We start from the raw sequence: 70,677 nt of genomic DNA, 5'->3' as shown, positions 1-70,677 counted from the left end.
GTCCTTTAAAAAAAAGAAAAGGGGGTGGATTTTATTATTTTGGAGGTGACTGCTCTTTAGGTCCTCTGTTAGTGATTTTGTTGAATGCACTGGGTTTATTTGTGCACACTGAGGCTACAAAAAAATAATTTTTTTCCTCCCATGTTCCTTCATACAGCATGCCCAGCTTTCTCCATCTGTGCAGCTCCTCCCACAGAGCTGACGGCTGTCCACACAACGAGAGGCTGAAAGGTGACAAACTGTTCGGCTATCCTTTGCTGTTCCAAATCTTGTGGTCCAACCCCTTTTCTTGTGGACTAGCGGTGGACTCTGGACAATATTCTGTGTCTGGCTCTTCTCATTTGGACTCCCTCCCAGTTCCTGGGTTCCTCTGCCTACCTTGCATGTGGTAGAGCGACTGTCACATCCTCCTTCCCCTCCTGGGCACTGTGCTGTCCTGACAGCACCATGTTGCTGTGGCATATGTCCTCCATGCGTCCTCCACGATCTCATGCAGTGTTAAAACCTGAGTGCGTGGCACTGCTGCATTCATAATATGCCATGTAGGATGTAAATCATAATAGATTTTCTGCTTGATTCACTTTTATTAAATATTTATGTTCATGCTGGAGTGGTTTAGTAGGGGGGGGGGGGGGTGTCCCACCAGGCGGAAACACAGACAACAGCACGACCCATACAGCTACAGAAAGTCAAGGAAGCCTGGAGGGGGGCAGGCCTAAATAAAACAACCATATCGGTGACCATGGCAACTGGCGAACTTAAGCTAATTCATACACTCAAACAGCGGGCTCCAACAGCAAACATCCTCCCTATAAATATGCAAACCAGGCCGATCTTCTCCTGTGGGTGGGCAGCATAGACATATGGTGACAGACCACCCACCAGTGGATGTGATTTTCTCCTCATAATGGCTGAATATCAGCAAATGAAAGCACTCTGTTTCTGAAACAAAAAGAAAAACCGAGACTCATGTCTCACAGTTCAGAAGCGAGTTTGACATTCTGCCGAGGTTCCCTGTCAGGATGTCTGGATTTGCAGATCCCTACTGTGCCATTGCGTCTAACCTCTGGACTTGTTGTGACTTGTGACTGTGCACTTCCGTGTATTCACTGGAAGTGAGACACCCAGCCCCTGTAGGCTTGAAAGGCTGCTTTGAAGTTTGTAGTTTTTGATTGTAGAAAACATCAACATCAATCAGCCTGAGAGTGAAATACTTGAGTACTTAGACCTTCTTAACTATTAAGGTTAGTTTTTTCCTGCATGTGTAGCAGCTAACCTATGAAAGCGTCACCATCAATCAGGAAAAGCTTGCTTTGTCAGAAATGTAAAAAAAATGAATAAACCCACCAACAACTGTAACTGTAACTGTCAAATGGAAAGTGCATCTCATTTATTTTAGCTGAACAGAGGCCAGAAGTAAATCCACACACACATTTGTAGTTTAATGGGAAGCACCTATTTATGTTTTCAAATTTTATGCTAATTCCACATTCATGCAGAGCTGGAAAAGGTAAAAATAAATTTCCCAACTGGGAAAACACCCTTGCAAGTCAGGGCAACCATTCAGAAACTATGGAAATTTCAGACTTTTAGGCACCTGACTTGCAAAGTAATATTTTACTGGAAACACCTGCCGACGTGTTCTTTAAAAAGAGACTTGTATTCATGTTGTTTCCACAATCCAACTCAAGGTCAGATGAACACACAGTAGTCTACAGAACAATTTCCTAATGCGGAAATTAGGACCATCCCAGGAGCATGTGATAACAGCGTCGGGGCTCTACATCTCGCTCACTTGCACGAGAGTTTCCAAATAGTCAGCAGAAACATCTTTAACCACTTCTGCACTGTAATTTACTTTTTACTATTCCTGCTAAATGATGCCATGACCCAGAACAAATATCACATAGTGCACAAATGGGGGACACCATATATTTTGGTCGAAGGATCAGTTTCTCAGCTGGGCTCTGCCAATCTTTAAAAAATGCACACGTGCCGTGCGAGTAATGAGTTGTGTGTGTGTGTGTCAGTGTGCGTCCGTACTTTTGTTACTGACATGCCCTTCTTAAGCTTTTCATTAGCTAGCTCACAAGTGTTCAAAAGGGCGTGGCAGGGACAATTGTCAGAGACAGCACGCCGCTGTGATGACTACATCACTCGAGGTCATACATACCGTACAACTTGAGCTTCTGTGACTGATTGCATCTGAGCCTTTGTATATGCTCTTTGTTTGCTTGCACGCACATTTGCTTTGTTGAGTTTGCTACATGTAAATGTATGTGTTTGGGTGTCTGCATGCATTTATTTTTTTCCCCATTTGACATGTTGGGCACGCAGCTGCAAGGTACAGGGTTTGGCTCATATCCGGTGCTCAGACAGCACTAGAAGGAGGGTTGTTTCATAGTTTGGATGTGCAAGGAGTGATGTCGTTTTTCCCTGCGCTCCTCCCACACAACAACACTAGTGTATTTAGGGGTTTTAAACATGAATTTCTAACAGGCAAAAGGTAATTATTGTATATATAGACAGGCACTGGTAATAAGGGCTGTTCTGGTGGGGCATCCAGGGCTGATCTAGACATGCCAGTACTGGTGTCATTTACAGACACCCCCCCACCCTCATTCCCAGTTATTTCATGCTACACATTAGTTACAGCATAAGGAGGGAAACACATTCTGCAGTTGAGCAATGGTTTCATTCAAACACAATAGACAGAACCACAGACATGCCAGACTATTTTAAGGGCTCAGAGGAAAGAGAAAAAAAAAAGGGGGGGGATCAAGGAACTTTATGAACAAAAGAGCGACAAATTAAACATGCTTATTGTTTTTGCATGCATATAGGACAGCACTACCTGACTAGATTTGTTTACATGTCATTGTAGATGAGCTGACCAAAGCCAAAGTGGCTGATTCATCCCCCCCCCCATCTCTAGGGGGGTGAAAGTAGAATGAAGTTTAGGAGTTTCAGAGCAGAGGGTGTTCAAAGACAGCAAAGCTTTTCTCTGCACCGTTTCTCTGCAATGGCCTCAGTGGAGAAAATGGCCCACAAACACACAGCTGTTTCTAATCGGTAACTCAGCACCGATGGCTGACCTACATTCTGGTGCTTGCACATCTTTGAACCCGTGGCCCTGCCAGACTCAGCCATGGGGGGAAGGTAGAGGGAGAAAAACAAGAGGGAGGAGACACTGGAGTTAAGAGGGGTAAAAGAAACAGGAGTGAGAGAGAGAGGCAGAATTCAGCTATAGGTTTAACAGGTTGCATGGCATGTCAGACACCAGACTTGTGTAAGCACTTTCAAATCTTTTCATTGCTGCTCCAAGTATATGTGCACATCTTTGGACACATGCTCATATATGCTCATAGAAACTGACGGAGTTTCTCTGAATCGCAGAAAAAGAGAGAGAGAGAGAGAGTCAGTGGAATAGGGTTTTTTGTATGGGAGAAAAAAAAGAGAGGAAAGAAGGGAAGAGGGGGGGGGGGCATTGTGCAGCAAAAAGGCTGCAAAAACAAAAACCGTTAACTTTAACATTTACACACACTCTGCTTTGGAGAGAGGAAGGAACTGGAAGTGGGTCACTGTGTCTCAGGACTCCAGAAGAGAGGAAAAAAGAAAAATAGAGAGCAGGGGAGAAGAGAAAACTGAGAGACAGAGAGAGTCAGTGGAGGCCAGCTAAGAATCCAAAGGACTCAAATGTGCAGCAACAAATCCACACAAGGAGCAGAAAGAGGGCAAAACCAGATAAAACATGACTCAAGCAATGTGGTAAGAAAAAACAACACAAAAGCTAAAAATAAAAAGGTGTTTGCAAAAGTATTTCTCACAAGCATTTCTTTCACATTGTGGCACTCAAAGCAGGTGTGGCATAAAAAAAAATGAGTGCAAGTGGAAAAGAGGCTTCATGTTACAGTATCACACAGTTCTTTTTTATGCATACCATATTGACAGTTTCTCACCAGAAAACAGTTTGTTCTTGTCCCCAGAAACTGCAGCGATGCAGGCTGCAGATGCTTGTGTGCTGCAGCAGCGTGGTGCCTATCAAAGTGTGGCTGCAGTAGTTGGACTGTAATTAGTCAGCCCTCCACTGTCAGCAAAAAAAAAAAAGAAGAAAAAAAAGCATTCACATGGGGAAAGCAGACACATTGCAGACATGCACTAGGAACTGGCTTTTCTACTTGTGTGAAGTTTCCTCTGCTAACTGGGTTACAGGAGTCAGTAGGGTGTCCGAGTTTGGTTCACTTGTTGTGCTCCTGTTATGCTCGTATGGTCCTCTGGGTTCCTCTTGTTTTGGAGCCAGGCTGAAACAAAAGCCTTGTGTCAGCAGCAGAAGCGGCACTAAACACTGAAAGTCACCACGGTCCTGCAGAGGGAGGGGTGGCGGAGGAACTGCATTAATATGGGGGAACCTTGTTTGTTGTTTATTCTTGTTTTTTTTAAAAACTCAACTATTTCATTTTGTGGTTTTCTCCCTTATTATCTGACCCCAATGTTTTACTTCCCCTCAAATCGGATTTTGCAGAATAATCTATATACATCTATTTCTAGTCCTGTCCCAGGCCAAAGATGACCTTTCTGTGAATGTGATCCTCGTTTCACTTTGATCTGTTTTTCTCTTGCTCGACTGAACAGACAAGTGTTCTTTACATCACCGATGTGCACACAATTACAAGTAAACTCAAATTTAAAACAAGTGTTAATGCCAAATGAAGTATAAACTGAAACCCATATTACTGCTCACACTGTACGTATGTACATTTGTTGCTGTCGTATTAACATGATCAAAACCTCCATGGCTGAGGTACAGAAGCAAAATGCCATGAGCTTATTTCATGATGTAGGTGGCTCAGTAGGTTATCTTTTTAAGCCTGCAGCAAACAAAACTAATTCAGTGGATTATGATACGCTGCTCTGCTATGCAGCTGCACACTTCAGACTGCAGAGGTAACCCGATCAAGTCTTCTCATATGATGTTTTGGTTGTCTCACTCAACACTACGACAATCATGTTTGATAGCATGCCCCTTGTATGTGTATGTGTCAAGGTGTCTACTACCCTCATTAAGTTAACTATGGTTGAATTACCAGGACTTGTCATGGAGCTCTGTCTGGCCTGTGGTTCCACTGTGTATGTGTGTGTGCATGCATGCATGTGTGTATGTGCATGCGCTCAAGGAGGTGTCTGTCAGTTCAATCTGCTGTCAACGAGAGGAACAGAGTACGAGTATGAGTGCTAAACAGCCTGTCAGTCACATGCCCCCCCCCTGTGTTTGTTCCAGCATAAGAGAGAGAGATGAATCATGTTTTCCCTCAGACTGCCTACAATTAAACAATAATTTCATCAGAAAATACAAAGAAAGTGGCGTGGAGAAAAATCTAATGTTTCAGGGAAGCATTTGCCCCAAACAGCTCCTCAGTTCACAGCACCAAGGTGTGGCCTTTTCAAGAAACAGTCATTTCAACTCTCAAATCTCAAAGAAATACAATACTGCAAACCGAATGTCAATGACAATGAGAGTGTAAAAGCCCTCAATCCCATTGTGTGTGTGCGTGTGTGAATATTGACCAGTATTGAGTTTTTGTATGTTGGTGAAGGGTTGTGCTGCTGCAGAACATAATGACGAATGTTTGCTCCCGGATTAGAGTTGTGATCCTTTACAAACATCAGAGGAACACTTTTCTGTGTGTGTCTCTGTGTAGTTGTTTAGCACAGTTTATTAGCACAGGCACAGCTGATTTACAGCGGCTCTAATAACACACTGCCATCATACTTCAAACAAAGAGCCCAAAGACGCTGATCCAGTGACTCTTGTGTTTCTTAACCAGGGACAGCTGGAGGAGGATCTTTCAAAGGCCTCATGCTAAATGTCATGTATCACCACCAACCGACTGATGAGACAAGAAATTATAAATTGCCCAAGGGCTGCTTGTAGAAACAGCAAATAAATTTTTAAGTGCCTTAATGTATTGAGTCTTGCAATTGATATAAAATGAATTAAGCATTGAGAAATTCTTCAATCTTAAAATCAGAGCAGGCAACAAAACAAAACTGTCAAATCTGGATACAGACCAAATCCATACAGAAACTACATCATTAAAACCACCTGCCTATTGTTGTCTTGGTCCTCCTCATGCTGCCATCCATGCAATGGTCTCTGGCACTATGACGTCAGCCTTCCATCTTTTGGGTGCTGTGGCTTTGTGTTACATGGACTTTAGTTCACTTACAAAAACCCTTACGATTTGTTCCAAAAGAGTGTTTTACATAAAAAAATTCATTGACTAACATGTCTAGGAGGGCTTTGGGAATAGACAGCCATACACTATGATCACTATAATAAGAATATAGTTGAGTGTCCTACGTGCAGCTCAGTGTTTTGGTGATTAACAAAAAGGTCCTGGGGTGAATCCACTGGCCAGCTGAGGCCTTTCTGTGTGGAGTTTGCATGCTCACCTCATGTGTCTCTAAGTTCTCTCCTGGTACTCTGGCTTTCTCCCACAGTCCAAAGAAATGCATGTTTGGTTAATTTTGTTTTTCTAAATTGGCCGTGGGTGTAACTATGAGCATGTAGGTTCTTTTTAGACAAATTTTAAGGGGCATGAACACATAGCCATCGTTTGTGCACAGGACTGAGCTTCGACCTTTGCAAGTGACCTCTCCACCGAGCCGAATGAAGATTTAAATTGAGCGCAGTGGGTTGACAGTTCTGTCTGCTATCAGGCAAAAACTGGATTAGTTATTTTCTCCAATATATTCACTTAAAAGTTAATTACATTTTTTAAAATCTGACTGGTCCTTTAAAATATACCATACCAGACAATAGATCAAATAAAAAATATCTCAAAGTCAATAAATCCCCTTCAGATCAGCTGATTTGAAATATATCAATCTAGGACTATGCCGCACAATATTCATGGCGCATTTAAAAATCACCAAAAAAAAAGAGGCTGCTGACTCAAACAGAGACAATCAATTTGATGTTACAGTGCTGAATTTTATCAATGATTTTAATCTGCTGAGCTCTCATTAGACGTCTGAGTGAATTAAGAACCTGTGGTTTTTGCATGCTTTAAAATAGCAGGTCAAACTCAGGGAAACAGAGCCTTTAGAAACCAGTAAAGCATCGCAAGGACACCTGTGGGTTAGTAGCTTTCTCAAAAGTCAAGCATATGCATACGATTAAAGGAGATTGCATGAAGAAAAAAAGGCAAACAAAGTTAAAAATTTGTCATGCAGTGCTCCTTCACTACTTGGAAATATGGCTGATACTAATGCTAAGCATATGGAATTTCGCTCTCCCCTTCAGGGGCCCATCAGGGACCCACTGTGCACTGTGCTGTCATTTACAGTGGCATTTTTAAATGTCACATGACCACGAGACACAGGATGTGAATTGACAGTGTGGTGTGTGCAGACAGATGCATGCTGTTTTTGCAGTGCTAGACCACTTTGCATTTCCTGGCATTAGCAAATTATTAAGCTTTGGTGACGTCTTCCTTTGGGCTTTCTGTTGGAGATTTATAGAGAAAGGGGAAGTTACACCACTTGTGCCTTTTCCCGGTCTGTTGTCGCCGTGACACCGGTGCTGAGCCCTACGAGCACCTAGCGTTTGATAGGTTTAAAAATGACAGCACGCATAGCTACAGGAAACGGTCTTCACAGTAATATAATCGTTTTATTGATAACTGTGTCAAAGTCTGCAATATGAACTCAAGTTTAGTCTCCATCTGCGCTTAATCACAGACATAAGCTGTCCTTTTATTGTATTATTATCCTATTTGCTTTACACGTCTGTGGAACTACAATTGATTCAGATATAAGATGGGTGAAAATCTATATTTATTTTTTTATATTTCATATCTGAATCGTTTAAAAAGGAATGCTGCTTTCATAGAAATTAAGAGTCAAATGCACTTGATTAACTTACAATCAGCAAGTGTGACTACCTTTGTAATAGCAAAGGTTTTGACAGTCTGCTGGTCTGGACCATTCAGGTGCCAAAATATTCTCAGGAGTGGACGTCCAAGCAAAGGTTTGATCGTGCTATGCTCAGAGAAACTCCAGAAAACCCCGATGTGATATCTCAGACTCTTAACATTTACCATGCTAGCTGAGGCCTGTAAAGTTCATGACAGCACAATTAGAAAAAGACTGAACAGTTTCTAGAAGAAAGCCATTTCTCTCTACAAAAGAACATGGCAGCATGTCTTAGGTTTGCAAAGTTGCATCTTCTAGAAATCTTGATCAGTGTCCTTTGGACATAATGCACAGCTCCATGTTTGGTGAAAAAGCAAACAAAGCATATGAGCAAAAACATATCATGTCATCTATTAAGCATGGCGGTGGAAGGGTGATGATTTGGGCTTCCTGGAAAACAGAAAACAAGTAACTCTTAAATTATGCCTGTAGAAAAATGATTTGCTGGATCTGGATGCCAGCCTTATTCTGACATATATGCATGTATGTTGCTTTGTGCAGTACCTACTTCCCCTCTCAGGATTTAAAGAGAAAACACTCTGACGTGAGACTGCGAGGAAGAAGAGGAAGACATGTGCTGCATGGTCACGTCTCAGACAGTTAGCGTGAAATTTATGTAACCTGGAAATTTCATGAACTTCAGAGAAGTTACAAAGCAATTAGCCAGAGTAATTATTACATAGAAAACCAACCTCACTGTGGAAATACACAAAATATGAAATTAGTTTCATTTTGAGTTTCCTCTAAATCATATTGCACAGTTTGACTCACAAATCAGTCGAGGGATGTAAAAGTTTACAATGAAGTGTGCGAATTCTAAACAGAAACTGGACCGTTTCTTGTATGCAAAAGCATATTGTTTTTTATGTGTGTGTGTATGTGTGCGTGTGGGCATTCATGTGCATAAAATGGAGTGGAGGAAGTGTATTTTTGTCACAAACAAGTTGACCAATCGTCTTCTCTTTAGTGCTCTGTAAATTACAGTAAACCTGGGTCCAGTGCCACAGTTGAGCTGGTATGAGGCGACAGTATAAAAAGAAGGAAGGAAAGAAATTATTTGTCTTGGCTCGTGTGTGTGGAGCTGCAAACATTTTCAAACTTTGCATACTCACTAAAACTGAGAAATGTTAAAGTTCATTTGTGACACCATCTCAACACATGTGCCTTTACAAATAAAGTAGATAACACACCCTTATAATGAGTGCAACCTATAATCCATGCTAATTAACTGGGTTTACCTTAGAAAGATGAATCAAAACCAGTGTGTAAGCTCTAAAATGTGCATTACACAGTGAGGGATTTCAACCACAGGTATGAAACGTGGAGAAAACTATAGGTGTGGCAACAAAAGCAGCTTAGAGAGTCTTTTTTTAACCTTTTGTTTCAAGGGTTTTAAACACACCTACTGAAGAGAACATAAGGAGAGGCTGTGCATCACAATGAATAAGAGACAAAAAAGACTAAATGACTTCCTTAACTACAAATGTATACATCTGTAACTACCCTCGTTTTGCTCACTTTGAGCTTAAGTGTTGTTTTCCACAACAGGTCATTGAACCCTGAAGGGGGAAAAAAGCCTCCAAAAGCAAAAGCATGTTGTCTGCTGCCCTCTTGTGGTGGACTGCTGGCTATGTTTCTACCCACGTTGGGTTTGGCAGCACAGTTGATGAAAGGATTTGGAATTTGGGTTTTAGGACAGAATACGCATTAAGTCATACAAACCAATAGAAAAACAAAACAAAAATGCTGACAAATGCGATAAAAAAAATTAGATGATTTCTATTTAACAATTTTGGTCACTTTTCCTCACAACCACTGACACCAAAAACGGGTGGATGCAACAACAAATTAATTGAAACACTGCCTAAGCAGTGAAAATAGTAACAACTTGGACAAAGTTACCATGTAACAAACCAAAGGCATAACGTCTGACTGATGGAGGAGCCAAAGTGTAGTTAAGCTAACGTGAACACGCCTAATCCCCTGACCTCTGACTTTGGTTGTCAGTGAAGACATTACAATAACAAAAAGGCATAAATTCCATATCTGAAATTCATTTTCAAAAGACAGCAAATAACAAATTCAGTATTGATCCTTTCAGCGCTTCAAAGAAAGTAAAGTTCAAAAATATTCGATTCAATTGTTGAACTTTACTGGAAAAATTGCAATTTTTTCCAATTGTTCTGGCCTTTTGTATTCAGCTAATTTCAAGCTTTCCATGTTCATTCTTCTTCTTCTATCTATTGCTTGTACAGTTTCCATGCTGCTCCACTTCAAGGCTAAAGCTGTACACAGATATCTGCTTCGGGGCCTAGAACTGACTTGTTACGCCCCTGTAACAAACACAGCATAAACGAACAACAACATAAAGCACAACAATTTTTAAATTTACTTACTTTACGTGGTTGCCTGCGCGCGCGCATACCTGAAAAAAATACATTAAAATTAATAAATAAATCGATCTGTCAATCAATGTCACTGTCCTTCAGCAGCGGTCGTTTCCGCTCGTGCTGCACGCCAGCAGCCTCCTCGTGGCAACAGGGGGCATTCTGATTGGCTGGGACTTAACAAGCAATTTAGCCTTAGGAGGCCGTCACAGCTTTTTGCGGCTAATAATTACAGTATCGAAGCAGTTCCGTTGTAAATAAACGTTCCGAAATGTTGCGATGCATGCAGTTTATTTGGAAGTTATATTATTAAATAATGTCAAATAGAACTGAAAACTTAACTCGCATCTGATACAGGTAGGTGTGCTGCAAAAGTTTTACAAAAGTTGAGCTCTTAAGAACATTATTTTCATAATTTCAATACTAATTTGTTAATATTTATATAAACTAAGTAGATTCAGACATTTATTTTGCCTCAGCAAAAAAACATACCCGGGCAAAGCTCTTATATTTTTGCCACTATTTATTTCGTTGTGGTTATATTTGTGTTTAATAGAGCAACACCGTGTGGACCGTGAAAGCAGCCTCTCTGAGGCTGTTGCTGGGAGCTCCGGCCAATCAAAGCATACAGCGCTCCCGTGTAAGTACTGTGGTGGCTGGGGGGAAAAAAGCATGACATCATGCTCGGCTCCGTCCGTCTCTACGAGTGAAACATCTTCCTTCTACTACAGCAAACAACAGGAGCCGACTGAGCCGTCTGTGTTGTGAATTTGCGCAGGTCCAGCCGTAAAATACACCGAGAGAGCGGCCCCAGTACACCGGAGCGTGCAGCGGAGGCGGGGAGGGGCATCAGCCCGTTTGGGGGGAATGGCGGATGGGGATGCTGTCTTGTCTGTGGAATGGGACAGTGGTGATGAGGGTTTAGCCATGGATCCAGAGAAAACACTGACTTTCTGCCACGGGCTGCAGACTATGGAGGTAATGCACTGCACAGCTTTACATTTGATGCGCACGCAGCTGTCAGCAGCTGTTCTGCAGAGCAACATGCTTCCCTCGGCCTGTGGGGTTGTTGACAAACAGCAGTGACCTCGGCATATTATTATTATTTTTATTTCGTCACCTTTTGGTCATTACATCTGTGACATACACGAGACAGCACGTGTATTTGTGCACCACTGCAGTCAGTCAGCTTAGGTCTCTGTTTTATTTTATATTTAATTATTTTTAACATTGGGAAGGCTGTCTGTAAGTCTGTGGCCAATGCAAAATATCTGTAAGTTTGACTTGAAGACGTGGTCGTGTACAACGAATATCTTAGACATAACAGGATTGGTTTGCAAATCCTTTAAGATAAAGCAAAGATTCTTGGTTTATATTAATTTAAACTTAGACACTAAATTAATGAATTTTTGGTTATGATTTGCCGTATTTCAGTTTTAGATTGTAGTTTTCAAGACTTGTGGACAAGTAAAAATTCCTTGTTTAGCAATGTGGCTTAAAAACCTGCAAATGGACAAACAAGAGCTTTTTAATGCAAGACACCTTGTGAATCTTGGCTGTTAAGAAGAAGAACATTATTCTACTGAACTGGGGAAGTGGTTTGTTCAATGACTGTGTTGTTCTCTGCTTTGAGTGTGTTGTCTGAAAGTATTCAGTGAATACAACTCCAGTTCTAAATGAATTGGGAGACTGTGTAAAATGCAGATCTTATAATCCTATATTTTATTTGCAGTCGAACATATAAAACACATCAGATGTTTAAACTGAGACATTTTACTTTATCATGAAAAAATTTAGCTGAATTGAATTTAAGAATTTAAGACAGCAGCACATTTCAAAGCGGAAATGTGGGTAGCAAAAAGCTGGAAAAGTATGTGGTGCTAAAAAAGAAAGCTGGAAGAAAATTTTCCAAATAATTTGGTTAAATGGAAACAGATCAGTAACATCATAGGGTATAAAAAGAGCATCTTAGGGAGGCAGGGAGAGGTTCACCAGTAATGCAGAAAGCTGTCTACAAGTTGCAGAACTATTTCAGAATAATGTTCTTCAATGTAAAATTGGAAAGACTTTGAATATCTCATCATATACAATCCATAATATCATCAAGACTGTGAAAATCTGGAGAAATCTCTGTGTGCAGTGAACAAGGCCAAAAAGCTCACGATCTTCCAGCCCTCAAGTGGATCTGCATTTAAAAACAGGAATGATTCTGTCATGGAAATCACAGCAGGGGCTCATGAACACTTCCAGAAATCATGGTGAACACAATTCACCATGCCATGCACAAAGGCACGTTAAAACTCTATCAAGCAAAAACAAAGCCAGACGGGAACATGATCCAGAAAGTCCATCTTTCTCTGGACCAAAGCTTTTTGACTGTGGTGTATTTTAAAAAAAGCTTTTCTGTGGTCAGAGAAATTAACGTTTTAGACTTGTTTTTGGAAAACAAGGACACCACGTCTTCCGTACTAAAGATGAAAAGGAGCATCCAGCTTGTTATCAGTGCTCAGTTCAAAGGTCAGCATCGCTGATGGCATGCACCAGTCGACGTGGCAGTTTTCACATCTGGAAAGACTCGCTCAGTGCTGAAAGAGTTTAGCATTAATGGTGGAGCAACATGTGCTCCCATCCAGAAGATGCCTTTTTCAGAGAAGGCCTTCCATATTTCAACAAGACAACGCTAAACTGCATCTATGACATAGCATGGCTTCCAAATCAAAGAGTTCAGATGCTGAACTGGCCTGCCTGCAGTACAATTTTATGAGATTTGCAATCATTGATTCTATTTTTATTTAAGTTTTACTCAACATCCCAACTTTTTTTTTTTTTTACAATTAAGCTTTTACATAGCTTGATCTTACTTTAATAAAAAGACTCACAAGAGCTGCTTTTATTTATTTATAGTCAATTACTCATCGTAATATGCAAACTGTTGATGTTGTTAAGATTTTAAAAATCCATCCGTTGCAGTGACCCTTAGGGAAACGAGGGAAAGTACCTGCTATGCCGTTGAGTGTGTGAGTGTCTTGAGTTGAGTGTCTTGCAACTCCATGGAAACATAAAAGTGTGTCTTTGACCTCTGGCTGGATAGGATTTTAAATGTCATTGTTGCTTCTCCCACACATTGCGGTTCCATGATATGGATAAGTTTCCCCCTCTCTACCAGCCGCTGAGTTTCTCACAGGCAGGTCGTAACGTTGTTTTGTTTGCTAGTCTTCTGATTAATTGTTGATTGCTGTTGTTACTCTGTGTGGTTTATTTCACAGGCAGATTAATTGGGTGTCTCTGTTCGGTTGATAAATAGGGCTCCATTTAGGTTGTTTGTATTTGTGATGGTTGACATTGTGAGTAATTATTTACTGTAGCATTGCAGTGACTCTCAAACTGCTGAGGCATGGATAACTAAGGGAAATGAAAGTGAATGAATATGACTTTTTGAGGGTAAAATAAAGAAGCTTTGCTGATGCTGTTGCATTGACTTTTTAACTAAAATTCAGCTTGGTCATGAGAAAATATAAAGTGTGGAGCATTTTAAGGCTCTGAAGTGGAATGTGCTAGAGAAAGGTCTGAATACTAGACTGTTTTACACAATGGTTATTTTGGGCTTCCAGTTGCTGATAATTATTTCCTTAGGCAGGGTCACAAGAGGTCAGTCTGAGGAGGGGTCTCTCAGAGGTCATTTACCAGAGACACTCAGTGGTGCCTACTGAGCATACATGCAGGAGTGTAGCGACTCAGCGTCTGTCTGCAGACAAATAATCGTTTTTCTGTATTTGTGAATAATAGGTCTCACTGTGACTCTGTGGACTCCAAAAGCTTTATAACTGGCTTTGTACCCTTTCCAGGCTCTGTTTAAGTGATTTCTTGATTCAACAGGTCCACCATTAATCAGGCCAGAGTGTGGCAAGTAAAACTGAACTCATATGGTCAATGTGGTTCATTCATGATTTAACAAGGGGGGCAATTACTTTTTCACATAGTGCCAGGTAGGTTTGGACAAATCATGATTTAAAAACATCTGAAACATGTAAGTGTAATAAATATGGAGGGAAAAAAGAAATCAGGAAAGGTGCAAATACTTTTCACAGCACTTTACCTGCACTATTTCAGAGAGGGAAAAACTGTGCAGTACACATGAATGAATTGTGTTTGTATAAATGTGTCCTGTTGTCGTATTGGACGGTGGTTTCACATGTTGACCTGTTTTGTTGCACTCTGTCCTCCTTGGTTGGCCTTGTTGCAGTAAATATTTGTGTATAACACTTGAGCCTCCTCAGTGTTCTTCCTGCTCGAGGAACTTGGTCTGTTTACATTTTAAACATTGGGGAACTGGTTGACTTTGCTAAGAAAAGCTTTGAAAGTAAAATGATGCCATTTGCACATAATTTTGGTTTTTTTTGTTTTTGTTTATTTGTTTGTTTTTTACTATTCTTTTGGGAGGGTTTGTAAGCAAAGTTATGGAGACTTGTCAGGACCTTGGGTGGAAATCATTTGTGGTTAGTCTGCGGTATCTGAGGAAGCCTGAATGACTTTTCATCACACTTGTATGCATATCCTGTGCCGTGTGGTGGGCTTACCTCTCAGGAAGCACATAGGAACTCAACCTGATGGTATTTATGACAGAACATTTCCTGTCTTGACTCTTTATGTTTTCCATCAGTATAGGCCAAGTCCCCAGAGGTTGTTACATTTGACACTGGTATTTGCAACGGTAGGTAACATAACCCAATATTTATCAGTTTACAGAAGAATCTCTACTGTATTTGTCCAGAATTCATTTTAAAATCTTTCTTTTTAAAAAACAAAATCCCGTTAGGCCTTATTATATCTTTAAACGCCATAGTGTCATAATATCCTAAGAGAGTACTTTGTTCTCAAGCTGTAGGCTTACTTTTGATTCCTTGAGTTTCTAAAAGCAGAATGGGAGGCAGAGCCTTCAGCTCCCAGTTTGTTGAGGGTCATCTCATTACCACATCCAGTCTTCTAGTTAACCTCCAAAGGCGTAAGCCTAAATTATAAAAGAGAGCTGAAAGAGAAGGGACAAACAACATATCCAACTACTGCATGTCAGAAACTATTATCTGCTGCCTCTTTGTTTATTGCCTTGTTTATCATTTGTGGTTCCCCTATACTTCCCTTCATTTTCCTTAGTACTTCCTCTTATATCCACGTGGTAGATGGCTGCCCCTCATTGAGGCTGCTTCTGCTGGAGATTTCATCCTGTTAAAACAGCAGTTCTTCTTTCCCACTGTCACCAAATGCTTGCTTACAATGGATTGTGTGAGGATTAGGGTTCTCTTACTAACAATATAGGGGCTTTAATTTATAATATACAGCACCCTGAGACAACTGTTACTGTAATAGACTTTGATTTGTTCATGGAAATGGGGAGTCATCTTCACACACTAAGGTTAATTATGGAGTTCCACTTGGTTCTGTGCAAGGTCCAATTCTGTTTACATTATGCATGCTTCCTTTAGGCAGTATCATTCGATACTGCATAGCATATACTTTCACTGTTATGCAGATGACATCCAGCTTTATCTATCCATGAAGCTAGATGACAAATGCCAAATACTGTATCAAAGACAATGAGGCCCTAATTTCCTGCTTCTAAAGTCAGTCATTGTACTTGGTACTAGAAATCTTAGAAACATGGTGTCTAACCAGATGCTTACTCTGGATGGCCTCCAGGAACACTAAGGACTCTTGGGGTTTATTCATGTATTTTTTCACCAGGATATGCCTTTCAAAACGCATCTTAAACAAATATGTAGGACTGCTTTCTTGCATTTCCACAACATCTCTAAAATGAGAAACATCCTGTCTCAGAGTGACACTGAAACACTAGATTAGAGCTGGGCGATATAAGATTTTTTCATATCACGATGTGTTTTTTTCATTTCAGGCGATAACGATATCTATCACGATATAAGCCAAATAACTATATTTGTAAGATTTAAATGTGCCGTTGCTCACAAGTAAAATGTGAAATAACCAGCAGCTTGTTTTTATTTAAATATTTATTTCCCATAATAAGTTCAACAGGATAGGTGTACTTAAGGAACATGAGACTTTTTCAGATAAATAAATCTTAGTTTGTTTTACAGAAGAACAGACAAAACTGACTAACTTTTGTCAATATCAAATAAACTGAGAACTAAAAGGAAATTCCCAATCTCTCCTTGTTGTATAGCTGAGCTTTTCAAACAGTTTTAACAGTTACTTTAGTCTGACAAAAGCCGAATGACGAATTAGCGCTTCCAGTCAGAGATTCAGCATGCACCGCTTTATTGTATTTCCAGACTTGCTTTCGGCACATTTACAGTGCGCGCTATTCTGTTTTTTTGTCAGACTTGAAATAGTCGAAATACCTTCACACTACGGAACTTCTATGGCCCTTCTGTTCGACAATCTCTCCGGCGTTGGAACCATCATCTGTTTTCTCTTCGGTAACCTTCGGTCACGCTCTCGGTTGATTTTTCTCTAGTCGGCACACTCATTTCCTCCATTACCCGGGCGGCACGGCGGCTGGCTGCTTCCCAAACAAATACACATGTGCGGCTTGGCACTTGTGCTGTACGTAACAAGTCACGTGACGTGACGCTGCGGCTGTGATTGGTTTGGCTCTGCACTACTTAATTTGGATTGGCTGTTGTTCTTTTTTCTTTTCTTTTTTTTTAAAGAGGACAAGAGAGACGAGGCCTGTCGCAATAGTTTAACTTTTCCTCGATAGAAAAGTTAATTTCGCAATACATATCGTTATCGTTCTATCGCCCAGCTCTACACTAGATCATGCATTTAATACTTCTAGGCTGGACTATTGTAATGCATTGTTATTATCAGGTTGCCCTTAACTCACTGAAAAGCCTTCATCCATCCATTCCCTTCCGCTTATCCTTTTCAGGGTCGCGGGAGCCTATCCCAGCTGTCATAGGGTGAGATGGGGGGTTCACCCTGGACAGGTTGCCAGTCTGTCGCAGGGCTAACACACAGAGACAGACAACCATTCACGCTGGGCAATTTGGATTATTCAATTAACCGATCCCCACAAACTGCATGTCTTTGGACTGTGGGAGGAAGCCAGAGTACCTGGAGGGAACCCACGCAAACATGGGGAGAACATGCAAACTCCACACAGAAAGACCCCGGCCTGATGGTGGAGTTGAACTCAGGACCTTCTTGCTGTGCGGCAACAGTGCTAACCACCGTGCCACCCTGAAAAGCCTTTGGTTTATCCAAAATACTACAGCAAGTCTACTGACAGAGACTAGAAAAAGGAAGCATATTAGTTTCTCTTCAGTGGCTCCCTCTTGACTGCAGGCTTACTTGTAGTTCCTAGCATATTTAAAAGTATAATGGGAGGCAGAGCCTTCAGCCTTCAGGCTTCTCTTCTGTGGAACTAGCTCCCAGTTTGGATTCAGGAGACGGACACCCTCTTTAATTTTAAAATTAGGCTTAAAACTTCCCAGTTTGATAAAGTATATAGTTTGGGCTGGATCGGGTGACCTTGAATCCTCCTTTAGTTATGCTGCAACGAGCCAAGGCTGCTGGAGGGCTTCCCATAAGATTCCCATCTGAACAGTTTCTTTTCCACCTATCTTTTTTCACCTACTCACACTCACACTGTTTATACAGCACTCTACATTTACTTTGGATTAATCATTAGTTATTAATAATCTCTGGCTCTTTTCCACAGTGTGTCTTTTCTCCTGTATCCCTCCCGTCACCCCCAGGAAGAAACGTTGTTTCAGGTTTCTTCCTGAAACAACGTTTTTCCCGCTGTTGTGATTTGGTGTAATATAAATAAAATTGAATTGAAAAGCAGTTTTCTATAAAAGCATCTCAAGGAAAGCGGTTGTAATCATATACACATATTTCTATCTACCGCACCAGTTTCTGATGAGAAAAATGTGAGTTATGTATCCTTTCCTGTGTCTGCTATAATGCCAGGTACTTATTTGGAGCCTGTCTGCCCTTGTCAGGTTGATACTCTTCCACTAATGTCACATAATGTTTTGTGATGCAATGTTAATTGCCCTGTGGATGCATCAGGTGTTACAAGTGGATACTATACAGTACTGCAGAGTTGTGTGCCACATATTATACTAAATAACAGTAAACACAAGTGTCTCTTGGCTAAATACGCTTCACTGTCAGAGAAGCATGTGGAGTTGGATTATTCATGAACGTTTAGGTCACTGACATGAATAGAGAGCAGAGGTGATTCTGGTACTCAGAATAGTTGCACAGATATGTGCGCATTGTACACACACAAAGTATGCAGACTGTGATCAGCACTGTTTCAATCAAAATATGAGTGAAGCTGAGCTTTGAGAATAGACGTGGGGTACTTTTCTGATGTTTTATGACTCTAACAGTTAACTAACAGATTAATGAGTAATGAAAATAATTGGTAGTTACAGGCATGTATTTGAAACGGGGAGCGCACAGGGAACGGTTGTATGAGCGACCTTCCCTTCTTTCTTCTTGAAAAGTCAGTAGTAGCCACCGGCTTAATACTGGAAAATGGGTCTTTAGTGGCCAATTTTATATGCTTGAATTACTGTAATAACAACACATCATATCTTTTGTTTTCCCTTTACTTTTTTTAAGCTCTATTTTAACTGTTTTCTCTCTCTGCCTTTTACTAGATGACTATGTCCCTGCAAGGGCTGGATGTAACCGAAGAAGCTACGGTAGGGAGTTCAACCTTTAACCACAACTAAATATTGTCCACACGGGTAAAAAGGCCTCAGAGCCTTTTCCTCAGTGGTTGCTATAGTAATGCATAATTATTTGTTAGCACTTGGGTCTTGTGTGGTAACTATGCACATGACAGATTTAGCAACCTCTCCTCAGTGCTTTATTAGTATGGTTTATGGCTTTGCTCAAGTGTCTGAGCTCATTGAGGTTGTTATAATGTAAAAGCTTTTTATGATGTGCACATTTTTAATGTTTGGGTTTTCACTTGCTTTAGTTTCTTCCCTTTCTCACTATAGGTGCCTGTGAAACAGATCGAAATGAGCACAATCAATAAGGTGGGAGGCTTTTTAAAACATTTTTTAAAACACTTTTTTACCCGCAGCTGCCATTAAATATGCACTCATATAAAAAGTAAGATTACAGATGCAATAACTGTTTATTTCATTGTTAACAGAAAAGTATCAGAGATTTAATATGAAATATAAAATAATACTTTCCACCTGATGATGCTTTTGATAACTATTTTTTATTTCTAAGGTTTCAGGTACACATAAAAGTGTGTGTGTATCAGTAGTTTAAAGTTTGGTTAGACTTACTGTGTGCTTCATTAACAAACAACAGAAAGACACAACTAATAAATGGTTAACTTCATGATCCATCTGTGAACACCAAAACCAAAATAGACGTAAAAAGAAAGAAAGAGAGAGAGGGGACATCATCTGCAAATTAAGCAAATGTTGCTTTGTAATTGGAGTGGGGGAAGAAATTGATAGAGCATAGGAATACCAGATGTGTTATCTATACAGGCAAGCTAAATAGATTTACTGTAATTTTACTATTTTGTCAGTGAGGCTGCTTTTTCTTTTTTTTCTTTTTTGCTGATCAGAGTTTCCACAGTGGATTTTGGGCATCTTGGCGGTGCAACGATTAGCACTGGGCTCCAGTTTAGACCTTCCTACAATATTTCCACTGTGGTTACATTGCGATGTGGTGTTTTATCTATTAGATGGCGAGGCATCCAAAGTACTGTCCTGGAGTGAACAACAGTCCAGGTTACCTGTGTGAAACGGGACATTGCTGCGGGGAGACGGGCTGCTGCACCTACTACTATGAACTCTGGTGTGAGTCAACTGACCGCTTCTTCTCTGCTGTGCTACTGAGGAAAGGGTTCTGATTTAATGGCTGTTTATCGTTCATTACTCAGACCTGCTGGGAAACATTCAAGGTGTCCTATTATGCTTACCTGCAGCTCTAAAGTCCTGGTCTCATAATCTACTAATGTTGTTGCCTCCGCCAAGGAGGTGATGTTTTTTATAGCCTTTGGTAGCTGTCATTCTTCCTGTCTGTAAACGTGGTACATTAAAAAGCTTCGAATGAATTCTGATAAAACATCGTAGGCGTGTAGAGTGGGGTCATGTTAACAATCCATTAAAATTTGGCTTACATTCAATTCAGTTATATTTATGTAACACCAAATCACAACAACATGACCCTATAATAATAATAATCATAATCATAATCATAATCATAATAATCATAATAATCATAATCATAATAAACACTCAGACAACCCCAGATGACCAAGCACTTGGTGACAGTTCAAAGGAAAAACTCCCTTTTAACAGGAAGAACCAGAAGAAATCTCTGGTTTCTTTTAATAGACCCATTAAAACACTACTAAGACTTTCGATGTCAACTTAATGATTTAATGGTCGAAAACTGACAAAAAACATTCTAACCTAGAAACTATGATGCTTACAAATTAGATGTGTACTGCAAAAACATAGGAAATACCACATTGTCACATTTGACCTCTACTTTAACCTCCTAGGACCTGGCGTCCACATATGTGGACAGCACATTTTGGGTTGTCTAGACCAAAATACAAAATTTTGCTCTACAAGGGCCTGATTTCCACTTACGAGGACATTATACTACCTCTGTTCTATCAAAGTTTAAAGCAAATATCCTCATATGTGGATCTCATTTCTCTCAGAAACAAAAATCAGGTAAAAAAAAAAAAAAATCTGGTAATTCTTTCTTTTTACATTAATCAGGTCCCAATCAGCCCAAATGGCAAAGAGAATTTAAAAATGCATGCCATGAAAGAGTTCGGGTCTTAGGAGGTTAAATTCAGTAGATTGTTTTGAAGGCCAAAGTGTTTTTATTGACAGCATATGGACATATAGGGAACGATATATGGAGATTTTAAATATTATGTTACTTCGGACCGCTGACCTCTCCTTTAAATTCAAACAAGGTCAAATTTCAAAAATTTAAATTTTGTTAATATTGGCAACCTGTAGGAGATGATACTGTTATGTTCAGATTCAAAATATCACATTATAGTTTGCATCCAGATTTTATGTCATATTTGACCTCTGACCTCACTTTGATGTTACACATCTTCCTTTCTTGGTGGAGGTTTGCGCTCTTCGAGTGTTTCTAGTTCTTACATGGTTCAGTTTAAAATAATCCTTAATGTTTACGTTCAGTAAGGAAGATCTGTAATCTATCATCTGTCGTCTTGGGGGTTCGGCTGCTTTCTGGTCTTTACATTGCTACCACTTTCCCAACCCTCAGTCTTCATCTTCGCAACCACCCTGGGTGTTCCTGTCCTAAATCCTATTGCCGCTGGGATTCCCCGCTGCCGTGATAGGTCGTCAGAGTCTAGTCACATTCCTCCATAAATCGTGTTCAGTTCTTCCTTATCTCTCCTTATTGAAATGTGCCTTGGTGCGGTGCTTTTATGTGTCCTTCCCCCGTCTTTAAGACAGCTGTTTTAGGATTGGCTCGCTTGCACAAACAGAAAATTTGAATAGTGTGTGCTCTGGGCTGTTGGTTACCTGATGCGCCTGAAAGCTCAATGAGTCCTTTGATAAAAAGCAAAACTTGTGTGAAAGCCGAGTAAATCTGAGATGAAATTCAGCTAACAGACCTGAAGGTTACGTTTTCTTTGTTTGTTTGTTTTCTTTATCTCGATGGCCACTCATTTCCTGTTTTCTACAGGGTTCTGGCTCTTGTGGACGGTGCTGATCCTCTTCAGCTGTTTCTGTGCTTACCGCCACCGCCGGGCCAAGCTGAGAATTCAACAGCAGCAGAGGCAAAGAGAAATCAATCTGATCGCTTACAACGGCGCTTGCAACTACCCTTCATCAATGCTGGACCTCAGTATGTTTGCTTCATTTTAAATCGCACATGCTGTAGCTTTTGAATACTAAATTAATCAGTTCCACAGACTTTGCATGCGTTATGATTTCCTTGCACCACTTTTTCTGAGGAAATAGAAATATGCCTACATTTAGATACTTCAAAATAAGTCTGTTAACAGGCATCATACGGAAGTAATAAAGCAGTAAATGTAAGCATGTTTTGTTAAATGAACTGTTTTGTGGAGTTTTAAATTGAGGAAAGAGGCTCATGCTTTTAATGTAACAGCGAGTAAAAATCTTCATATAGAAGCTTTTGGTGTGCACATCAGTCTGTTTGCAACTCACCAGTGTGTGATGCAGCGCAAAAGCCAGCCAAAGGCACAGACAGAACTCAGAGCAAAGATGCATTTGAGGACATGTTTGTTATCTAAATTCTATTATCGGCAAACATCTCTCAAGTCTACCGCAGATTTACTCCATTAGTGATGCTTTCCGTCTTTTGCCTGTGGTGAAAAATTGTGTGGACTGTGATCGATTGACAGCTTCTTGTAAACCTAGTGAAACCTATTTGCATTGTTATTAAACCGTGATCACGCAAAGAATGGACACAGTTAAAAATTACGTTAATCTAGAAGTTTTGACATTTTAGGAAACAAAGTTAAAGGTTATCATTTTGGATGGTCTTTCACATGCTGCGTCATATACGTCCAACTATTCCAGAAGTGGTAAACAAACACCAGATGTAGCACAAGGTTTCATACTTAACTATGTTTTTGCACAGCTAGTTTTAGTTAACTACAATAAAAATAAAAACTAGACTTTTGGAAGGAAAAAAATTAACCAATTTTGTGAACTAAAACAAAATAAAAATGGAGAGCAAACATCCTGAGTTTTAGTATCTGTTAAAAGATGTTATTGCAGCTTGCCTGAGGAGGCTTTGATGGACATGTATTAGAAAATACAAAACTTTGATAACTGATGTAGCAACAGAAATGAAACACAGGAGCTAGAAAACTTTCAAGGGAAACATGAGGTACAGCAGACAATAAGGAAGACTGAACTATTTATAAACTGTGAGTTAATTAGGGAAGTGAAAGACGGCTGGAGAACAAGCACTGCTGAAAGTAATAGGAAAAAAATTGTTTCTTGAGTCTTGATGTGACTAACTATGGAAGGAAAATAGAAATACAGTGGTGCTATAACATGGTTCACCTTTCGCGGCCTTGCTGTTTCACAGATTTTTTTGTGTGCAATTTTGCATGCTTTTTTTATTTTATTTATTTTTTTACAGTTTTCACAATAAAGCTCAAGATCCTGTTGAGACTTTTCAAAATAAACTGAATCACGTGAAAGAGCAGATTATTTACGGATGACAAGTAAAAAAGAGCCGTCAGGTGCTAAAAAATAAACCTTAGACTCAAAAGTTAGAACAGGCTTTTCCCTGCAGCACGTCGTGTAATAAATACTCACAAAGAAAACAGCGGCCGTTACAACTTGTGTCTAAAAATGTATCGTTTCATGCATCGGTTAAAACACTCGACTCCAGCTACATGACGCGCAGCTGGAAACACTTCCGGCAAGTCGAGATTCACAGAATTTACAGAAAATGTTACATTTTTGTGATTTATATCGTTATCGGGACGATAAAATTCTTATATCGGGATATGAGATTTTGGTCATATCGCACAACCCTATAGTGAGGGGTTTTACAGCCTTAAAACATCTATAATGTAAAAAATAAAGTTAGCTACTTCGTGGATTTCACCTATCGTGGGTTATTTTTAGAACGTAACTCCCGCAATAAACGAGGGACCACTGTGACCCAAAGGAAAACGACTTACAACAGAGATAAGAACCTAAAACACAAAAACTAAAAGACTTCAGGAGAACAAGAATAAAGTAAAGCCAGAGATCACTCTATAGAATAGTAAAGAATTCAAACCCAAAACTTGAAAAATATAGACATCACATGATAGAATAGCAGAAACACCTTCAGACGGAAATTGGGAAGGAAAAATTCACAGATTCTAAAAATAACACAAAACCAAAGGAGCGTGACGCCAGCAGGTTCACACTCATACCCATCTCACCGTGAAGCTCCCTCTCCGCCCTGGCATGTGGGAGGAGTAAGCTTCGACTACAAATGAGCTTGCCACACCACACCAATGAGGCATAACCCCATGAGAAAGCTAACTGACATGTAACACTAGTCTGCGTACCCGGAGCTGAAGCCTAAAAGTGTGTTTCTTTCGTCACAGGTTTTCTGGCTTCCTTCAAGTTGCCCTCTTACGAGGAGGTTGTTGCGCAGCCCAGCACCCCGCCCCCTCCTTACAGCTCCATCTTTGCACTGCAGGGAGGTGCCACAGTAGGTCCTAGCTCCTCTTACCCCCATCATCACCACCACCGTCACCCCTGCCCTCCCTACTTGGGCCCCGGCCCCAGCGGTCTGACCTCCTCACAGAGCTCTGATAACTACACCAGCTGCTCCTGTGAGTCTTGCTCCCTCACCTCCCCATCCAGCACCTCCTTCTCTGTCCAGGTGACGGATGAGACGTACGACAGCAGCCACATGTCCACGCCCAGTGAAGCAGGAGGAGATTTGGCCGTGGTGCCAAGGGTCGGGGTCCCCTTCACGCTGATGCCATCGCCACCCTCGCAGGTTCCACCTGATGTTATACCTGCGGTCACTCCAGATGTCATTCCGGTGCAGAGATGTTCCTCTAACGGTAGTGAAGGAGTCTCGCCTCCATCTCATCCACTTGCTCTCACTTTGCACTCCCGTCCTTCACACTCCTCTCGCCTTCCGCTCTCTCCCCTCTCGCTGCTATCTTCAATTCCCGCTGGTCAAGTCCACCCTCTCGTTCCATCGGACCCACTCGGAGCCATGGCTCTTCAGAGAGCGAAAGAAGAGACGTCACCTCATGATCCAAAAACCAGGCCCCTGCACTCAGCTCCTAAGCAGGCTCTCCTCTTATCAAACGTGGCTGTCTCTGTGCACTGCGGCGGCAAGGAGGAGCAAAAAAGGGAAAAAGAAGAAGAAGAGGAGGACGACGACGAAGACGAGGATGAGGAGGACCATTTCCGGCATCGACGGCTGACGGGTGACTCGGGTATTGAGGTGTGCCGCTGCCATGTGAAAAGAGGGCAACAAGAGGATGAGGACCCAAAGAAGGGGCGCTTCGATAAGGGAGGGAAAGATGTCGTGAAGGAAGGGGAGAAGGTGCTGCAGGACGGCGTGGACTGTTCCCAGCAAAAGAAGGTCGCCGCGCAGTCGTCCGTGCCGGACGACTGCACGGAGGAGCACGGCCATGTCTCTTCGCCTTCTAGCGTCATCATTAACAGAAACGAGGCTATCATCACTGTGGAGTCCCTGTAAGTAAACAGCCATGGAAGGAAGGAAAAGTGGGATAGCCTTTGTAACCGGATGAGTGACGAATTAAAGGAAAAAAAGAAAGCGATCGGTCTTAGGGAAGATTTGAGCTATCAGAACAGATTCACTGCATCTTAGTGTTGGTTCTACAAATCTCTGTAAATCTACTGAAGGGATGGCACACTATTTTTTTTGTCCTTTTTTCTTTAAAAAAAAAGGGGCATTTGGATGATGGTTGTAGAAAGTCTCCAAAATCTTCCATTAGTGTATAACTGAGCTGAGATCAGGTGACTGCACAGGCATTAGCAAAATTATTGACATGATTTTCATACTCATCCAACCACCCAGTGACCTCTGATGGACCGCCCTGTGGACGGGGACAACCCTGGAAGACTACTACGTTAATAAGACGAGTGAACTATACCAACAGCTTCTGGGTTTTCCTTTAATTTGTCATCCGCCTGTCGATGAAGACTTAAGAAGTGAAAAATGTGATCACTGAAGAAAAGTCTTGGAGAGCTTACAGAAATGTCTGCAAGCCATCAGATCAGATGAGTAACATTTTTAGGAGGGGGTCTCTGTATTTTATTTTGGGATCCCCAGACCTCAAAGTTCTTGTGATTTATAAGAGATGATTTGGGTTTGTTGTGGAGTACGAGGTGTTCTTTTCTTAAAATGCAAATGGCTCAAAATCCTAAAAATAATTCCCCTTTCTGCATCCTTTTCTTGCTAGAGCCACTATGATAAAATGTTTGTCAGTGTTTCTCTGTACGAAGCATCGAAGCAGCATTTTTAGCTCTGAAATGGAGCTCGTATCACCGGCTGCCAGCCTGTGGATATAAAATATTCTGACTTTTGTCAAATCCACACATTTTAACATAAAATATTGGTCATCTTTTTAGGCATTAAAACATGAAAGACCTTTTCTTTTTTTTATTGGAGCCCACTTCCCTTATCATAGATTGATTCAGTGGGTCAGTGTTTTATACCTTGTGTCTTATGTTGCCTCCTTCTTAAAGATTTTTTTAAAAAGGGGGGCGGGTACAAACTTTAATTAAATGTGCAGGTGGCAAAGCTTTACTATGATATTGTAGTTATACATTATAGTTTCGGACTGTTACATCAGTATACTGTATACTTAGCCAGCTGTTTGTCTTTGGGTTCAGTGCAGTTTTAACGTGCTCCTGCCTTTTGCAAGGCAATATCACTCTGAATCCTCGTGTTGAGTTTTTTACTAGGCGCACACTTTAAGCCTAAACTGATAATGAATGTAAAAGGTTATGCATTGCAACAAAAAAACGCACTCAAAGCTGTTTTTTGAGGATTTTTTTATAGCATGATGCTCGACTGAAAGCTTTTTTTGTTTGTTTGTTTGTTTTTAACAAAAAGAAAAAAAATAACAGAGTTATGCCAGCGTGGCAATCCAGTCTGTAGGCGTGTGCTTCGAGAAGTCACTTTGGAAAGACGTGCCCATCGTGATGACTGTTTGTGTCGAGTGATACTTGTTAAATATCAAAGGTGTAAATGTACGATGGAAGCATCTGAAGTCACAGAACAGAATCTCCTTTATTTTAAATACTGCTGTGGCAAAACGGGATTTCGCAGAGTCAGACTGTTTTTCTCTAAATGCCTCCTGGTTGATGACTAGTTGACATCCAGAGCAAGGCCAAGGATTGCATTAGCCTGCCATGCTCACCTGGCGGGGGATAGCACATACGTTCTCTCTCGTAGTTATCTGTCAGTACAACAATGTGCTCAAAAATAAACGGAGAGCGTCTCACAACACAATTTGTACATGTTTGTCTTGCCGTAGTTGTTATTATGAGACAAGGGTCTCAGTAGTTCGCTGACTGGAGGCCACTTTTTTCGTGTCCCTAGTTGTTTAATGCCTAAGGGCAAAGCTTTTAACTCTTAGTAGTGTGGAGAGAAATCTAATTTAGCACAGTTCACTCCTAAAAAAGAACAAGTCACATTTGCTCTTTTGAACATTCAGATGTGAGTTTGCATGGAAGTTTGAGTGGCAGTTTGCTTTCTGATGATCTCTTGATGATCATCTTCAAAGCACCTCTGCAGTGACTCGCTGATGGCCTGACAAAGATGGTTCATCCTCTGGACATACTGGCAAAAAAGCCTTTTTGGAGCCTTGCGTTTCTTCTCATTTTCATTAGTTTTAGGTAATGTGTGTCGTTGATCAGTGGTGCCTAGTTGAAAAAGTATTTTTCTGTTAGGAATCCGTAGTTTCCCAGCTAATCTGAGCGTGTGCGTGCGTGTGTGTGTGGATTAGGAATAGCTGTAAATCGAATGGCGAAAATATTTTCTAAGAGTACTTAGCAGTCTCTTTTTAAAATGCTCATATTACATGTGAGACTTGCAAAAATAGTATTTAGCAATAGTATTCACACTTTTTTTCCTTATTCTGGTTTATGCTGGCTGACAGGAAATGAGATGAACTGAAATGACATTTACCTCTTTATGACTCATATGCTAGCTGTGCTGGGCAAAGGCCCTCGATTGTACAAACACAGCAGTTTTTAAAAAAAATGCCTTTGGCGTAAGTGCAAACTTATATTATCGGGTTGTATTTTAAAGCCCCAGTGTGTGTCTTGCATGTTACTGACCTTAAACTTTAGTGTTTTGTATTGATTTTTTTTTAAGCTCATCTGACTGAAGGTTCAGTGCGCTTACGCCACAGCGAGGCATCCGTCGTCCGTTTGTCCCACCGCAATTCACAAGAATCCGTACTCCTCCCAGAGTACTGGTCAGATTTTAATGAAACACAGTGATCACCTGATGTGTCTTCACCCACACTGTGCTCAAGGTCAAGGCTGTACAAGTCATTTTTACAAGAATCGCTTCTCCTCCTGGAGTATCGGTCTGTCTTTAGTGAAGCAAGGCTAGATAATCCTGGATACGACTGTTTGTGAGCCTCCTTGACTTCTCCCTCGACTTTAATTATCATTCATTTGTGCAAAAGTGCCGCACAGCTTTCTTTCTGTACTTCACACATTACAACAACCTTTGAACTGTGATGGATCATGAAGCAAATGAGCTGTAATGTCACTGACGCTTTGGTTAGTGAGTGCTTAGTTTTTTACATTTTATTGTAGATTTTAATTAGGATAATTGTCTTAAGGGGCATCATTCTGTTTTAAATTTTACACTTAGAAAAGAGGCCAAAAAATACCATTTTTATATGGCGTCCTCTTGATATTAGTTTAGAAAGTATCCATCCACTTTCTTCCGCTTATCCAGTTCAGGGTCATGGAGGCTTAGCTGGAGCCTTTGCCCGCTGCCATAGAGCAGAGGTGGGGTACACTCTGGACACGTTGCCAGTCTCATATTCATATGAATGGGCAATTTACAATGCTTGGAGTCTGAGAGTAAGCCAGAAGGAACAGGGAAAACATGCAGACTCCCAGAAACACTTCATGGATTTGAACCCAAGACCTTCTTGCTGTGAGGCAACAGGTTCAACCACTGCACTACCGGCATAGAAGCTATTAACAGAAACACAAAGTTAGCGTGTGGATCTATCGGATACTAGCTGAGGTGGTTCAGGCATCCGATTAGAATGCCTCCTGGGTGAGATTTCCTGGGCATGCTCCCGTGGAAAGAGGCCCCGGGGTAGGCCCAGGCCACGCCGGAGACACTACGTCCCTCAGCACTGCCTGGGAATGCCTCGGTGCTTTCCCCGAATGAGCTGAAGGAGGTGGCTGGGGAGAGGGAGGTTTGGGATTCCCTTTTGATCCAGCCCCAGATGAGCTGGTGGAAAGCGGATGGATGGATGTTTAATTTCTATGACTGAACCTGAACAAGATGGTGAAACATAGGAGTCACACACTGGGGTTTATTGTATCCCGACTCCTGCTTTCATTTGACGTCAGTGTAAATAGAAGCGGTTTGATTTGTCTCGCCTTGTCAGAAGCCAATTTGTGTGGAGAAATATGCCCCAGATTTTACCTTTGTTACCACTCTTTGGCCAAGGCCTGATATAAGACTGTTACCTCGCTCGAGTTTTGACTGTAAAGGACTGTTCTCTCCTTCTGAAGATAGTATCTACTATATATTTGTACTGATTTTATTTTGTAATGCCAAAAGTTAAAGAATTGAATAAAAATACAAAAAAAACCCAAACCTCACATTGGTACAGCCGTTGAACCATTTTGCCAGAAAACAAAAAACAAAACATCCAATCCTTTTGATTCAGGATAACTCAAGACTGTCTCCTTCTACTCCTGCAGCTACGAGACAGCAGCATATATAGCAGTATGTATATGTGACTGTACATGGAATAGTTCCGATTAATATTACTACAACATGTGGTGTACTTTGAAGGTATCTTTGTGCAATTCTACCTGCGGCTCTTCAGCGTGTCGTACGTATGTGTGAGAGAGTAACCGTGCCGTTTTCTTGTTAAAAATCACTGTCGCTTATTGTGAGGATAATGTTGAGTATAATGTTAACATAATAACTGTCGATTTAAAAAAAAAAAAAGCCAAAACTTTTTCGTGTCATCATGGATATCAAGTTGATTTTGTATCTTGGTGTAAAGCAGATTCAGAGATTTCCGATGCATACTGAGTGAGATGTTCTCACGTTTGTTGTGTCTGTTTGGTTGCACACCATCATGTTTTTTTGCTTTGTTTGTTTGGGGGGTTTTTTTGTTTTGTTTTTTAGAAGGTGGGGTTGTATTTAGATTTCTTCCATCTCACTGATCATCACTGAGATTCTGCGATATTGGACGCAGACGTCTGCTTAACTCTATTGAACAGAAAACTGGATTTTGTGTCAAAATAAATGTGCTACCAAATACATGTGTGTACTTCTGCTTCACATTATACGCGCCTGTAGTTCTCACATATTCTGCTGTGAAATACACCCGATCTGCCGCCTGACTAATCTCCTATTCGTGAGTATCTGTCGCCGTGAATGACTCAGAATAAATCCGGCAGTCAGCTCTGACTCTGAGAGGTTTTTGACTTTTCTGAAGTTTGATATCTGTGTCCTTGCCTTGCTGGCAATGCAACAGTGATGATCACACAAAGTATAAGAGGCTGAGAAGTGATCCTCTATACTCTAATCAGCCACTTTATTAGGTACACCTTGCTAGTACTGAGTTAGACCTATTTCAAACTTCACATTTTCTTTAATTCTTTATGGCAAAGGTTTAATGAGGTTTGGTGTATTATGCATTCAAAAATGAGTGGTTGTTTTAGTTACCTTTTTCTTTCCTACCTGCTCAAAGCCGGCCACTCTCGGCCACTCTCCTCTAACAACTGTAATCAGCAAGAACTGCCTCTCACTGGACATTTTCTCTTTTTCAGACCATTCTCTGTAAACCCTAGATATGGTTGTGAAAATCCCAGCAGATTAGCAGTTTCTGATATACTCAGCTGTCTGACACCAACAATAATACCACATTAAAATACACTTAAATCACATTTCTTCCTCATTCTAATGCTCAGTTTGAATTCCACCAGGTCAACTTGACCATATTATTTCAACCTTTTTTCTTTAAGGAAGAAAGAGAGCCTATTCGACCTGTCATAGGATCAAAGGCAGGATATACCCTGAACGGGTCGTCAGTCTGTCACAGGGCTAAAACATCTCTATGTTTGTGCTCACATTCACACCTTTGGACAGTTTAGAATCTCTAGTTAACCTAATCTTAACCTAATCTTTCTTCCTCCCACAGTCCCAGTACCTGGAGAGAATCCAATTAGAAAGGCCCCTATTAATAAGCAAGCAGCTGTACCCAATGAAGTGGCCAATGCGTGTATTTTCTCACTTATACAAGTTTTGAGCTTACGTGTTACCTTTGAAAAGGGACACGTCTCCAGTGCTGAGCTTCACTTCACTGCCCTGACTCAAAACAACAATAATACTCTTATTTCACAAACTCACACACACTCAGAGTAACCGAATCGCTCAAATCTGCTGTCACAATCTATAGTCATACATTCCTAAGTTAATCTGCATTTAATAAAATGCCTACAGCATCAAGTGAAGAAAACATGGATAAACCGGTTCATCGATGGCATGATGGTATCAGTGTGTACCACCCACATTCAACGACACGTGAAGGTGGACCCACTATCACCGTGGGGAGAAAGAAAATGAAGAAAATGTGCACCGTGATCCAACATTTGGCTAAGCCAGTGAGTAGACAGGCAGGCCATTACAGTGAAAGAATAGTGTGACAGTGACAAATACTACGGGCCCATGTGATCAAACATACTTTAACGCCACCTAGCGGTGAGATTTCAGATGACATAAAAAGGTGTTTAAATGTGGATTATCACGTTTTATCTATTTATAGCAAGTTGATCAATGTACAGTAAGGAGTCACAGAGCAACTTGCATGTAATCAGATACAGACCAGGGCTGCATAAAGCCTCAAAATCAACAAATATAAATAAAAGTATTAATTGTAACACTAGTAAAATTCACAAGGATTGTAACAGTAGAAGCAAAAGAAGCTAGAACAAGGCTGATCCAAATATCTGCACCACTAACATCTGTTCTCCAATCATTCAGTGGCCCCTGCAGTAATGTGACTGAAGAGTCTGCATTTCAAAGGAAACTACTTTAGGTACTCATATCAGGGACAAACAGGCACTGTGCGATGGACGGTTTCTTTAAAATCTTTATTGGTCTTAAATAATTAAATATATGTGTAACAACAAAAAGATGAGTAAGCCTATATATAAAAGGATATAGCGCATCAAAAGGCAAGTAAACACACACAAACTACCCCATAGCCCTACTTTAAAAGTATAATAATTAAAACAAAACCGATCATTCATGCATAAGAAAAACCCCTGACGTAACCTCTCTAACCATTCTGATGAAACTCTGCTGGGCGGTAATCCTGTTGAATAGAAGTGGGCGGAACAATACAAATATGTTAGTATCGATACCAACACTGGAATTTCAGAGCTACCAGCGTAGTAGGATTGTTACTTTGTTTCTATCCTCTGAGTTCAGCATGTGGTCCACTGATCTGTGTTAAACAAATTATTTTTTGGAAATCAAAAATACACAAAAAAAGAAAGGCAGAAAGGTGAGTTCTTGCTGTCTTAACAAATTATTGTGGAAAGTAAAAGTCGTAGTGATTTAGTTGTCATTAAAATGTGTGAATTTTCAGAGTGACACTGCTCTCACGCTGCCTTTACGGGTTAAAAATATCGCTATCAGTATCGGTATCAGCAGTTCTGGCCCTGTATTTACTTGGTATCGGATCGATATCAAAAAACAGCACTGTTTGGGTATTTTCCGTTGGAGACGTGCAGACGTTTGCTGCTCTGTGATTGGTCGCTAGGGATTAGCACCCACCCCCTGCGCTGACCACTCCCCGTCCGCGTTTTCGACACGTGACTCCTCTCGCGTCGCTCCTGCAAAGTTAAAAACAGACTTTGTTTATCTTCCAGGCTGTTTGATGAAATGCTCTTCAACTAGTTCACCCGCTTCCTTCCCCCCACAGCGTGATTGTTTTTTTTAACTTTACACCCCAGCTGTGCACGCGGACAAGAGGACTGAACTCCTCCATCTCGCGCCTTCACTCATTTTTACTCATCTTTTTTTTTACTCCTCTCTAAGCTAAGCACGAAAAAGACACTCCAGCTTTGCCCTCCGTCTCTCTTGCCCGTAAAACTCGCAGTAAACGAGGCTGCTGTGCAGAGGTTTGACCTGCAGGACTGTTATTTAATTTTTTTTATTATTTTATTTTAGTGGGGGGCCTCTTGCAGCTAACGGCAGCTCGACGGGAGGAGGAGTGCACCGCCAGGGGTTTTTAATCGAGCATTTGAAGAGAGAGAGCGCCATGGCGACCGACATGGACACCGCTCCTCAGGCCGACGGTGAGTGGATCCAACCTCCAGCCTTGGAGAAGCAACCACACAGATAGGGCCTCCTCGCTCGATCCATTGTCCCTCCTCGCATGGGACTGTCTGCAACGCCAGCCATGCTCCCACTACCATGTGCTCCGTTTAAAAAACCAGACACGCACACACAGGGAGGCGGTGGTGGGTGCAAAAGATTAAAAATAAATCTGTGCACTGTAGCGCAGATTTGCGTTTTCGACTCGCACCAAACCCCATTTGTATTTTTACTGTTTGTTTTTTTTTTCTTTTGTAAGCTTGCTGTTGGTCTGCTTTTACATTTAACCCTTTCGCGCTTTTGATTGGACGAGATCGCGCTTACTTCCGCTTTTGCGAGTCGTCGTTGAGACTTTTTCTTATAGTCCATCTTCGATGCCCAGGAAGCGCGCACACACAAAAACGAACAAAGAAAGGAGTTTGTGTTTAAGCTGACAGACACGATTCCTCCGTCTGTGCGTGCGCGTGGCACCATGTCACCCTGCGTGTTTTAAAAGCTGTGCAGGTGGCATTAAACCTCAATATCCTGCACCAAGTCATATGTTGAGATCCGGGTTTGCGGAAGATATCACCGTGTTTGATCATAGATAGAAACGAAACCGAGGTTGCTTGTTTGTTTTTTGCGTTCTTGGGTTATATGAGCGATGGTTTTGATGATCATTGCGCTCTATTTGTTGTTGTTGTTGTTGTTATTGTTGTTTTATGGTAACATGACCCACATGGTTTCGACGGTGATGTGGAAATGTACAGCCCACTCCAGAATACGAGCCAACAGCGAAACCTTACATAAGCTCTGCTTTGCAGTGCATTTAAGTGTTACATAAGAAATGCATTATTAGCGCCAAGGTTGTATGGATCACACTTACCATAATCTTCCATTGGTTTGTTTGCCTGAAAACGCCCTGCAGCTGCCTGTCCCAAGGTTGTCTGTGCAGACTGTATGTGTGTGTGTGTGTGTTTATATGTATATACATATATGTATGTATATGTGACACCCCACATGGTGCATTATTGGTATGTCATAGTAGTGAGAGCATGTGTGCACGGATGGGTATTTCTGCATTAACTTCCTTGAAGGTCAAGCCTCATTGATGAGGTTGCGACAGACACCGTCAAAGAGTCTATTGTCTGGCTTGGAAAACAAGAAGGAGAACGGCTCCTCGTTAGGTCGTGGATCACTCTGAGCTCACACAGCAGTGGGTGTAAAGTCGTATTAATCCGCCCAGATGATCAGACCTTTAGGCCGTTTCTGTCAGTTCTGCAACAAGGTGCTGCTGTTAGGTGTTAATTAAGGTGTAATAAGATGAGTTATTAGTGGCTGAAGTGATGGCTTTGCACTGCCAGAACATCCCATCTACTGGGTTTAAATGGGAACTTCTGCAACAGAACAAGCCTCTCCTCACTTTCAAAACTGTGTCAAGTGCAAAAGTATTTGACCCTGGAAATAGTTTTGGAGCTTCTTGCAGCTTTTATTCTTATTACACCAACACAATCGACTAATGGCAGCGCAGCGTTTGCATTTATCCTCCTCTTTATGGTCATTTGGCACGGATTTAAAAGGGCTTCTATAAAAAAACTTGGTCTAAAAATTAGACACTGCCCCTGTGAGCAGGATGTTTCCCCACAGTGTGGGAGCAGGTCTGTGATCTCTTCAGAGAGAGAGCATGTGTATAAATGTGCATTAAGGGCATCGTGGCCATAAACATCACGTTGGACCTCTTTGTGGCTGCTCTTCTTTTGTTACCTCTTCACATTTGTGAAAAACATGTTTGCACACACCATCAGGCCCTTTAGTTCGTAAGCTGAGCAAACCGCCCGTGCTTGACAACACACGAGTGATTGGCTGATGATAACAAAACGAGCCATCAGCCTCTCGACTGTTTATCAGAGTAGCTCTAATCTTTTGTGAGCACTTTATCATTGTCGTTGTTGTTCTGCAACCAGCAAACGTTTCCAGCATAAAAAAAAAACAAGGACCGAGCACTTTCTTTTTTTTTTTTCGGTCTTTTTTTTGTTGTTGCACGTGTGGCCTGCTTGTGAGCCCGCTGCAGTTGTATATTTAAGCACAAATCACCATCCAAGTTTAGGCTAAGTGCCTGGTACATGTTTTTAAGGAAAAATTCAGTCGGAGTTTCTTTTCATTAAACTGAAATGACAGTTAAACCTCAAAGACATCCACACCCTACCCCCCTCTTTTATCATGGTGCAGATGCTTATTTGGCCCCAAAGGACATCCCACTCACATTTGCTTGAGTTAATGTAGAAAGATATCTATATATTTACAGCTACTCTTGATTTTAACCCTCTGAAACTGAGAGTAGTAGTTTGTGCCGTACATATTTACCTTTTGTGAAGCCCTTGTATGTGCAGACTACACCTGAGTGTGAGTATTTGTTAGAGGGTAGGGTGTGTCAGCTGAAGCTTTCTTTGAGAGTGAACATGTTAAATATATCCGTCATCTACACATCAATGGCTTTGACTACGTCATAAGACGTGCAGACATTGTGCTTTGACTAAAAAGAACTTGCTGTACTTGCATACATCTAACTTCATACTTGGGCAGCACATGTACTATATTTACAGCTTTGATAAACTAGGTGCGTCCCTTTGGAGTAATGTGAAAACTCTGCTCCACTGACCTTCTTCTCATTCATGCACGCCTCGGTCGTGCAGATACTTAAAGCTGAACTGGGCCGATCATGTTCTCTGCCAGCGACTAGCTCCCATACGTCATGCAGGGCAGAGGTCCTGCGCTGGCCTGCGTCTGCCTATATCTGTATGTGTGTTAAGTGGGTGGGAGGGGGAGGTTTCCATTGGGTGCTCTAGTAGGTGTGCAGTGTTAGTGTTAAAGGCTAGAGTGCGATTTGTTGTTGCAGTTTTACAGGACTGCGACGGTGACACTCAGGCCTGTTTTAAGAAGACAGCCATGTGGTCTTTGTAGAGTCTAAAAGTTAGCAGGCTTGGTTGGATTTTCTTACATTCGCTTATGCAACTCTTGTCTTTGCAAACTGCTTTTTTTTTTTTTTTTCCTCTGTGCCTTCTCATTTTTCTGCTCCTTTCCAGTTGGTCAGTTGTGTGTTTGGCACTTTGCCATTGGGTAGTTCCTAATTTACTGCCCGGACAGGCCCTTGTAGCCTGTGCTGAGGAGGGAGGAGGAGGAACCAAAGGAGGAGGAGGTGACACGTGGTCGGTTGTTTACAGGTTTTGGAAGGCCAGGGTGTGGTGCTACTTTTACTTCAACAGGTTAAATCAGGATGGTTCCTCCTTCCTTTTCTTTGTTATTAACTTTACTGTGAACTCTGCAGATGTGTTGTTTTGTTGTAATGTCATTTAAAAAGAAAAAAGAAAAGCAGGAAACCACAAGTTACAGTTGGTTCTCCTTTTTTGGATACTTATCTGTTGCTGGGACGCCCTGTGTGTGTTTTCAGCTTGTCCTTATAACCTGTATGGCTATAACTCCACAAACTTCCTTTTGGAGCCATGCATTAGGGTGCTGAGTATGAATTTCACCCTCAGGCATTCCTCCTGCTGCTTTCCCTCACTCCTACAGTGCTGTCATGTGATCATTCATGGACCCAGCCATGCCATATGTAGTCAAGTCCACTCTAGCTGCGCCCCACAGACCGCGAGAACATAGAGGAGTTAAAAAAAACAAAAAAAAAACTGGCGTCAGCATTTCTACAGCATGTGCTCTCCTTTGCTCGCTCCCTCCTCCCTCCATGCCTGCATCACAGCTCCAGTCACACTTGTTGGTTTGTTGTTTGTTTCCCCACGCTTGCAAGAAGCTAACTTTCGGTTAATTTATGTTCCCTTTTTTTTTCTCCATACACCCATAGAAGCGTATTAAAATACCGACTCAATCCACCTTATGTCTTCTGATATTGCTGGTGAGTGTCAAAAAGCTATGCATGCGAGTAAGTTTGCACTGCAGACTTCCTGAATAATGTTTTGCCTGTTATGTGACCTTTGGTTTGCTGTGCAAAACACTGCCCTGACGCACACAGGTGGACAGAAAGCCAGTGTATTAGCTGAAGGGTGCACTTGATTGTTTGCAAATGCAAGAAAAATTAAGACTGGAAGTTGGCCCGTAAACCTTCGGTATGAACTATTTTGCTATAGTCGTGCAGCTGTTCTTATGCAGAAAAAGTCACAAAGCGAGACTTCTTGCACAACACCGATAGGTAAAATGTTGCCATGTCGTCTTGCCAGAGTGAGTCTTGGCTTTGTAAACATCGACGGGAAATACAGTCACCATTAACTGTTCAGGCTTGCAGCTAAACTTGGCTTTAGTAACAGAGCTGTACCTTTTTAAACTCACTTTTTAAATTGTATTTATTTTTTTGTGTTTTACTCAGACATGAGCAGTTTTTATGAAAGTTGCTTACCTCAGAAATCAGTCCGCTGCTGTAGGTGATTTGAGTCGTCTGTGTTATTGTCCAGAAAACTAGTGCTGGATTATTTTTAGACTCGTGTGTTGTTACTAAATAGTAGTTTAATGTTTACCTTTTACTGTGGCTTCCGTTCTTGTCAGTGTGTCCTTTGTTTTTCTTTTTTTGCAGTCGTCACAAAGGGCAAAGCTGGGAACACTTGAGAGTGTTGATGTTTTTTAAAGCCGCTCAAATAATATTTAAAGTTTTCCACTGTGAAAAACTATTTTTAAAGGCGACGTTGGTAGATGATCCATCTACCAATCAGAAAACTCCCTTTGAACAGGAAGAAACCTCCAGCAGAACCAGCCTCAGGGAAGGGCAGCCATCTGCAGCGACCGGTTGGGGTTAGGGGATGGAGACAGGACAAAGACGTGCTATAAAAAACTTTATATTTATTGTCTGTATACTTGTGGCCATTCTGTGTACTTTTATAAGGTTGTTTGTCACAGTGTAGACCAGTTCATTAACGAACAAATCCACTCCTCTCACTGCAGGGAGGTTTGCTCCTGGTGGCACCGTGGCGGAGGCTAACCATCCGTACAGCGACGACGACGACTCGCTGAATGAGGCCGAGGTGAACGGCAACTGGACGCCCCAGGAAAAGGCGCTCCACGAGGCTCGTCTAAAAGCTAAAGCCAAGCGTCGCCTGCGCAAATCCTCGTCTCGCAACTCCACCAGCGAGTCTTTCTCGGAGTCGGGAGAAGTGGCGGGTGGTGACCCGCACAGCCCGAAAGGCAAAGTCAACACCAATGACCGGAAATCCAGGACGGGCAAAGGCAGAGGCCTGCCAAAAAAAGGTATAATTTGCAGTCCGCTGCAATTTTCAGCCCTTTTTTCCATTAGTTTCTACTTGGATCGGCTCAACGCGACTCAAGGGGCTGTTATAGCAACACAACAGAACGTCCAGTGACATCATTTGTTTGCAACACGAACGCTACAACAAAGGCGGACATTGAGGCGATTGCATACCTGCTCCTCACTCTGTGGCATTTTGTCAGACTCGAGGACCACAGTGTTGTTTCTGTGCAGCCAATTCCCCTCAATGCTCTGTTTCAAAAATGACATCACTTTTTCAGATCGCCTCGAATTGTTTGGAATCCCACCCGAGTATGTACTTAAAAACTACTCGGTACCAGGTGAAACCCTAAAAACCACGTTGAGTCGTGCCGAGTAGATACTGATGGAAAAGGGTTATTAGCGATGTACCTTCTTTCTGAATCTGTCCAAAACTGCATTGCTGCATCTGGTGCTTTCACCGCTCTAATTGATGTGGCACCTTTTGAATAGTGCGTAGCCGTCACCTACTCAATGCAATGCAAGCATATGGCATTATAGTAGCAGTGCAGTTACGTTTGAAGCAATGCATCCTGAGCATCATGACTTATACTGCTGACTGTTAATGCTGACTCTTCGTGTTCAGGTGGGGCAGGTGGTAAAGGAGTTTGGGGAGCTGCTGGGATGGTTTACGAAGATGAGGAGCCCGACATACACGACCCCAACTATGATGAATCTTATCAGGTGAGGCCGCTGGGGGGTTTGTCTTTTAACACTTCAGATTATCTGCAAGCAGGTTTGTTTTATATCTGTAAGTCCTTTGCTTTCAAATGCTGGCATCCAGCAGTCAGGGGGTTTTTGTTTGTGTTTTTTTTCCTTCCAGCAGTCAGTGCATTGGATGGCACCCTTTATCTCTTTATGTCCACGTTCTGATTCTGATTCTGAACTGCTGATGAGATGCATTGTAATCCATCTCCCATGCTACGCAGAAACACCGGAAATGTTGACAGTAGGATTTCCTGGGAAATACAAGACAGTTTTCGTTTCAAAAATCTTAACAAGCTTTGTTTGAAACCCGTTAAAAAAATTGGTCTGCTAGCATGTTTCTTAAATCCAGATGGCTCCGTCCCATTGCAGTCAACACTATTTGCAATCTTTAACCCCGTTATCATCCATGTGACGCCGAAGGCCGAGTTTGTTTGTCTCTTGCTGCACTTGCGACTGAATGCGGGCTGGGAACGGCGCTCCTGTCTGTAAAATGCTGATAACTGTTTGGAAATGGCTCAGAAAAGCCGGTGTGATTTCAGCCTTGACTGGAGCACGAAGGTGGCGTAAAGATGTTGACTGTTAAAAGGGAACTGGGACAGAGTGGTACAGAAAAATAGACGAGACATGTGCAGACTGTGGACTTTGAATCAGACTGCACAGATCACCTGATAAAGGAGCTGCCTAGAAATGGGAACTGTAACACGCTGGAATGCCTCTTTCCTCTTCTTTGACTAATTATTTTTAGGAGGTGGTTTTTCCTTAAAATAACTCAAATAATTAAGAGGACTTGTAGAAATGTATATGTTAGCCTGCACTGAGATTATCATTTGTGCTCCAGGTTGTTCAAAACCTCAGCTGAACGTTAGTTTACTCATATCCTTGGAATTCGTAAATACAAGTGTTGAGACAGAAGTTTAGGTTAAAGCTCACCGGTAGCCCGTTTTCAGTCAGTGTTATGTTTACACATCTTCTGTGGAGTTTTTGGTATGCCCAAAAAGGAAAAGTTTTCAATAGACGAACTGAAAGGTCAAAATGGTTGTGAGACTTTCAAAGGTAACAACTTCTGGTTTCTTTGGGCAGAAACACAAACTCAGTATGAGTCTTGCACAGCTCTCTGGGGATCCGGTGGATGTTCAGAGCTTTAATAACGGAAAGAAAAGCACCTCAAGAATGAATATGGATGCTCTTGTGAAAACTCCAGTGAAAAATATCTTATATATCACGCAGTTATACGAAATTAGCTCATACAGTACAGTGCAAAAGCCTCGAGTCACCCCTCGTTTCTTTGTATTTTAAAAGAATTTTCTTTAAGCTACTTAACACTGAACTACGACTCATTCAAGCATAAAAAGGCCGCCTAATTCGAGGATGAACCAGTGTTGTCTACACATAACAGACAAAAAAAACCAGAACAATTCCAGCATTTTGTTTCTACAAGTCCACACAGTGTGTTCCCATTTCTTGAGTTCAATCTATAAGAACACTAAAGTTAACAGGTTGACTGTCATAAAAAATTATTTTTGGACCAATAAGGTCATTTCCTAAGAGCTATTAGGCTTAAAACTTAAAATATCTACAGCAGATGAAAGTATCTGAAAGCCTGACACCTATGACATCAGAAATGGTCTCAGTGGAAGGGTAACTCTCAAGACGCCATTCTGAAGAAGACTGAGGAATATCACATTACACAAGAAATGGGCTGAAAATCAGTTTTAAAATCAGTTTTAACAGGTTTTATGGAGTGATGAATCCAAACTTAAAACTTTTAGTTCAAATCAATGCCACTATGTACAGAGGAGGTCAGGAGAGAGGCACAACAGTGAGTGTATAAAACCATCAGTAAAACACGGCACATTCAGTAACATCTGGAAAGCATCCAGGAGAACGGGGTTAAAAAAAAAAAAAAAAAAAAAAAGGCAGCCGGCATCCAAAGAAGAGCTTTGAATGTCCTTCCAGGATCTTGGGAACTGTTCCTGAAGACTACTTAAAGAAATTACAGCGAAGCCTGCCTCAGAAGAATAAAGGTGTCCGTTTGAGTCTTAAGCTCATTAGAATTATACAAACTCTGTTATTGACTGTTTTACCCTGTACAGAATGTTTGCATGTTTCAAACCACTGCACCCATTTTCCTAGCAAAGTATAAAGAAATGAGGGGTGGCTCAAGACTTTTGCACAGTACTGTAAGTTGAACTGTGTATTTTAGAATTGTTGAAAATACTTCATATAATCCTGAAACAAAGCTGATGAGAAATTCAATGATAAACGTGCATCCGCTCTGCTGTGCGTGCTTGTTTCTGACTGACGCCGCGTGTGTGTATTTTTACACAGGGGGACACGGTCTACGAGACGGTCGTGCCCGAGATAGACGAGAAGGAACTTGAGAAAATGGTGAACCCGATTGTACAGGAGTACTTTGAGCACGGGGACACAAAAGAGGTTCAGGTAAGTAATTATAATAAAGCTTTTGAAGTCTGTGCATGCTGACCAAGAGTGAGCAGGTTTAAAGAACAAAGCTGGATGACTGAAGTAATGTGGAGCTTTTAACAACAGGTTTATTGGGCTGTGCTCACTCTATGCACGGGTGCCAAGCACACGAAAGCACTCCCTCTCTCAGTGGCCTGCACTCGCACTGTGCTTTGATTGTCTGGGCCTGATTAGGCTTCGGTTTGTGTCTCTCGCTTTTGAAAAGCATAATGTGTTTGTGTTTTGGGGTCATTTTTGAAAATGCTTAAATTGTAAAAACTAAATGCAATTCTCCCTCCAAAACCCTATCAGATGCTGTTGAAGGAGCTCAATTTGGGCCAGCACAAGTACGAGTTCTCCTCTCTGGCCGTGTCCCTGTCCCTCGAAGGCAAGGCGAGCCACAGAGAACTGACCTCCCGCCTGCTGTCTGATCTGTCGGGGAAGATGCTGTCGCAAAGTGAGATGGGGCGAGCTTTCGACAAGATGCTTAAAGAGCTCCCGGACCTCATCCTGGACACACCGGATGCCCCGCAGGTAGAGCTGATGCACGATGGGAAGAAGCACTCACAGATATGCTACCAAATATAACTGTGTGCTTCAGAGGGTGGAGAGGCACTGCAGGGTTCAACCGTGGTTAAGTGTAAACCACTCCTTTTTATCCCAAAGGTGCACACAAATCCTCTTCAAATATTACACATGCTCTTTGTATCTTTCTTCTATTACGAGGCAGCAAAATGTTGCATACTAGATCGCCACCTTCAGCAGTGCAGAGGCCTAATACATTTAAGAGCTAAAACTAAATAATAAAACAAATGTTAGTCGGGTATGTTTGTTATGTGGCTTCACTTGGTTCGCTTACCGTAATCTTTCCTCCTGTTCCTTGCAGATGTTAGGCCAGTTTATAGCCAGAGCCATCGCAGACCACGTCCTCCCCATGTCATTCCTGGACTGCTACAAGGGCAAAGTGGACTGTGAGCATGCCAGGTGAAAGCCGCAGTTCAACGCGTTGTAAGAAAGGCTGTATTGTGCCCCTGCCACCCTTCCCCTCCACCTAACTGTGATCCTTTTCTTTAGAGTGGCTTTAGACCGCGCTGCTGTGCTGCTGTCCATGAAGAGGGAGATGGTTCGCCTGGACAACGTGTGGGGTGTCGGTGGAGGTCTGAGACCTGTCAAACATCTCATCAAAGAGGTAAGCCTCACCCCATTCAGAAACTGATAAGTCGCTCGCTTGTGATATCATAGTGAATCCCTCACATCGGAGTTCCAAGTGTGTATTACATTATGTAATGTAAACAGGGCGAAAACGGTGCATGCTGGGTAGAGCGCCACAGTCTAGCTGCTGTGTCAGCAAAGATTTTGACCCCCTGAGAAGTGAGAATTAAAAAAAAAAAAAGGCATGGGAGGGGCAGACATAAACAAACACACTCTCACAGTAGAGTCTCTTTCTGCCAAATCAATACAATAAACAGTGTGTGAGAATATAAACATGATTTAATTTAAATCACCTTATAAGCGTCAACATATGCATAGATTTAAAAAACCCAGTGTGTCCTGCAATAACATAATAAATAAATAAATGATTAAAATTAAGACAGTCTCAATCGATTCCTCTCCTTGTGTCTTGATCCCTCCCTCTAAAGGTGTGAGGAGGCGAGGGAAAGACACAAGGAGACAGGATTTGACACAACAAGCCTTCTCTCTCCTCTGCTCGTGTGATGCACATTATGAACTGAGACACGCTTTAACGTGGCGTACTGAAATTGGTTTCTAGGTCGCAGGCCGGAGGATGGAGGACAGAGGATTACTGCAGAGTGTACCGTGCAACTTCATGTACACTTAAGTCCATATGTTTCCCTCCTTTTAAATTATGGGGTTTAAAAAAAGGACCTTGTTAATTGCTTAAAAATGGGGTATTGTTGTCACCCTGACAGGTGGGCAGGGGCAATGGACACGTACGTTTGTAAATGCAACAACGTGAGAGCGATGCGATGTAGGAGTTTTAATATGATACCGTAGGTTCATCTACTTAAAGTCTTGGGACAAGTTTGGATCTTAGTGACCTTGACCTAAGGATCAGGGGTCAGAGGTAAAGTTTTATGAAAATCTACTGAATTTGATACATAGGATTTTGAAATTGATACCATAGCTGTGTCTGTGATCACCAGTATTTTTATGCACAATGACCTGCTTTTTTCCAGAAGCTCCAAATTAATTCAGCTGACTGATGAGCAATTTCATGGCCAGGTGAGGCCTATTCTCTTATTTAATGGCAGCTGATCCATCTGGAGATCATCACATCAGAAGTTAATTGAAAATGTTACATTTCTGTTTTATAGCTTGGCACTTTAATTTTAAATATGAGGCTCGAGGAGATCTCACTGCGGTAGAGGCAGTGTATCATTAGGCTGAAAAACTAAAATAAAACCAGTTGGAGAGAACAAAAACTTTAGGAGTGACCAGATCAACAATCTGCTGCATTCACAACAACACCAAAAGAAGGCAACTAAAGTGGAGGTTAATTGTTTCCATGGTTTCCGTGAGTTTCACTCAAGAACAAGAAGGGCAAATTAACACTTTGGGGGGAAATGATTTGGACTGATGATGATAAAGTGCGCTTAGAGAAGAGAAACGACTCATAATCCAAAACATACATGATGATCATCGTGGAGGCAGCATTACGGCACAGGTGCGTATGCAGCCAGCCCACTAGTGTTTATTGATGATGTAGCTGCTGATAGAAGTAGCAGGATGGACTGAAGTGGACGGGGCTATGCTCTCTGTTCAGATTCAGCCAAATTCTGCAAAACCGATTGGACGATGCTTCACAGCGCAAGTAGATAATGAGCCAAAGCCCTGCAAAAGCAACTCTAGATTTTATGGAGGCAAAGAAATGAGATACTCAGGGGCCAAGTCAGTCACCTGATCTCAACCCAGTAGAGCATGATTTTTAGTTGGTGAAGACAAAACTGAAGGCAGAAAAACCCACAAACACGCAGCGACTGAAGGCAGAGCATCTCAAGGGAGGAGACGCAGCATTTGGCTTCCAGACTTTAGGCAGTCAAATGCAGTGCAAAGGATTTTTCATCCAAATATGAAAACAGTCTTTATGTTTAAAATTGTTAGTTTGTCCAATTATGTTTAAGCCTCTGAAAATGGAGGGCTGTGTATAAAAATGGCTGTAATTGTTAGACAGTTAACACAAAACTCTTGTTAAACCCCTTGAATTAAAGTTGAAAGTCTGCACTTCAATCACAATTTACTTTTTTAAACTTATTTTTTATTGAAAATGGCTTAATAAGTAATCATAATAAGTAATCATCTGCGTGTGCTTGTGCTGATGGGCTCTGCTACTCGGTCTTTTGTTTCTCTGGTTTGTTTTTGTTTACAATCACTCTTCAGTAATCTGGGATTTTGTTGCCGTGTGAATGTGGGTGTGGACAATGTGGGAGTTCCACTTGAGGAAAACAAACCCAAACTGTAAGTTGTGCAACATTTAAAGAGTGCGAGTGAGAGCGGTGTGTCAGCCTCGGTAGCTTTCAGACCCGTCGCTGAATTGGATCCAAAGTTGACTCAGAAGTGTTGGTCATGCTCAGTGTTTTGAGCATCTTGGATCAATCACGCGCTCTAATCGAATGACTAATCGTTCCATAAATAGGTTGAAGTAAAACCATGCTTCCTGATGTACGTGCAGATCTGCAGTGAGAGTGACATAACCGAGCCTGCTATAAAAACAGAGCGGAGACTGAAAATTCAAGCAGAAGTGCAAACAAAGAAATGTTTTTCTTTCTGTCGGGAACGTTAAACATTTCATGATAGATTTTATTTCCCAGATGAAGGTTGGGTTATTCCTGGAGTAATGGCTAGATGAAAATATTTCATAGGCAGGTGCTTTAAATGTTGTCTGGTTAGTTGCAGATTCTGTAATTTGGCAGGAAAAAAAGAAAAGGAGCAATTTGATAGCAAGCCTTCCTTGTGCAGCTCGTTCTCTCCTCTCTTCTGATCTCCTCCCACCATCATGTGCCTTGATGTGCTTCACATGTATGATTTCTGGCTCTACGTTGGATTTGAACGTTTCTTTTTGTTGTTCTTTACACTCCCTTAAATTGCTCACCTGAGCTGGTCTAAAACAATCTGTGATTGGCCAGAGTCTCCCATCATGAGTGGGTGTTTTTTAAATGAAGGTACAGGGCTCTAGTTAGCCTTTTTCCTGCTTGTGGATTTTCTGTGCATTGATGCCAGAAGACATGTTTTCATACTGGAGCTCCTAACAGAAAAAGATTTACTTACATTTCTGTATACTCTCACCGGGTTTATTGTACATAAACATGGTGAGAGTAAGCACTGGGATAATTCAGTGTAGAACACTGTATGCATGGCTCTTTACCCTTTTATACCTACTCTGAATTAAACGTGGGTTAGTTAGTCTTGATGAGTGTTTGACCTGCAGCTCAACTGATGCGGCAGCAATGCATCAGTTCAGTCTTCTGCTGTGTTTGATACCGTTGCCACACACTGCTAACGTGGCTGTTTGTTTGTTTCAGATGAATCTTCTGCTCAAAGAGTATCTGATATCAGGAGACGTGTCGGAGGCGGAGCACTGTCTCCGGGACCTGGAAGTGCCTCATTTCCACCATGAGCTGGTCTACGAGGTATCCACAGCTTTTTATTTGTTCAAGTCAAGTGAGGTCAAACAAAGTAGAAGGTTTATTTTTTTCTACTTGTTCTTCACACATAACAGGATAGGAATTAAAATCTGTAAACTGAGCCTTTTTTTTTTTAAGTGTTTTCTGTCTCTGGTGTCGAGTCAAGTAAACTGAAGAGCAACACTGGGAAGAAAAAAAAACTGATCGGTGACAGTCATTTCTGCTTTCTGCCAAGGACACTGTGTGTTTGGCAGTGATTGTCTCTTATTTGCAGTACATGTATTCGCTAAGCTCACTTCAAATCAGTCAAACCAAAATGTGTCCTTGTGTAAGTATAAACAGATTACTGGTTACCAAATTTCAAACGTGCACACAGTTGACAAGCTCACTTTTGGATGGCAAGTTTTTCTGTTCCATATTAGACCGAGTGCAAACAGATGCACGCTTAGTGCACGTATGGCAGCGGTGATAATTCTGCTTCCTTGTGTGACCTTGTGGGTTCCTGCTAAGATTTGCACAATGTTATGCAGCTAATTGCAGTACAGCCAGTTTTACTTTTCGGGCACGCAGACTTCAAAAACGGATTTTTCACACAGTCCAAGGTCTGCAAAGGGCACAACTGAGGAGAGCACAGTCGTGGCAGTTTCACCCCCCCTTGTCCTGTCTCATGTTAGTCTAACAGTTGCCTCGGCTGTAGGCTGAAACACTTTACAATGCTGTAAAATGTTCAGCTCAGAGAATGTTGATGATTACTGGCCTCGATTCTCTTACTTCGATTCATTGATCGGATGATGATACTTGGTGCGTGTTTCTCAGTATTGTGCGTCTATTTCACTTCAATTTTATTTATATACTGTCAAATCACAACAGCAGTTTCCTAAAAGTGCTTTATATTGTTAAAAAAAGACTCTTCAACAATACAGAGAAACCCCAACAAGCAGATGAACCTGTATAAGCACGCATGTGGTGAAAGTGGGAGGAAAAAAACTCCCCTATTAAAAGGAAGCAACTTCTGGCAAGACCAGTTGGGGGTGAAGCAGGGAGACGGGTCCAAAGACACACTGTGGAAGAGAACCAGAGATTAATAATAATAAATTATGATTAAAGACAGAGTGGTGTATAAACACAGAGAGAATGAAAAGGAGAGTGGAAAAAGAAACGCCAAGTGCATCATGGGAAGCCTTCAGCAGCTTAGATCTGTTGAAGCATAACTAAGGGAGGATTCGGGGTCACCTGCTACAGCCCTAACTGTATTCTTTATACTCTTTATCAAAAAGAAAAGATTTAAGCTTAATCTTAAAATTAAACAAGGTGTCTGTTTCCCATTTCCAAACTGGGAGCCTGTTCCTGAAAGCTGAAGGCTCTTTCTCCCGTTCTACTATTAAATATCCTGGGAACCACAAGCAAGGTAGCAGTCTGAGAGTGAAGTGCTGTATTGAAGTGATACGGTACTGTGAGGTCTTCAAGATAAGATGGGATCTGATTATTCGAGACCTTGTATGTGAGGAGAAAGATTTTAAATTCAGTTTCTGAATTCATTTTCCAGGCTGTAGTGATGGTGCTGGAGTCTAAAGGTGACACTGCCACTAGTATGATGATGAAGCTCCTGCAGTCCTTCTGGAAAACGGGCCTCATCACTGTTGATCAGATGAACAGGGTTAGTCTCCTTTTATTTTCTACCATTTTATGCACTGTATCACTTTCGTATTACTACTTATACATTTTTTTTTTTCTCCTGCAGGGTTTCCAGCGCGTCTATGATGAGCTGCCTGAAATCAGCCTAGATGTGCCACATGCCCACTCTATCATGGAGACTTTTGTGGACCTGTGCTATCAGGAGTCTGTCATCACCAAACAGCTGAGGGATGCCTGTCCCTCCAGGTGAATTGGGGTTTATTGTCTAATGATTTCAGGTCCGTTCCACTGAAAGTTTCAGAAAGAATCTGGAAAATAATACATCTTGTCCCTGTTGACAATAAAGGCGTGAAGTGAAGGTGTAATTCCACATTTATCCATACCAAAACAAAACAATCAAACATAAGTCCCTTTAAATGAGCTGGTACTTATATAGTGCTTTTCTACTCTTATTTAAGCACTCAAATTGCTCTCTCACTTCAAGCCTCATTTACACCAGCGCCCTTTTCTACTTCTAAGTGCTTTTAACTCGTAGAGTGACGTCACTCACAGTTCAAACAGCAGACTCGTGTGCTCATGCAACGTCTTCCACGTGTTAAGGATGGACTAGAACATACCTTTAAACCCGTCAAACAGCGCTGGCTGTCAGTTGGAGGACAAACTACAGCTTCCAAAGAACATGTATCGCACATTTTCATGCTCTGATGTTACAGGTTGTCCACACTGGATGGGATGACCTCCTTCTCATTTTCTAAACACGGCTATTATTGCTTAAATACACATCTGTCAGTATTTGCTGGCTTCCTGATCTTGCTCCAGGTTAAGATGCGAATCTTTCAAAACGAGCCACACATACACTGTTACATTTTCAGTAAAGGCCCGGTGATTTCTTGATTGCACTGCGCTTTTTGGACAGCGGACGATTTGTTTTGTTCTCAGTGAGAAAATGTGAAACGTGCCACGTCTTTATCTGTGAGTCTGTGAGCTGCCTACCAACACTAAAACATTTCTCTGTCTTGACTTTCTCCACTAGAGGGCGGAAGCGTTTTGTCAGCGAAGGAGATGGAGGGATGATCAAGACCTAATCTACAGGAGGAAGAGGGGGCATCAGCAGCAGCAGGAAGAGGAGGGGGTGTCTACTGGTTCTTACACCCTGTTTCTGCTCCAGCATGTTTCCCTGAAACCGGACATGCCTGCGGTCTAATGTTTCCTTGTTCCTCTCCTGGTAATGTTTATAATGTCATCAGTTAAAACCAGCGTTTGTTGACGTTTGGTGGAAGTAAACCGAAAAGAGCGGCCTGGGTTCAGATCCCATCATCTTGTTCGTCACTGCTTTCTTTTTTTTTTCTTTTGACCTTTTTGTGATGAATATTCTCTGAGGGTTCATGTGACACTTTTGCCTCAGTCTTTGTACCTGTTTGTCAAGAATAACACAAGTCAGAGCTGCAGAGCTACAGGGGGACAGGCTGGGTTACGTGGGAGATTAATTGCTTTTGTCTCTTGCTTAATTTCACCTGTTACCGTGTCTTTATTTTTTATTTTGTTTTCATTCACATAATGTGCTATAAATGGAAACGCGCACTCAGAGGGACAGAGCATACCGTATCCAGCGAGCACTTAGTAATTTAGCTGAGCAGAAAGGATCTAAAACTCTTCAGCTTCTGTCCTTATTTCGAGGATGCCATGTTTCGTACCTCTTGTTTAAGTTGTTCATTAATGTTTTATGAACAGTGATGACTTTTTTTTTTCCTCCTCCTTGAATTTTGGGCTTTGAAGCCAAATGTTTACTTTCGTAAAGCACCAGTGAAAGCAAAAGGTGTTTTGGGCACTATTTGGGTGTTTATCTGAAACTTGCATCAGGGCAAATACACTTCAGAAGCCATTTCTGAAAATGAAGATAAATTGGGGTTAATGTGATTTCAAAATAAATAAATGAGCAATATTTTGAGCACTCTGCTTGCAGTTAACTCGTGTATTTACAGCCACGTGGTCAGCAGTTGATTCTGGACAGGGTAGCCTTCGACGTGCAGAGACGCTCTAGACGGCGGCGTCTGGTAATTGTCTTTAATGGATTAAGTTTAATGCATGTGTAAAGACAACCCCAGCTTTTCTTGGAAAACGGTCATTGAGACTTTTTCTGCCCCTGTCTTACAGTTTTACATGTTGACCAAAGTTATAATAAATATATTTCATTCATTAAAAAAAGTAACAAATTGAAGTTTCTGTATTTTGTCATTCATGCGAGCAGCGCAGGTGGATAAGTAAGGTTGGAAAACCAGAAATATACACACGTGAAAAGGAAATGACAATCTTTTACTTAAATTACTTAAAGCTCAGATGAACAACAATACACAACATAATGCATCTTCTAATTATTTTACAAAAACTAGTACATCCTTAAATGTGTTTATTATTGTGGAATAAACTGATAATCAGCAATTGTGATCTGGTACATTCAGGTGAGTTTACAGGATTGAAAACATCAAAGATCATAGAAAAAGCACCTGTTGCTGCCATCAGTCTGGGAAGATTTATAATGCCATTTCCAAACAATTTGAATTCATAATTCTTAAGTCTGGGGAAAAATAATTCACCAGTGGAAAACATTTAAGACAGTTACTGAGAGTAGACATTCCAGGAAATTCGCCACCAGGTCACACAAGTCTCTTTCTTAAAAAGAACATGGCAGCACCAGATAGATTTGCAAACTTTATCTGAAGAAACCACAGGACTTCTGGAACAATGTCCTTTGCACAGAGGAGATCAAAGTGGAGATGTCCTGCCATGAAGCACAGCACCACATTTGGTGAAAACCTAACACGGCAACTTGGTAGAAAAATCTCATGCCAACTGTCAAGCACGTTGGTGGGAGAGTCATGATTTGTGCTTGTTTTGCAGCCATGGGGCCGTGGTACCATCCAGTCACTGTTTCAGTGTGTGAATGGGTGGATGACTGGTTGTGTAAAGCGCTTTGGGGTCCTTAGGGACTAGTAAAGCGCTATACAAATACAGGCCATTTACTATTTCAGTCACTGAGTTGATCATGAACTCCTCTGTATACCAAAATATTCTGTCCTGAAACTACAGCTTGGTTCAAATTAACTTCATGGAACAGGACAATAATGTCAAACACGGCAGCAAATCTACAACCAGCCAAGAATCCAGTCAGAGTCCAGACCTCAACCTGACTGAAAAATACTATGACAAGACCTTTCTGTGCATAAAGAAATGCCTGCAAACCTTAACAAAGTAAAGCAGAGTAAGAAAAATCCTCCAAAAATGATGTGCTGCTAAAGTTAAGCTGAAAACAATTCAAGTTACTGCTGCTACAAGGTTGTTCTACAAGCTACTGAATCACGGGGTCCACTCATTTAACACACACTGATTTAATCAGCGTTTATTAAAATCTTTTATTAAAACCTGTAACCAAGACTCTGGCCCTTTAAGGACATATGTGGCTCTGGTTTAACCTAGCATAGCTTTACTATTCCTACAGTATAAATAAACCGGTTGAGATAAATGTGCGTTAAATTAATTCGCGGTATATAAAATATACCATATACAGTTCACGGTTAAAATCCTACTACTTTTTGTTTAGTAAAATCTATACTTGCTTGTATGCAGTGGATTATAAAACTCATTTTTAACGCTTAAATGAAAACGCCTTCTAAGCGTTAGTTTTACATTTATTCTAATTATAAATATTATTATTATTTATTATTATTATTTTATTTTTTTTAGGGGCAAGCGGTAAATCATTGGATGACATCATTGGCGTGCGGTAGGGAGAACATAGACACGTCAGTGGAAGCGAGCAGTAACCAGGAAGTGGCTAGCAAGCTTAGCCAAGTACGGATAATGATCGGCTGAGACTCTGGTGTTTGGACAGGTCGGTGATGGTTTGCTCAATGAACATGTAGCTAGAAATGATAAATGAATCCGAATTTAATCGCCTGCAGGCTAACTAAGGCCAAAATATACTGCGACAGACAGCTGTTAGTCCTACCAACTCACGTTAGCATTGAGGCAACTAGCGAGTAGCGTGCAGCCTGCAGGCGACGTTGCATTGCCGGGGTGTAGGGGCGAGGAACTAGTTCACCGTTTTAAACAGGTGTCGGGAAATGGCTGCTGAAATCGAGACCTCTGCGTGTGAATGGGATACATTTATAAAAATGCTTTATAAAGTCGACATTTCCGGCTCCTGTACACAATGCAAGGTTATCAAGCTAGACCGCGTTTTTATGCTCGAGACTACGTGAACCTGCACAGTTCCTTCAGGACTGACAAGTTTAATAGGGATGCATTTTACTGGATGAATGTTTCCCCGGATATTTCCGGGTTATATGCTTTAGTCCCCGTCATGAGTCCTGCCTCCTCGGTCTGATTTCATCGATGTTAGAGTTAGAGCTTTTTTATACTTGCTATATTGCAAGACTACAATTTCTTCTCATCTCGGGGTCTCCAACACAGATCAGCTGCCTCTGTCTGCACCCTATCATAGACATCCACGAACCTTCTCTGTGGTCTTCCACTTCTCCCCCTGCTTGGCAGCTCCATATTCAGCATCCACTATCCCTCCTCTGCACACGTCCTAATCGTCTCAACCTTGGCTCTCTTTGTCTCCAAAGCACTTGACGTGATGCTTCCTGCTCACATAATACTTCAACCTTCCTTCTCTTCATCTATCAGTCATTTATGACAGCTGTGGCCACTGGCACCCTGTTGCTGGACAATAGCATCAAAGCCTGTCATTGATAATCCTGGCCTTGACTGATCCGGTATGGTAGTCTCATTTTTGATGATCCGTATGCTTGATTTGCCCATGATTTTACACTGGATACCCTTCCTGAAGTGTCCAGGCTTGGAACTTTGAAATTGATTTATTTATCCCATAATATTTATCAATCATGATAATCAGCATGATAAATCTTAACTCTTTCTTTGTTGTCTTTTTCCTAGCTTCTGTAGGGTAGGATGGGCAGGCAGAGGAAGAGGGTGGTGACGGGTGAAGCTGCTCCACCTCCACGGAAAGATGAGAAGCCCTCTGCATTTCACCGCAAGGACAAGAAAAAGAAAGTCAATATTGGGAAAATGTTCATTAACATCTCAATTGGTCTCTGCATATTCAGCCTCATCTGGTTCTTTTATGCCATCTACATGAGATCCAGCCTGGCTAAAAGGGTGGTGACTCTGCATCCGTCTCCTCACGTCCTGGATGCCAATAGCACCAATGCCAAGGTTTCCCCAGAGAGGTTCTGGGGGTCATACAGGCCTCAGGTCTACTTTGGGATGAAAACAAGGAGTCCCAGGTCTATTGTGACAGGTATGCTCACACATTTAGAGTCAGGCTAAGGCTAAACACTTGTGTCATTAAATGTTTTAATGAAAAACAGCGACTTATTGTATTTTAAACATCGGAATATTTAATAATGAATATCTAAATGGAAACAATATAGCAATGTGGCCACTTGTTGAGGTTAGTGTTTCCCAAAATGACATGTTAGAAAAACACGTTTGTCTTTGTGATTTTATTGTTTGTTCAACTCTGGTGAAAGACTTTTGAGACTGTGAAAAATCATTTTTTTAACCTTTCAAACCCCACAAACTGCCATAGGTTACAAATGTAGCTTCAACTTACTACATCTCAGAAAAACAAGTGTCTATGAATATGCTGGCCATTTCATTAGTTGCACGTGTTCGAGTGCTCATTAACACAAATATCAGCCAATCACATCACAGCAGCTTAACACATTTAGGCATGGAGACATGCTAAAGGTTGACCTGCTGAAGTTCAGCTGGTAAATGAGGAAGAAAGGTGATTGAAACTAAAATAATCACTCGTTACAACCAAAGTATGCAGAAGAGCATCTCTGAACGTACAGCACATTGAACCTTGAGGCAGACAGCTAGCAGAAGATTGCAGACGATCACTCCTGTTAATTAAGAACAGGAAATTGAGGCTACAATTTCGAAACGTTCACCAAAATTGGACATCGGAAGATTGGAAAAACGTTTGATTTCTGCTGCAAGCATTCATATTTTAGGATCACAATTTGGCGTAAGCAGCATGCACACAACGGTTCAGGCTGACGGCGGTGTAAGGGCATGGGGGATATTTTCTTGACACACTGGGATCATTAGAGTCAACTGAGCATCATTTAAACACCACAGCTTAGCTGAGTAATATTGATGATCACGTCCAGCCCTTTACGACCACTGTGTACCCATCTTCGATGAGTTTGTTTCAATGGTTTTAAACAGGAGAGTTTAGCTGTGCCTTGAAGCTCCACTTACCTACTCAGCATCCTTGGTTGAAATGAAACAAACATATAAAGTAAAAAAATATATTTAACTGTAAAATTTTATTTAAAAAAACAAAGACTGAAGAAGAATCTTTTTCTTTTTTTGTAGCTTTTCTGTCAATCACAACAAGGGCACGTTGGTAGAATACGTGAAATTTCTCTTTAATATTTAATGTAATGTAAATATGTAATTCATCTTTTATTTTATAAACCCTAATCCTCCATATTTGGATAAAATTTTGAGTGCTTCCCAAAATTAAGAACACTTTGACTGCACTTAATATTATTGATAATTAGTTGACAGGACTACTTACGGTACATTTTGAGGTACTATTTGCAGATTGCCACATAATCCTGAGCATAATTTGTACAAGTTTATTGCTTTTAACTGAATTTTTCTTTTCCGTTTATGTATAACTCTTGTCAGGCATGATGTGGATGCGTCAGTTTTCTGACTTGGACATGAATCTCAGGCACACTTGTGAGCAGGGCGATCGCCTTCAAGGCTACGGCTGGCTCATGCACGATGGCCTCACCTTTGGCGTCCAAGAAATCCGAGACAACGATTTCACGCTGACCACCGAGTTTGTTAAGAGGATGGGAGGGGATCATGGAGGAGACTGGACATGGAGGGTCACAGCCAAACAGCATGTGAGTAATAACTTTGCACGGCCGCAGCTGTTATCTCACACGATCAAAAGCAGCTGATAATATTCTGCCATCTAAGTTTATATATTTTAAATGTATTTATGTTCTTCCACTGGTCATTTGTATGTTGTTCTTCAACCACCAGAGCTCCGCCCCCCAGGCACCAGTCATCTCCCTGATGTTTTACGCAGCAGCAGACGCGCAGGGCTCGCTGCAGGCTCACGTAGAGGAGAGGAATCGCCTCGCGTCCATCACCGGTTTCTCAGAGGAGCTTGGAAACTTTAAGATCACCTTCCGAAAGCCGGTCACTGGGGAGCTGTACAGTGCTAAATACGCCACGTGAGTGTATGAGTCCAAACGTAAATAGGAAAAATAGTACACCAAATACAAAGGCAAAGAAGTTGGAGAGAACATACTTTTAAGAGGCTGCTCAGAATTATCAGGGTTAAGGATATGCATCAAACAACAGTGGTCTAAACTTTAATAAATGTAGTACAGCTGCCAAAAATTCCAATTAGCAGTCAGTGATTTAAGGTAAACCTTGATAGAACGGTGAAAACATCCACTCGTGTAGTAGGCAGGAGTCCTAAGTCAGCAAACACAAATGAATTTCTAGTAGAGAATCATGACTTGAATGAGCCATAACATTTTAATTATGTTGCACCGTCTTGGATGGTGTTTTGTGGTGTGATTTAGAGTCATCCTAATTATTACTAGAGTACCTAAAAAAGAAAAAGAAATCTAACCACTAGATGTCAGCAGATGAAGATTTTCAGACTTGATGATACAGGTTTTCTCAACATTGGGACATTTATTTTAGACGAATATGTACAAAACATTTTACAACCAGTACAACAATAAAAGAAAAAAACTAATGTACTGCTGAAACAACAGATGATATTAGTGCAGTGAAGGTGTTGTTCACAGCAGGAAAAAACTGTTGTTGCTTCTTATTGAATGGACGAGGAGTATGCTAGCTTTCTGCTAGCAGCATTTACAGGGAGGAGGAGTATTTTGCACTTTGAAGAGGGCCAGAGAAGACCAGCATAGCAAAATAGCAAGGTACAGTATGCACGGATAGAAACGATAAGAATTGTATATGAACTGTTCCAGTGATTAGCTGTGGGAAGGGGCATGATGAAGTTTTATTGTGACCTTCTGTTCAAACTCTGAGTCATTACTACAGCAGGAGATATCAGAAGTTAAGCTACAGTGTGCTAAGTTCAGTTAAGGTTGCTTAATAGTTGTAGCTGAATACAAAATACACTGTAAGGTTTTGTGTTTATTCAACTGATTTGGTACTACACGGCAGTCAATGCTAGTTTTCTGTCTTTTTCAGCTACAACTACCTTCAGACTGTGTCTCCTGGTCTGGAGAAGCTGACTGACATTGTGAAGTACAGTCTGAACCGCAGGTTTGTGTATAGCCCTCCGTCCGGCGAGAAGAAGCATTACATCGGTGTAGATACCTACAAACCCCCTCACCACCAAAACCAGCAGAAACCTGACCAGAGGAAGGAAAGCGACTTTGTGGTGTACCAGGTGACTGTTCAGACACCTTTCCAGATTGAGGTTCTGTTTGAATCTGGAAGCTTTCACGATCGCCCCAACCAGCTGGTGGGCTCCATCATGACTCAGGAGCTGGAGAAGAGGAAAGCGGAGTTTGATGCAAAGTTTGAGAAAGCTTTTGGCCTTGAGAAGAAAGGTTTTAGCCAAGCGTATATTAAATTCGGCAAGGCAGCACTCAGCAACATGCTGGGCGGAATGGGCTACTTCTTTGGGCAGTCGGTAGTACAGTCGGTCTACAATGAATACCCTCTCCTTTATCCCGAAGGTGCTTTATTCACCGCTGTTCCATCACGCTCATTCTTTCCCAGAGGATTCCTTTGGGATGAGGGCTTTCACCAGCTGCTGTTGAGTAAGTGGGATCCCCAGGTGACGAGGGAGGCCATTGCCCACTGGATTGACCTGATGAATATGGAGGGTTGGATCCCCCGTGAGCAGATTCTTGGAGATGAGGCTCACAGCAAAGTCCCATCTGAATTTATTGTTCAACGAAACGAGAACGCCAACCCCCCTACGCTTTTCTTAGCGCTTCAGGAGCTTATTGAACAATTCTCATCCAATCCAGACAAGGCAGCATTTCAGCCAACCTTGCATTTCCTCCGACGGCTCTTCCCCAGGCTCAAAACCTGGTATGAATGGTACAACACCACACAGACGGGGCCCCTACCCAATTCTTACCGCTGGCGTGGACGCGACAAGGACACCAATCTGTTTCTCAATCCCAAGACCTTGACCTCTGGGCTGGATGACTACCCACGGGCCTCACACCCCTCAGCAGATGAGCGTCACGTTGACTTGCACTGCTGGATGGCGTTGTCCTCAGGCATCATGGCTAAAGTAGCTCAGCTTCTGGGCGAGCCCCACGAGGACTACCAGCTCTCACACAAAGTGCTCAGTGACAACAACCTGCTCAGTGAGCTCCACTGGTCAGAACAACACCGTGCTTTCAGTGACTTTGGCAACCACACAGAGGATGTATCCTTGCAGAGGGAGAAGGTGTACGTACCTCCAGGGCAGCCTCGTCATCAGTTCCCCGTAGCTCGTCTCGTTCGCTCTGTCCGCAGGGCCCCCAAAGCGCAGCATGTTAATGCTTTGGGTTATGTTAGCTTGTTCCCGTTCTTACTGCAGATTCTCCAGCCCGACTCACCCAAGCTGGAGCATATTTTCCAGGATATGAGAGACTCCAATAAGCTGTGGACACCCTACGGCCTGCGATCGCTCTCCAAGTCCGATCCACTGTACATGAAGCGAAATACAGAACACGATGCCCCCTACTGGAGAGGACCTATCTGGATTAACATCAACTACTTGGCAGTCAGAGCGCTCCACTACTACAGCCACACAGAAGGGCCATACCAAGAGAAGGCAGCTGTTCTTTATGAGGAACTCAGGACTAACATTATCAATAATGTTTATAGACAGTATGTTGAAGCAGGGTATATTTGGGAGCAGTACAATGACGGCACCGGCAGGGGGCAGGGAAGCCACCCCTTCACCGGCTGGTCATCTCTGACCCTATTAATGATGGCTGAACAGTATTGATGCTGTTGATTTTTATCTCCTATCTTTTAAGATACTGGCCTTCATTTATCTGGATGTGACTGAAACAGCATTGTGCAGTAAAGAGTAGCGACACACAACGAGATCCAAAATTAGAAACTGGCTTCTGCGGTCACACTGTCTCGTTTAACCTTTGATCAGAATTAAGTGTTTTCACACAAGTATTTTTGAAGGGCAGTTTTAAACAAGCCTAAGTGCAGCTACACTGTCTTTGCCAAGTTTTTGGAGCCAAGCTCCCTCTAGTGCTTCAGATGCATTTAACTTAATTGTCTACACCTTCACTGGTCCAGCCTTTAGTACGGAAAAAGAAAACGGACATCTATGTTTGTTTGTCTTCTTAGGGAGGATTCATGTTTTAACAGCAGTGGGGATGACAGTTTTTAAACGGACAGCTGTTTGCTAAAAAAAGTTTCCTGGAAAAGTTCTACGAGTCGTGCTTTCACTTGACAAATAAGGGCCATTATCTGTAACTGTGCCATTTTCTCTTTAATCTATCATGTCTTTGATTCTCTGTCTTAATGATTGATTATTTTGGCATTTAATTGTTTAATCAGTCTTTTGGGGGGAAAAAATGTTACATTCAGTCTTTTTCAGCATTTTTTGTTGCCTGTGGTTTGACTGGCAGGGAATGCAGCAGAGACTGTGACAAAAAATAAATGGTTTAAATATTTTTTTTTTGTCAGAGTGTACTTTATTTTGGAAATACTGGTGTGTTTGCAATATTGGAAACAGTTTTGTTTTGTTTTTTTTAACTTGCTAAGCCTTTAACTGCAATTTCTGCTTGACATCCAACAAAAAGAAAATTACCCTGTTATGGTTGAAACACTGGCGGCTTTATGTCTGCTACTACAAATACACAAATGGGCCAAAAACATTAAAACCATTGACGGCTAAAAGTGATCATTTTATCACAATGAGACATCCTGCTGGGATACAGTAAGTCCTGGTATTCCTGTGGATGTTACTTTAACTACTGACCTAAATGTTGTAGATAAAGTACACCCTGTCATGGCAGCAGGCCGGTGTGCCCCACTATCCTCATCCACAGTGGCCCGTCCCCACAGCCTACAGGACCCAAACTATCTTCTGCCAGTTTCCCAGAACCAGACATCAGGCAGGTTAGATCAGGAAGGATCTACATAATGTTATACAGGTGCTTCTAATATCACGGCTGGCTGGATATATATAGTAGTTTTTACACACAAACAGTTCATTTTTTTATTCAAGCATAATCTTAGATTAGGAAAGTTGTTCTTTTTGTAGCCTTTTTATCTTCTAAGCTCCAGATCTTTATAATATCTCTGATAATATCGCCCACCCTCTAGGAGTGGATATTATCCCAAAAAACACGATTAAGCCTGAGATCTAAGTGTTAATATTTAATGAATATTATGCAGTACCACAGAGAGGCTAAGTGTGATTTTCATCCTCAATGTACAGCTTACATGGAAGGCTATCCACTCTTCCAGTTATTGACATAAAGTTGTGTTGCAGGTACTTCATGTCATTGTCAGTCAAAGCCGACGGTAGCTTCAACACGCTGTGACCTTATACAGCAGCCGGTCCTTTTTCTTTTGTGAGATGGCGCATTTGAAGGCCTTTTGCTGACGTCAATTTTTTCCCTGTTTTTTTTTTTTTTTTTTTTTTTGCATGGTTTCCATGGAGCACAGTTGTTGTGAGGGCTTGGTGCTTAATTAGCCAAGATCAAAGGCATAGAGGAGACATACATGGCAAATTCTTTTCACTCCTTGACATATGTTGCCATACATTCACGCACAGGGGCAAAGAGTGGCAATGTCCTTATTAATACTTTGACACCAGATATATAAAACGCTGGCGCTGGGAGCACTGATACGGGCTCTCAGTGTGTGTGCAATGACCACTGGGTTGCAGCCTCTACACTTTTATGAATCCTTTGAATGGACTAGATGTGCGGTTGTATAGTTGAAGGCTTAGCATGGTGCTTTAAGGTTGCATGGCTAAAAATAGTGCCTCTATCAGTTAGCAGAGCAGCAGATAGACTGAGAAGCTGCAGACTGGTAGTCCTGCTGAATGTAGTAAAAGCTACAGTATTAGTATCCATTTTTTCCCTCGATCGTGTCACCGACAATAAGTTTAAGCCTGCGCGCGGCTGCGGAAAGGCTTATAATTCACATTTTACGTTTTTGAAACTCTTACTTGACTGAATCGTTGCTGGGTATAAAGCACAAAAAAACCGCCGTATGATTTATCAATGTGAAATAATTGGCTCCGGGTTCAGTCGCGGAAGACGCAAGCTCGTCGTTTGACCCCTTGACCTGCTAACGTAAAAGCAGAGTATCAAGGGATTTTGGACACAGACGAGCCACATCATCTGCCTTTTTGCTGCTTCTCTCAGAGGAAATGGATTCCACATCCCCTCAATGCAACTACAGTCGAAAATGCATTTATTTCTTTGAAGAGTGCGGACAATCTGTGTGACTAAAGCACTCACTGCGCAATCCATCCCCCTCACCCAGGACCCTTTTTTCACAGTGAGATGGGATAATAGCCAAACAGCATCAGAGCTAACTAATGTGACTGCATAATAAACAGATGAGTCAGGGAGTATTCATTTGCATATCATCCCAACCTTATCAGAGCTTCTATACAGTGAATATTTTGTGATTGCCTGCTGCCGGTGATTCGGCTGAGTGAGTGCGGTGAATGCAGTGTCCAAAATGCAGCAGCTCTGTGGGGAAAGGGGCTTTTTTTTTTCTTTTCTTCCTGTGATGGAGAGCATTATACATGTACAGAGTAATTATAAAGTTGTCTAATAGCACCCCCTCCCACCACCCCAGCACACACATAGACACACACATACATGCACACACACAGCAGTGACTCCTGTATTGAATGTAATTACTGGGAAGGTATGCTAGAGGGAGCTAATTAATAAGGCATTTGTGAGTGGAAAAGTGGCTTTTTGAATACAGCTTAGCTATCATTTTACTTACAATGGAGAGCTACTTAGAATTAAAGCAGTATAAGTGGATAATTATGCTAATGGATCAATTTGGATTTAAGATATGGTGGCAGGCTGTATTTCTAGATGATCACTGTTCATGCATTACAGCACTACAGTGGCTCTAACACACAGTTTCTGTGCTCATGTGGGCTTGCATGTTCGTATTATTTCACTGCAGATATCAGATGTTTTCTTGTCCCGAGGCCACACGCTGCTCTGTGTGTGCGAGAGTGTGTGTGAGCGTGTGTGTGTTCTCCTCTGACACAACTTTTTTTTTTTGCCTTTCATACAAACAAACAAAGCTTCCAGGCTAACTGGCTATGAATTTGCGCTTCTTAGGAAGTAAGGTTTTTTTGTTTGTTTGTTTTTTCTCGGTCCCTGTGTATTCCTCAAGCCTCGTGGCTTTAAACTGCTCAATGGATCACGTCTCATTAGCGTACTGCATGTTAATGTTGTTGTGGAACTCCAGCTTTGACATCACTGACCACACAGGATGGCGTGACAGCGTTTGTTCTCCCCGACATCAAAAACAGCAAGCTTTCCTCTCATTAGGAGTCATCCTAATTGCTGTTTACACTAAATGGCTTTCGATAAAATTTGCTCTAGGATCTATCATATTCACTTTTACACACAAACTCCCCCCCCTCCTCCTCAGAAGCTTGCTGTTTAATACCGAACTTGCCTCAGCCAACATAGGTCTATGTATGTTATGTAAGGCCCACTATAAATAGGTTCACCCGGGATCTTTTGTCTTTACCTGATTCGCTCTTAGCCCAACAGTTTTTATTTCTGGAGAGAGCTGTGGAAGCTAGTGCAATGTAGAGCCGGCCGTTTCCATAGTTACTTTTGTTAGCTGCAAGCTCTTAACATTCTTCATCTGTTTCCTCACATGTCTGCTGTTAGCTATTTGTTTGAATGTGTTTGCATTGCAGGTCTCTGTAATGACCAGTATATGCGCGGCAGTGAAGCACCGATACGAATAATGCTTTCTAATAATTAACGGACGTACATTTTCATACACTTTGTGGAGTCACTTGATAAGAGAAAGAGCAACAAATAGAAATCGGTGTGGGTGCAGATGAGTCAGAGACTAGAATATGCCGACCTATTAACTTAAGTTGGTCAAAAGTACATGCAATTAGTTCCATGTTGCGTGAAAATGATGTAGTGCAGTGGATGTTATTGAGCTTCAGTCTAAAGGCATTGCTGGTTTGTCTGTCAAATGAAATATAGATATTTACGTTGCTTTCTCTTAATTTCATGTTATCTAACAGTATGTGTTTCGTGCGAGTTAAGGAATGCTTCACCTCTGTGGAGATGTTATAATTGAAACAGCAAAAAAAAAGAAAGAAATAAAATGTTAATGTCTTGGCTTTTTTTTTTGTTGTTTGTTTGGATTTCTTTTGAAAATGTGCAGGCAGTTAGGTAACACCAGGTGCAGTAGCTGGATCGGGCCCAAGAATCGGACTGTCAGAGAGCCGTAAGCATGGATGCAACAGAGAAGAGGGCAAGGTGGGAGCCATGCGAGCGCAGCGTGTGTGGAGGAGTCTGGGGGCATAGTTAAAGAAACACTGGGGCATTCCGCAATCACGATTGGAGAGCTGGAATCTGATTCTCACCCATCCCTGTTGTAGAACCAAAGAGTACAGGCAGGCGGCTGGGGACCAAAGTGGGCGAGTGCGAAAGTATTTTTGGATCGCACGGGAAACCTGCCACACCAACAGCAGCAGCAGCATCGGGGCCTGGTACCGGGCTTCCCTAACCCACTCCCACTCTCAGAGGAAGAGCAGGAGAGAGATGTTCCTTCAAAGACGAACCACGCTTCCGCTGCTTTCATTTTTCTTATTTGTGCTATTTCGCTTTCAATTGCCCAGTGTTTGGATGATGATGTAGTATATATAACTATGCAGAGCCCCACATGACAGAGAGAGAGAGAGGGAGAGAGAATAACGAACTTGGCAGCTGAGGCGAGTATCTTGTATTTATAGAAAGTCGTGTTTCCGGCAGAGGTTTCTGTGGTTTTAGCACTCCCAATCCATTTTTGCGGTGTCTTACTGGCCCCATTGTAGTCAGGTTTAGACTGAAGATGTTCCCTCATCTAACGCCTTGGGGGGGAGATTTGACTGTGAGACGTGTCAGAATGTGATTTGGGGGTGGCAGATGGATTTCTCCTAGCACCGTTTAACCCTTACTTTCGGAGGATTTCTCCATAAATGTTCTGTGCAGTCAGAAGCAGAAGACATTAGCAAAAAAGTACGGCACAGCTCTTGAGGCTGAATGTAAATGTGTTATATATACATATACATTTTCACACCATTAGGATGCAGAGAAGATGGGAGCTTACCTTGTTAAATTTTTTTTATTTTCTTAATCTCAGTTCTTTTGTATTTGTCTTGTGGATCCAGTGCAGTAATTTCTGTATAAGCTCTCCAGATCATGGTGGGTTTGAAGTGCTTTTTTATTTCAAACAGCAACGACAGCCTCTGCATCTCAGTGGATTTCCTGGTATGGATCAGGTTCGTCTATTATTTACTCTCAAACACTGTGGGCTGCAAAGCTGGTTGACAGGATGCCAAGGCATTGAGATTTCCAGGAGTTACTGTACACATCAGGTTCATTTTAAAGCATCAGTTGTAGGTGCAAAATGATTGTGTTCTTTTAACAAGAAGTAATGTTGATGTGACTATAGAAAGATCCAGTGATTTAGTTCAATTCAATTCAATTTTATTTGTATAGCGTCAAATCACAACAAAAGTCGCCTCAAGGCTTACTAACGTAAGTTAGTCCGGGTGTCAAACTGTTAAAGGCCGAGAAAATCAAACAGCGGCGGAGCTGTGTTGTCCGGAAAATTTAGAATTCCTATTGCAAATCGATTGATGGAAAGAAGCCTGCAACTGATTTTCAATAACTAGTGAAAGCCATCCACTTATCTGATTTGGCTTCAAACCAGAATTATAGTGTGCGCTGCAGGACAAAGGCAATAAATTCTATCAATAAGAACAGACAATTATAAGAGCACCTTTGGTCTCTGGGTGGAACACGAGCTCACATTTTTGGGGGAATTGAAAATTCAAAAATTAACACTTGCAGATCCCAAATACAATACAATCTATTGATGAGACTTTTTTGATGTGCAATTTGTTTCACTAGCTTGACTGAGACCAGAATGAGCACCACACAATGTGCATTTACATGCCAGGATGTGCCTTTTTTTGTAATGATGTGTTATAAAGGCTCAAACCATGATCTGGGTTTCATCTGTATTACTGATCTAGGTTGTTGGTAAAGCAGCGGTTAGATATTCCATTTCTTACAAAGTCAAAATAGCCAAATATACAGCAGGCATTATTGTCCACCCTAACCTTCATCTCACAGGCAATGATTTCAGAGGACACTCACTCCTTTCTGCCTCTTCAACTCGTGTCAGGCACCCACCTGGTAAGAAAAACTCCCACTGCCTGTCCAGGAGCGAACCTGAAAATAACCCAGCCAGATGCTTCACTTTGACCTAAACATCCAATAAAGCAGTTGCAACGTTACCAATGAGTTAACATAGACTTACTATGTTTTTTCTGTCAGAGTAGGCCCGATATCATCAGGACACTGCTATTTTTTTCACATGCAGACACTAAACGCTATGAAATACCGAGTGTATTTCATGGAAAATGTTAGCAGCGTGACTTTGAGCACAAAAGTAAAATCAATTGGCCCACCACTGTGGTCTAGACTGAAAATATCAAAAACTTTTATTTTACGCTCTTCCTCTGTGATCCCTTGACTGATGATTTAGAGCCGCCAGCAGGCTTTTCCTTTTTTTTTTTTTTTTTACCTTTTTCCTGAAGTATCTTCACATTTAATAGAAGACGTGCAGCGCAAAATTCCTATAAATATTCATGATTGTCCGGTGACACATCTTAATGGCTTTGATTATCCTCTGACTTTTCCTCCAGTCTAACGGCGAGGCTGACATTTCTGCACTGTGGAAAGATTTTGCAAGAAATTTGCTACACGTGTTAAAGCCCGTCCTCAATGAAGTGGCGATCCACTTCATGTAGCAGGTCCAGATTTTAATTTGTCTCGCTCTTCATGACAAAACAAGTGCAATTGTGTTAATTGCGCAGAAGCAAATGTTTGCATTTTAGCGTGCTGAGCCAAATTTTGCAACTCTGCTGGCATCTTGAAGCATCTGCAGGGAATTACTTGTGCAGGTATTTTGAAGGATTGTTCAAAATTAATTTCAGTAATAGTAAAAAAAAAAAAGAACACACATTATCAGTTGAATCTGACTAAAAAAGAAAGTAAAAGCTTAAGAGGTTTGCTGACTGTGCCTCAAAATAATGTTTTAAAAAGCATTTTTGTGGAAGTTGTAACATTATCTTTCCCATACATTTCAGTTCAGGGTTATTTAAGTGCCATGCCTCTGATATAGCTCTCACGTCTCTTATTTCTGGCTAGGCTAAAATGTTGGACAGGGTTTCATGTAATAATAATAATAATAATAATAATAATATTGCCATTTTCAGTGTGTCAACATTTAGCCCAAAGCCTCACAGCCTTAGCAGGGCTGTGGACTTCACAAAGGAAAGAGCTAAAGCAGAAGTAGGCGCTCAGTGTTTGTTTGTCTGTTTGTTCATTTGTCTGTCTGTTTTCAGGAGGATAAAAGACAAAACAGAAAACTGCCAAGCAGACTTTCATGAACCTTAGAAGGGAAATGGAATAGAAAGAATCCATTCAGTTTTAGGGCAGGTCTGGTTCACTCTTTTTTTAAACCCTTTGTCACCCAAATATCAGACATATTATTATCAGACTTATTTTGTAATTTTAGCTGCAAAAGTAAAAAAGTAATAGTCGTCTTTCAGGAACCATCTGAATTTCCCCTCTAGCCCAAAATGTTTGAGGAGCTCTGGTAATGTGAGGCGCACATGGTGAAATCTAGGCGGAGCTGATTTTTCTGTCTGTGTTCAGACAGCAGTACCTTGTGAATGCTTTGTGCTACCACGATACACCGAATATCCCCATAAAACTCGTCTTCTCTACTTTCCGAAAGCATTTAAATTTCGTAACTAGCACGAACGGAGTTACGGTTATTTGAAGAGCTCTTGTAAAAAGGGCCCTACACCGGGCTGATAGTAAAAAGATGGGTTAAGATGCCAAAACAGGGCACTTGACTCGGCAGAGGATGTGCTCCATAAGCGCCCTTCTAGTTTAAATGTGCCCTGTCGTGTTTATATGTCAGATTGACAGTCATGCAATGTTAGCGGGAAGTTTATTAGCACACTGATGGCACTTGGTTAATAAAATAACTAAGCGATGATGCCAGACCTTAAGGTTAGAAGACAAATTAATAGATTAGCTAAATTAGAAAGTACTACAGCTTGAGCTTGTTATAGGTCAGTACTATATTAAAGCAAGTTCTACTTGTGCTCTACTGAAACTATCCATTTAGCAGAAGTGCCAAGACATCCTTTCATTAAAGCAATGTTTCATCTTCTTTCCATTGCCAGCACTTTAAACCTATTTTGAAGTCAATATCTTATTAAAACAGAGAAGTTGGTATTGCTCTACATTCTTTCCCTGCCTAGCAAGCCGTTTCCTCAGAAACAGGAGCATTTTGTCTCACAGTGCTCAGAGGAAGGGAATAAAACAAAGGCTTTCATTTAACTTTCACAGGTATGGAGTTACCCCTGCGCTATAATGTCAGTAAGTGCTAACATTACGTAAATCCATTACTTAGTCCCTGTGCTGTGGCATTTTATGGAGGAGAGAGGTTAGCCACACTGCAGTTATCATAACAGCATCTCGTGATCTGAACTCTGTGTGATCAGATTGGTTTTAATAGACTCTGGATTACTTGGAGGCAGTTCCTCAAAGCTAAACATCTCTGGGCCTAGAATTAGAGTGCATAGCTGAGGTGAAAACGATTTGTTCCGGAGAATGTCACTGCTGCAATGAAAGAGCTTATATGCTATTATCATACCCTACCTTAAAAAGATGACAGGGTAGCGACTTAGAGATCCTTTGATACATTTTCCAGCGCTCAGTATTGATGGAGATAACATAAAATGTGAGCTGTCTAGCATGAGCGGGCTGTTTATTATGACTAATAGTCCTTTTTGCATTTGTGCTGCAGTAGACACAGTAACTTTTATTCCATATAGTCCACAATCTCTCTTACCTTCGGTTAATCTCGCCTGTAACAAAACACACTTAGAGTCAGGTGGAATGGCCTGAGATCTGAGCCCTTGCAGTTGTCTGTCGTACGTGAATGAAGCAGCTTTCTGGTTTTCCTTCCCTTGCCTTGTTAGATTTTTGCTCGTGTATAGCCGCGTGCACTTGTGACCCCGTGTTGCTGGCTTTACAGCTATTGCAAAAGTCAAATTAAAGAGCGATTTCCCTTTTTCTAAGATTGCTTCATTTGAATACGTTTTAACCCTAAAAATTACACAGTGCGGTAGATAGAAGTTTGAGAAGTCTGCATAATTTTAGGAGGGGTCCCTGTCCTTTCCTCTCTCCCAGGCGTGTTCCCTATTTTGTCCGTCTGCTTTTATAAAAGCTAAAATACCAACAGACACTCAGCGCCCACTTCATTACCTGGTCAGCCTGTGCTGTTTAATGCACTCCAGTACACGGTGCCATTTATGTACATGGCTTTACCATTAAGGGTACACAGCATTTAGTTATTGGGCTTTTTAATAAGAGGAGTTTCTGTTATTCTGACCCCTCATGTGCAGAATGTGAATGGGAAGGACAAAATATAAGAAACACTTTTGAATAGCATTTCATGTCTAAAAACACAATCTTCCTCTAACCCCTTAAATACGTTTGAGGATTCATGTTGTTGTTTTTTTCAGTATACTAGTATGCAGATTATGTCATGAACTGTTATTTGCTTTCTATGGAAATTAAATACAATATTAGTGCAGATGTTTGAAGTACTATTATACTTAAGGCTTAATAAGGCATCTTACTGAAATACTCAAATATTCCAATGAATATTATGGCTGTACAGAGGCTTAGAGTATCACTTATGCGGTTTAATGCTGTACAACTCAGAACTCTGGGCGTCCTGCTCATGTAAAAGAAATGTTATTTGTAGAGCTAAAAGCTCCACGGTGTTAATGGAAATGAATGATTTCGGTATGAATTCTTCTGCCGGCTATAGGATTGATTTTAAGGGAAATAATGCAATTCACCTAAATAAAGACACACACGAAGCATTCAGAGTGAAGTTTAAAAAAAAAAAGAAAAAGTAATGACTTTTTGCTGGTTCATGTGTGATTACACGGCCGAACGCTGCACCGTCGCTATCCATGGTCCTGAACCTCCGAGCCGGAGCCAGAGGTCTGCTGCAGACTGCAGCGTCCTATGAAAGAGTATCGACTTTTTGTAATAGGAAGTGTGACCACTGAGTGCACCCGGCAACAGATGCGAAAGTGAAAAAAAAAATGCTTTGGGGGGGTTGAAATGTCATGTGAACAGTTGGGTTCAACCACTGAACACCTCAGGGGTGTTATCGACTCCCTTCAATGCTTTTAAAGGCCAAGGGTTCGCTCAGACCAGGCTGTGCTGTTATTCGCCTGATAGAGTGAGCGACCACAATTTCCAGCGGCACCTCGAGAGGAAGTGAATTTGTGAAAGTAAATCTAAGCAGTGGAACGTCTGGAAGGAGAGTTCAGCGCACTACTAGAAACATCCAGATCACACAGTCTGCACCAGACACGAGAAAGGATGGTGTCAGCCGAGGGGAAAAGAAGTACCTGAATAGGTGTGCATAGGCGTGTATTTAAAGCGTGTAGTGATATTTGTACCCCGTGTCACAGCACATGAAGCCAGCCTCTTTCTTTTCAGGTTTTAAATAGAACAAAGTCAATTAATGTGCTTCGTTACACCTTTAATATGTTACATTTGACTTTATAGACATTTTTGTATCCTTGCGTTATATCTGCTGGGCTACATGTGCGTGAGTTCTTACTCATCTCGCACATTTACGCGCATTTAAACGTCCTTTATGGCCTGTTTGGTCATGTAAGTGATCTTGTTTTATAGTATTTAGTATTCTGTATTGCATGTTATGTGTAGTTACTGCAACAAATTAGACATTTCCGTCTTTTAAGCTCATAGTCCCAAGTTGGAGTAACTCTTTTTTACACATCCTTAATTGGTAACTGCGTCCCTCTCGGCTACTAAACAAGAGGAATAATACTCGTTTGACACGCACAGCCAAAACAAATGGGCGCATGGACTGTGGAGCCCTTTTGACATTGTTTCTTTTCAGTGTGAAATTTTCCGCGTTGGACGAGGATGCATCCAGGAGAAGAGGACGTTATGGCTCAAGATTAGCTTCACTTTTGTGGCATTTTAATTAAAAAGACGATTCGAAAGAAAAAGGCATCATTATTAAGGAACACTACCGCCACTTGTTGCAACGTCAGACTCCCATCTCTCCGGCATGGGAGGAGGGAGGATTTGAGGGGAGGTGGGGACACCGTCACATCCTCTGTCCATATATGGGCATGAAGTTTACACGCAGCGGGGAATCCTCTCACTGGAGCTGATGAATGGGGAGGAGGGCCGAGGGAGCTGCCAAAGTGTATATAAGGAGAGAGAGGGGAAGTCGCTGATGTGAAATCCACAGCAGGCAAATACCTACCGAGGAGCAGAAACGAAAAGGAATACCGTTAATTGCTTTTTTTCCCTGTTTTTGACCACAGACCACTTTGGATCATTTGTTGAATACCATCAAAAGGAGGGTTGAAAGAAAACAAGCTTCTGTATTATTTGTTTACCCCCTCCCTTTTTTTTTTTACCTTTTTTATTTCCTTCCCTGGGAGAGACGGACTTTTAAGTGCATCAGTATGTTGAACAATATGGATTTGAATGCGAAAGATTCTTTCTACCCTCAGTTTGAGAATTGCAACAGTTCTTCCTTGGGGATGGAAAACAGCGTGCGGAAAGATAACCAGGAGGTGTATGTCGATGCAGAGCGGGGAGTACCTGCCCAGTTTGGCCACGGTGAGTTCGCATGTTTGCACTGTCGATGAATCTGCATGCATGACCGTTTAAAACGTAGAAGATGAGCATTACCGGAAAGCGATGAGACTTTATTTTCGGGGCAGTCCGGTATGCTCTCTATCGGGGGCAAAATACGCACGGATGTTTATGTAACGCAGATTTTTTTTTTTCACACACCCCCACCAATCGCTTAAATTCCACTCATTTTTTAATCCACTTATAAAAGACTCGCGGTTACAAAGTTTCCTCTCTTTCTAATTCCACAGAAGGAACACCTGCAACTCTCAAAACCGAAGCTTCCAACTCAGAATTCGCTTTTAACCCCTGCGAGTGCCCAAAAGACACATACACCCCCTCCTCGCTCGCCTACTCCGGCAGTTTCTATGTGGAGGCATCTCAGGGAGCGCCGTGCAGCACCGAAA

General features: G+C 41.6%; 4 protein-coding genes and 1 long non-coding RNA gene across 8 annotated transcripts in view; 4 read left to right on the top strand and 1 right to left on the bottom strand.

Moving 5' to 3' along the window:
• The first annotated feature begins 10,696 nt into the window (after positions 1-10,696).
• Positions 10,697-33,199, top strand: LOC102297257. Of its 2 annotated transcripts, XM_005941994.3 has the most exons (8): positions 10,697-10,721; positions 10,921-11,004; positions 11,143-11,342; positions 19,019-19,063; positions 19,367-19,405; positions 20,077-20,191; positions 22,080-22,241; positions 24,481-33,199. In XM_005941994.3, the coding sequence occupies exons 3-8, from the start codon at positions 11,232-11,234 to the stop codon at positions 25,596-25,598; spliced, it is 1,590 nt and encodes a 529-aa protein (XP_005942056.1). In that variant the 5' UTR covers positions 10,697-10,721; positions 10,921-11,004; positions 11,143-11,231; the 3' UTR covers positions 25,599-33,199. The 2 variants fall into 2 exon arrangements, with proteins under 2 accessions (XP_005942056.1, XP_042084457.1); XM_042228523.1 differs by lacking the exons at positions 10,697-10,721; positions 10,921-11,004; positions 11,143-11,342 and adding an exon at positions 13,199-15,075.
• Positions 30,257-36,475, bottom strand: LOC121815843. The gene is made up of 2 exons (XR_006055408.1): positions 34,336-36,475; positions 30,257-32,986 (listed from the first exon to the last, which is right to left on the bottom strand). It is a non-coding gene; the product is annotated as an uncharacterized LOC121815843 (long non-coding RNA).
• pdcd4a (programmed cell death 4a) lies at positions 33,014-50,400 on the top strand. 2 transcript variants are annotated; one of them, XM_005941995.2, is made up of 11 exons: positions 33,014-33,451; positions 38,394-38,696; positions 39,320-39,417; positions 41,770-41,883; positions 42,217-42,438; positions 42,791-42,888; positions 42,979-43,093; positions 46,446-46,553; positions 48,094-48,204; positions 48,289-48,428; positions 49,216-50,400. In XM_005941995.2, the coding sequence occupies exons 1-11, from the start codon at positions 33,415-33,417 to the stop codon at positions 49,265-49,267; spliced, it is 1,398 nt and encodes a 465-aa protein (XP_005942057.1). In that variant the 5' UTR covers positions 33,014-33,414; the 3' UTR covers positions 49,268-50,400. The 2 variants fall into 2 exon arrangements, with proteins under 2 accessions (XP_005942057.1, XP_005942058.1); XM_005941996.3 differs by lacking the exon at positions 33,014-33,451 and adding an exon at positions 36,534-37,356.
• A 1,554-nt stretch (positions 50,401-51,954) lies between these two features.
• On the top strand, positions 51,955-58,927 carry mogs (mannosyl-oligosaccharide glucosidase). 2 transcript variants are annotated; one of them, XM_005941997.3, is made up of 5 exons: positions 51,955-52,071; positions 53,142-53,505; positions 54,912-55,135; positions 55,278-55,471; positions 56,472-58,927. In XM_005941997.3, exons 2-5 carry the CDS (start codon positions 53,157-53,159, stop codon positions 58,237-58,239), a joined length of 2,535 nt encoding a protein of 844 aa, XP_005942059.1. In that variant the 5' UTR covers positions 51,955-52,071; positions 53,142-53,156; the 3' UTR covers positions 58,240-58,927. The 2 variants fall into 2 exon arrangements, with proteins under 2 accessions (XP_005942059.1, XP_042084456.1); XM_042228522.1 differs by lacking the exon at positions 51,955-52,071 and adding an exon at positions 52,086-52,960.
• Positions 58,928-69,667: 10,740 nt separating this feature from the next.
• Positions 69,668-70,677, top strand: part of LOC102298379 (early growth response protein 1-B) — a 2,964-nt gene continuing 1,954 nt past the window's right edge. The window contains exons 1-2 of the mRNA XM_005941998.2: positions 69,668-70,255; positions 70,522-70,677. The exon at positions 70,522-70,677 is cut by the window's right edge and continues 1,954 nt beyond it. Of these exons, the coding sequence (XP_005942060.1) occupies positions 70,099-70,255; positions 70,522-70,677 (313 nt within the window). The 5' untranslated portion in view covers positions 69,668-70,098. The remainder of the gene's footprint in view (positions 70,256-70,521) is intronic.

This window comes from Haplochromis burtoni, unplaced genomic scaffold (genome assembly GCF_018398535.1).
Source record: "Haplochromis burtoni strain Fernald_Lab_line unplaced genomic scaffold, NCSU_Asbu1 Contig_328, whole genome shotgun sequence".
NCBI classification, from domain to species: domain Eukaryota; kingdom Metazoa; phylum Chordata; class Actinopteri; order Cichliformes; family Cichlidae; genus Haplochromis; species Haplochromis burtoni.
Note: the sequence above shows the minus strand (reverse complement) of the source record. Positions and strands in the feature narration are given on the sequence as shown.

Coding starts and splice junctions, on each gene's coding strand:
- LOC102297257 (XM_042228523.1), top strand. CDS start 14,890: ATGACTTTTCATCACACTTGTATGCATATCCTGTGCCGTGTGGTGGGC. Junction 19,406..20,076: donor AAATGAGCACAATCAATAAG/GTGGGAGGCTTT, acceptor TTTATCTATTAG/ATGGCGAGGCATCCAAAGTA. Junction 22,242..24,480: donor TTCATCAATGCTGGACCTCA/GTATGTTTGCTT, acceptor CTTTCGTCACAG/GTTTTCTGGCTTCCTTCAAG.
- pdcd4a (XM_005941995.2), top strand. CDS start 33,415: ATGGCGACCGACATGGACACCGCTCCTCAGGCCGACG. Junction 33,452..38,393: donor CACCGCTCCTCAGGCCGACG/GTGAGTGGATCC, acceptor CTCTCACTGCAG/GGAGGTTTGCTCCTGGTGGC. Junction 38,697..39,319: donor CAGAGGCCTGCCAAAAAAAG/GTATAATTTGCA, acceptor CTTCGTGTTCAG/GTGGGGCAGGTGGTAAAGGA.
- mogs (XM_005941997.3), top strand. CDS start 53,157: ATGGGCAGGCAGAGGAAGAGGGTGGTGACGGGTGAAGCTGCTCCACCT. Junction 53,506..54,911: donor TCCCAGGTCTATTGTGACAG/GTATGCTCACAC, acceptor AACTCTTGTCAG/GCATGATGTGGATGCGTCAG. Junction 55,472..56,471: donor TACAGTGCTAAATACGCCAC/GTGAGTGTATGA, acceptor TGTCTTTTTCAG/CTACAACTACCTTCAGACTG.